This window comes from Henckelia pumila, unplaced genomic scaffold (genome assembly GCF_033568475.1).
Source record: "Henckelia pumila isolate YLH828 unplaced genomic scaffold, ASM3356847v2 CTG_112:::fragment_1, whole genome shotgun sequence".
Lineage (NCBI taxonomy): Eukaryota > Viridiplantae > Streptophyta > Magnoliopsida > Lamiales > Gesneriaceae > Henckelia > Henckelia pumila.
Window position 1 is genome coordinate 441,486 of NW_027331763.1, and position 72,089 is coordinate 513,574.

Here is a 72,089-nt window from a genome sequence, read left to right on the forward strand (position 1 = left end):
AGAGGATGGAATGTCTGTGTTAGGAGGACCAGTCGAAAAACCTTTGATTTGGATAGAATGAGGAAGAGAGGAAAATGCTAAATGAAAATCAGAAGTAGGAGAATATTTAGAAAATACTCTTCCTGGTCCTTCAACCCATCGAGAGTAGACAGGATTCCAGGATAAATCCATCTCGGTGATAGACTGATGGTTAATGATATGACATGGTTGGATTTCAATAGGAAGTATCCCCTCAAATTCAATATCAAAATGACTCAAAATCCGGTTAATAAACCGGGCAAAAGGAAAGGAAACCTTTTTAGCCGTATTTGTCGTGTGATGCATAGTCTGCATAACAAAGCGCGGAAGGTTAAAAGGTCGAGAAGACACAATATGAAATAGGATGTACAAATCTAGATATTTTCATGTGGAGAGGTCTCCACTACGAGGAACGATAGATGTGGTGATGAGTTTTGGAATGATTTGGAATTCAGGACAAAGACTCTTGAGATGGATACGATCGTCAGCAGCAGTAGCTGGACGACCAAGGATGGTAGAAAGAAATAAATCACGATCAAAGTTATGATCATTTTGAGGCCAGGATTGCGAGAAGTATTCACCATGTCCATTCCTTGGAAGATCAAACCAGGAGGACAAATCAGCAGAAGAAAAACGAATATGCCTTCCTTGAACAATCGTGGCTATGGTGATATCATCATGGCCTAATTCAAGATCAATATTGGCATAGAACTCGCGAATGAGAGGAGCGAAAATAAAATCAAGGACGGATGGCTGAAAGAAGGATCCCCAATGTTGAGCATTAATCAAGTTCAACAAGAGAAGATGAGCCTGGCCCAAATAGGCGGAATCTAAGATACGACCAGGATGAATAGTACGACCAAGATAGTCGTTAGGAATGGGCCTAGAGATAGCAGGCTGGGTAGGATCATGGGATAAGGCTTTGCTTATGCTGGCTTGAGCACGCCGACGTTTGGGAACCATTTAGAGGTTTTAATCGGATAAAGGAGAAAAGAGAAGAATTATTGGGTGTGAAGAAAACGGAATGAGCGATCAGCTATATATAAGTGAAATCGATCGGAAGATCTGATCTTAGATCGGAAGTTCCGATCGTACGGTCCTATAATATTTGGCCACGTGTCGTTCGGAGGCTCTGAATGTGCTTCGGACGTTCCGATCCCGAGGCGGAAATAAATATTAACGCGGTGAAAGGAATTTTGAAAGTCGGGTAAGATGCGGATTGGAAGCTCTAATCCTGATCGGAGGTTCCGATCGGCGTATTGGATGGAAAAATTACCGGGAAAGAAAAAAAATGGTGGGATACGGATCGGAGGTTCCGATCGACCTGAGGCAGAAATTTCAATTTTGACTCTTAAAATTTAAAATTTTGCAATTAAATCCTTAAACAGATAATCCACATAAAATGTAAACTTTTTAATTTTCAATAAATACAATTAATTTATATTAGCAAAAATTAAGTTGCTCGAATTTCTTATTAGGCTCCTCCTTAATATGACATTAAATTTATTTTTTGTCTAATTATGATTACAACTCAATAATGTCATGTTCACCACGCAAACGAATAAAATTATTTTCATCTAGTGGTTTTGTAAAAATATCGGCAATATGATTTTTTGTGTCAACATATTGAAGTTCAACTTCATTCCGTTCGATGTGGTCACGAATAAAATGATGACGAATGTCAATATGTTTGGTGCGAGAGTGTTGAATTGGATTATTTGTTATACATATGGCGCTTGTATTATCACAAAAAATAGGGATTTTTGAAAAACAAATGCCATAGTCGAGAAATTGATGCTTCATCCAAAGAATTGGATGCAGTGATCAATTCAAAACAATGTTCTCTTTAAAATCTCTGTTAAAGTTATAAGCTCTCCCGAGTCAGATAAACAATTAACAGTGTATTTTCCAATGGTCCTATTCAAAATCTCCTCTCCCGAGTGCCAGATTTCAAATTAATATTACAAATCAATTATTGATCAGATAATTGAAAAGACAATCAATTCTAGAAAAAACAATTAATCTAGAAGAAACTCAATTCAATAAAATCAAGAATTCATGAAAGTGTCTACACCAAGTTCCATCCGACCTCTAGACTCTAAAAATTTAGTTCATAATAAAATTCTGAATAAAACAATAATTCATAAATTCAAACATATTCAGAATAAAATTAAATTAAGAAATCAAATCCGTCGTCGACGCCGTGTCCGGTCGATCAAACTCCGTCTTCGTTCTTCACGATGAAGCTCCAGAATAAAATAAAAGTCACGATCAAATCTCTGATTTCTGTGTAATTGTTGTGGCGGCTCTCCCTATTAAGACTCTAAAAAATTCCTTTTATATCGCATCTCAAAAGCCCACTCAAAAGCCCACAAAATATAGAAGTTTCATTCCGATAAAATATTTCCAACTTCAGAAATTGGCAACGCGCGGCCGCTCCATAGCTCAGGCGGGTGCGTATAGCCTTCTGTTTCAATTCTCAAATCTCCCAAGGAACGCAGCGCGTTTGCTCTGAATGAAGCGCTAAAGATAAGCGCTATCTTTGGCCCAATTGTGAAAAGCCCATTAACCTCTCCTGACTCTGTACGTTGTTTCCTTTTCTTTTCTTCTTTCTTCTTTTCTTTTCCTTTCTCTTCTAAACTTCTTATTTTTCTCCTCAAAATTCCATAATTCACAAAATCTCAATAATTCCCTGCAATCACAAAAACAACACAATACCCACATAAATCTGCTCGAAACAAATATTTAACAATTAAAATCATATATAAATTAAGTGTATAAAATACACTTATCAAATACCCCCAAACTTAGACTTTTGCTAGTCTCGAGCAAAACTATTCAAATCAAATTCTAAAAACTCATTCTATCAAACCCATAAGAATAGCCAAGAAATAATATGGAGCAATGACATCAACAATGATTTCAAAAAATTATCAAATCCAATCATGTCACACCTACTAACACTTGAAAATTTTAGTCATAACAAAATAACCGCATAAACTCACTATCTCCGCAACTCAAGTTCAAAACACCATTATCCAAGTTCAATTCACACATTCATATATCATGAGGACTTTTCAGGGTATCATAGGATCAAATAAAGGATATTGAATCAAAAACACTCACAATCAGGTAAATGCAACGAATAAAAGTGTGTAAATGTTTAAATCAAAATTCATAATCATTAAAAGTATCAATGAACAGTCCATAGGCTAAATTCTCGCAACTCTTCTCCACTAGTATATTGGGCAACTGAGACTCGGTCAATAAGACTTAATTAGCTTATAATGTAAGGCTTGGCTCACGGCTACAAATGAAGGATAAGAATTAAAAAATAAGGAGTAATTTATCATTATCAAACTCAATTACGACTCCTTTTTCATTCACAATTTCACTTCTATTTCAATTCACTTCATTTCTCAACTTTTTCACAACTCTTCTTTTCAGAACTTTTTCAACTCTCTACCACATTTTTTTTTCTTCTTTCCTACTACCTCTTTTCATTTTTTCTTCTCAATTCACCACCACACCATTCCATTTTCACAAAAATATCAAGTAGGAGCATATAACAATTTAGCATTCAAATTACTCCCTTAAAGGTAGGAAATAGTGTATAGGTTATTCAGGTAGTTAATGTAGGACCTTGAAATAATTACGAATGGGTGCTTAATCACACGTTTACATGCATGCCATTCGATTTTCAAATAAAGGCTCAAACAAGGTACTAGGGATACATGCATTTCAGGGTAGCTTGAAAGACTCAAACGCATTCAGAAAAAAATTGCCTAAATCATCCCTAATCTCAGTTTTGCCCTTATTGCGCCTCGAAGAGTGTCCGAACTAGTTCTAGACAAGTATCAATCCACAATTAAATCATACAAATTTCAATCAGTGCAGAATAAATAATAATCAGCAGTTAAAGATGAGTTTCACAAAAATTCAGAATTTTCTCGTACCTCAATGTACTAATAAACGTGTAGGCTCAAATAGGCAACTAAGGATAATATTTTTCAATAAAAATCAGACCAAAAAATTCCAAACAATGCCTCAATCATAACTATGTCTGTATGTCTCAAAAACTCAGATTCAAGTATTAATCACAGAGTATATAGGAAATTGTTCATTCAATTGGTTCCATTTTTTTCAAAAATATTTTGTCAGATAGGTGGACAATCATGGATTTCAGTTATAGCACAAAACAAAAAATATTTTTCAGCCATGCATCCATTTCTCTCGACTTCTTTTCAACTCAACTCAACACAAATAACAACTAAACTCAACAAAAATTTTATCTATGACACACACATAATTCAATTAAACAACAAACTTTCAACCTAATCACTAAATCAAAAACTAATTCACCTCTCCAAACTTAATATAATCATTGTCCCTAATGATTAAAAATCAAGAAAATGAACAAGGGACACGGGACACGTACCTTCGACACCGAGCATCAGGACTCGGCGATATAAAATTCCATGGAAAATAATTTGAAACCGCAACCAAGGTGGAGATTATTTTGAGATGAGCACGACATGAACATCCAATTCAACCTGAAAAGAATACATGAACATGATTAAGTCACAAAAATAAAGACTAGTGCAAGCAAGACAAGCATAAAACACTTAATGCATAATGGAAAAGGAACGAGTTCTAGGCATAGTAAAGCCATGAAGTTCGATGGTGCATGGATGAAGGGCCTTGGAAAGCTGTTAGCATGCTGCTGGGAACACATAGCGCATGGGCTTGTTGGTGCATGTTTATGAGCAGGTGGCAAGCGCGATAGCGCTGCAGCTGGCGCTGTTTAGTTGCTTGGAGCGCGATAGCGCTTAAAAAATGCACTGATGGGGTTCGTTAGCACTAGGTGATGTGCGATAGCGCAGGTGGGAGGCTGCTGATGGGGATTGTTAACTCATGAGTGCAGGAGCTGAGACATGTGATTGCTCAAGAGGGAGACACTGATGATGTTTGTTGTCGCACGAATGAGATGTAGGATCGCGATAGCGCATCATGGAGTGTTGCCGGTGGACCTGGTTGGCGTATAATTGCAGCAGCTTGGACGTGCAATTGCTCTAGAGATGGAGCAATAGATGATGCGCAATCGCGTAGCTTGCTTCGCTGCTGAAGGAACAAATATTTCAGGTGAAGATGCACTAATGGGAGATGGTTCGTGCTATGTTTCTGCGCTGAAGGATTGGGTGTGCGCGATAGCGCTTTAAGGTGCAGATTTGCTAGCGCGATAGCGCTTTAAGTAGCGCTGTAGGATGGGGCGTTAGTGCTTAGGTAGGCGCTAATGGTGAGCGCGATAGCGCATATGTTGCGCACTTAAGTATGTGTAGATGTGAGGCGGGCGCGGGAGAGTCACGAGCGAGCGCGCATAAGCGTCTGCCCAAACTTTTAAAATCCTGAAAAAAATCAACACATTTATAAAATCAGGTCTCCAAAATTCCCAATAATAATTTTTTAAAAAAACAAAAACATAAATTAATCTAATGAACAAGAATAAAAATTAAAGCATAAATTAAAAATAAAAAATAATAAAAATAAAAATAAAAAAAAACAAAAAATTTTGGGTTGCCTCCCAAAAAGCGCTTGGTTTATAGTCGTCAGCCCGACTTTCACCGGTTTAAGTTTTTCCCTTCTCTTTCACTCGCCAAATAAATTACACGAACTGCCTTATAAATTTTACTTTCTTATTATTCGTGGCATAAACTGCAATTAAAAAAAGGAGGAAATTAATTAATTACTTAAAATAAAATAAAAATCTCTAAATAAAAATCTAGACTAATTGGTAACAAGACTAAAAAATAATATAATTAATTCCCGGCAACGGCGCCAAAAACTTGTTGTGAAAATTCCTCGCAAGCGTACGAGTGTCAAGTTTTAATATAGTGATAAAATCAAGTATCGATCCCTCAGGGAGTAAAATGAAAATAATAGTGCTTGTAATTAGAATAGTCCAAACTTTATCTAGAAAATCAATAATCAAGAATTTTGCAATAAAAATAAATAATCAGTTGATTTTAGATAGCACGCAAACAACTTTCAGGAATAATCAATCAGAGAAAATGGTCTATGGGTATAGATTTCACCTGGTTTCAACAACAATCAATCCTAATTAATTAATCTTCATGAATTTCAGTCAATTAATAGCCAAGAACACTTACGTGTATTATTACCTCTCCCGAGTGCCGAATAAAATATATCAACTACAATTCAATTCCAATATCCCTATTAAGAATTTACTTGCAGTGATCAATTCAAAACAATGTTCTCTTTAAAAGCTCTGTTAAAGTTATAAGCTCTCCCGACTCAGATAAACAATTAACAGTGTATTTTCCAATGGTCATATTCAAAATCTCCTCTCCCGAGTGCCAGATTTCAAATAAATATTACAAATCAATTATTGATCAGATAATTGAAAAGACAATCAATTCTAGAAAAAACAATTAATCTAGAAGAAACTCAATTCAATAAAATCAAAAATTCATGAATGTGTCTACACCAGGTTCCATCCGACCTCTAGACTCTAAAAATTTAGTTCATAATAAAATTCTGAATAAAACAATAATTCATAAATTCAAACATATTCAGAATAAAATAAAAGTAAGAAATCAAATCCATCGTCGACGCCGTGTCCGGTCGATCAAACTCTGTCTTCTTTCTTCACGATGAAGCTCCAGAATAAAATAAAAGTCACTATCAAATCTCTGATTTCTGTGTAATTGTTGTGGCGGCTCTCCCTATTAAGACTCTAAAAAATTCCTTTTATATCGCATCTCAAAAGCCCACTCAAAAGCCCACAAAATATAGAAGTTTCCTTCCGATAAAATATTTCCAAGTTCAGAAATTGGCGACGCGCGACCGCTCCATAGCTCAGGCGGGCGCGTATAGCCTTCTGTTTCAATTCTCAAATCTCCCAAGGAACGCAGCGCGTTTGCTCTGAATGAAGCGCTAAAGATAAGCGCTATCTTTGGCCCAATTGTGAAAAGCCCATTAACCTCTCCTGACTCTGTACGTTGTTTCCTTTTCTTTTCTTCTTTCTTCTTTTCTTTTCCTTTCTCTTCTAAACTTCTTATTTTTCTCCTCAAAATTCCATAATTCACAAAATCTCAATAATTCCCTACAATCACAAAAACAACACAATACCCACATAAATCTGCTCGAAACAAATATTTAACAATTAAAATCATATATAAATTAAGTGTATAAAATACACTTATCAGCAGGCAAAAGCAAGCAACATGCGAACAGATTCAAGTCGGGCAACAGGAGCATATGTCTCATCATAATCAATGCCTTCTTCTTGACTATATCCTTTCGCTACAAGTCTAGCTTTATTTCTAGTAATAGTACCATGCTCATCAAATTTATTCTTAAACACCCATTTAGTACCAATAATAGATCTATCATGCGGCCTAGGAACAAGACACCAAACATCATTGCGTTTGAATTCATTTAATTCATCTTGCATAGAAATTATGCAAGAATCATCTAACAAAGTATCATCAATACACTTAGGTTCAACATGTGAAACAAAAGTAAGATGATTGCAAATATTATTAAGAGAAGATCGAGTGGTTACTCTCTTTGAAGGACTACCGATGATAAGATCCATATGGTGATCTTTGTGACGCGTCCATTACTACGGAAGTGGTGTTTCTTCAACAGAAACATCTATATCATTTAAGCTTGAGGAAACCATATCTTCTTCGAGTAATTCTACATCATCGTTAGTAGTACGAAAAACTACAGACATAGATTCATCAAATATAACATACATAGATTCTTCAACTAATAAAGTACGTTTATTAAATACTCTAAAAGCCTTACTAGAGGTAGAATATCCGAGAAATATGCTTTTGTCAGACTTGGCATCAAACTTACCGAGATTATCCTTACCATTATTATGAATGTAGCATTTTGAATCGAAAGCTCGAAAGTATGAAATGTTAGGCTTTCTCCCTCTCCATAATTCATATGGAGTTTTCTTGAGAATGTGCCTTATTGATACACGATTGATGATATAACAAGCAGTGTTCATTGCTTCAGCCAAAAACTATTTTGGTAGAGAATGTGATAAGTGCATTTTATGCACTTAATTTATATATGTTTTGATTTGGATTTTGTGATGTATCGAGTGGATATTATGCATGTTAGTTGTTTTTGTGAGTTGAAAGGATTGGTGCAAAAGTAGCAAGAAGAAGCGGAAGGATGCATAATTAAGTATCAATTTTAGAAATTACTGAGAATTATTGAAGCATAAAAATCCAATCTCTACCGTTCATAATAAATTTTAGGATGTTTTGAAGTTGCTGTCAAAATTTATGCTCAATCCGACGGTTATTGTGGAAGATATGATTTTTTGAACATTGTCGCGCGTTTCAGAATTGGAGATGCGAGAGTCAGGAGCGCCCGCGCCTCCTGGACGTCAAAATGGAAGCTAAAGACGTAGCTCAGGCGCGCCCTCGCCACTCTACTGTGCGCCCACGCCGTCTGAAAGTCAGATTTTGTAATTTTTCGGGAAGGAAATTTTGAGACTTTTTTGGGCTTTATTCGGCGGGCTTTGAGGACATATAAAATGGACTTCAAGGACACAATCAAAAGGAGAGAGCTGCCACAATACATCAAAGAATTCTAAGAGCTTAAACTTGAGATTTGAGAGAAAAGATTGGAGGAGAAATCTGCACTACATCAAAGGAAGAACACGAAGATCGATCAACCGGACACGGAAGAGCGACTGCGGATTTGTTCTTCTATTTTTATCTTTATTAATTGGAATTGATGTTTAGTTTTATAAACATGAATTGTGTTTATCTATTTTTGACCATGAACTAATTTTTTAGAGTCTAGAGGTCAGATGGAACCTGGTGTAGACACTTTAATGAATTTTTGATTTTATTGAATTGAGTTTCTTCTAGATTAATTGTTTTTCTAGAATTGATTGTCTTTTCAATTATCTGATCAATAATTGAATTGTTATATTTATTTGAAATATGGCACTCGGGAGAGGGGATTTTGAATAGGACCATTAGAAAATACACTGTTAATTATTTATATAGCTCGGAAGAGTGTATAAATTTAACAGAGCTTTTAATAAGAACATTGTTTTGTGATATATCACTGCAAGTAGATTTTTAATATGAATATTGGAATTGAATTGTAGTTGATAAAAATTATTTGTTGCTCTGGAGAGGGAAATAATAAACTTAAGTGTTCTTGGCTATTAATTGACTGGAATTCATGAAACTAAATTAATATGGATTGATTGTTTTTGAAACCAAGTGAAATCTAAACCTCTAGACCATTTTTTCTCTGATTTATTTTTATTTGAAAGTTGTGTGCGTGCTATTAAAAACTCATTGATTATTTTATTCTGCAAAATTCTGAGATTTTGATTTTCTAGATAAAGTTTAGACTATTTTAATTACAAGCACTGAATATTTTCATTTTACTCTCTGAGGGAACGATACTTGATTTTTCACTATATTAAAACTTGACACTTGTACGCTTGCGAGTATTTTTCACAACAAGTTTTTGGCGCCGTTGCCGGGGATTAAATTTTGATTATTTTTTAGTCTTGTTACCAATTAGTCTAGATTTTAATTTAGAGTTTTTTTATTTTATTTTAAGTTACTAATTGATTTCTTCTTATTTTTAATTGCAGTCTATGCGACGATCTCAAAGTGAGAATTTATTACTTTTTGATCCGGAGATCGAGCGCACTGCACGTGATTTAAGAAGAATTAGAAGAGAATAAGTCAATAGAATGGCTGAAGAGAATGTAAATCAACCTCCCCTGGTGCCAATTAGAGATCAATTCCGGTCGACGATCCAGGCTCACTATTCTGGAATCGCTCGAGGGACCATTAACGCCAACAATTTTGAACAGAAGCCGGCTTTGATCAACATGGTTCAACAAAACCAATTTAATCGGAGCGCCACTGCTGATCCTCACCTATATCTACGCACTTTCTTGGAGATAACTGATACGGTAAAAATTAATGGTGTGTTTGAGGATATTATACGCTTACTCTTGTTTCCGTTTTCTCTCGGGGATCAAGCCAGAATTTGGTTACAATCACTGCCGCTAGGGAGCATTACTACTTGGGAGGGGATGGCAGAAAAATTTCTTGCGAAATATTTTCCACCTACTAAATCCACCCAATTGAAGATCGAAATCAGCACTTTCCGGCAGATGGAGTCTGAACAGATCTATGAGGCATGGGAAAGGTACAAAGATTTAGACGTTGTCCTAAGCACAATTTTGCAGATTGGGAAAAAATCGAGTGGTTTTACAACGGACTGAATGCGCCTACGAGGATGTCTGTGGATTCTGCTGCTGGAGGCACCATATTTGCAAAGGACCATGTACAGGCCTACAATATGCTGGAACAGATGACAATCAATAGTTTCCAATGGCCATCTGAGCGTATGGGAGTCAAGAAGCCAGCTGGAGTGTATGCAGTTGACCTCTGACATCCATCACTGCTCAATTATCTGCACTGACTACACATGTAGTCTTTGAATAATATTAATGTTGCAGATTCAACTGGAGTTGAAGGATAACATACCCCAGAGCAAGTTAATTATATCAATCCTAATGGCTACAGAGGTTATGGAGCTTACAGAGGTAATATTGTTCCCAATACTTATCACCCTAGTTTGCGGAATAATGAAAATTATTCATATGCTAACAATAATAATAAGGGTGATGGTAAGTTTTCTTTGGAGAAGGTGGTTAGTACCTTTGTGCAGGAATCTGGTAAGAGGATGGAGAGAACTGAGTCTCGCCTTGACAGCTTGGAGACGCACATGGCCAACATGGTGTTGTACTTCAATCCATGGAGACTAGCATTGGGCAGTTGGAAAACGCAATGAAAGATAATAATCGCGGTCAATTCCCAAGCAATACTGAGGTGAATCCCATAGAACAGTGTAAGGCCATAGAGTTGAGGAGTGGAAAAGAAGTTGGAGTCCAGGAACATGCAGCTGATTTAGAGAAAGAGAAGGAAGTCAAAGAGAAGAAGCCTGGACTTGAATAAAAACCGATGTACAAGCGTCCACTCCCCTACCAGCAAAGGTTCAAGAAGAAGGCAGTGGACGAGCAGTTCTCAAAATTCTTGGAGATTTTCAAGAAGATACATATCAACATCCCTTTTGCTGATGCTTTGGCACAAATGCCGAATTATGCGAAGTTTATTAAAGAGGTGATGTCCAAGAAAAGGAGGCTACAAGAGAATGAGGTGGTGAGCCTAACAGAAGAGTGCAGTGCGGTGCTACAAAAAAAGATGCCACAAAAGCTTAAGGATCCAGGGAGTTTTACTATTCCTTGTTATAATTGTGGTTCTCATTTTACTACTGCACTTTGCGATCTAGGAGCTAGCATTAATTTAATGCTTTTGTCTGTTTTCAGGAGCTTAGGACTTGGTGAGGTGAAGCCCACAATGATCGCATTGCTGCTAGCTGATAGATCTATCACATATCCTCTTGGAATCATTGAAGATGTTTTGGTAAAAATAGATAAATTTATTTTCCGGCGGATTTTGTTGTGCTAGATATGGAGGAGGATGCAAATATGCCACTGATATTGGGGAGACCTTTCTTGGCCACTGTTGATGCCAAGATTGAGGTAAAGAATGGTGAGTTGTCGATGGGTGTGGATGACGAAAGAGTTATTTTTAACATATTCAAGAAATCAAGTAATCTACCCATCAAGGAATTATGCATGATTGAGAAAGTTGTGAAGCTGGATGGCCATCCCAAACTTGTTCATGAGGTAGATTCAAAGAAGAATGATCCGAAGGTGCCAAATAAGAAGAAAAAAACGAAAAAAAAATCAAATTTTAAAAAGGTTGTTGAATATATTTGGATTGTGAAAGCGAAAGGGAAGACCCTCAAAAAAGCGGAACCGGGCTAGAATTGGAATACAGTCGGGCTATGGACTATAAACTAAGAGCTTCTTGGGAGGCAACCCAAGCTAGTTTTTATGCGTTTTTTATTTTATTTTAGTTGTTTTTTTCATGTAGAAATTAGACATCAATAATAATTTTGAATTGTGTAGGTGAAAAATTATGGAGCTGAAAGAGTTTAGGAGCCACCCTTGATGAAGAGTTTTGAGTGATTAAGAAGGTGCCGAGTACTGATGCTCGGTTCCCAAGGTATGTGTTCTTGTTTTTATTTTAATTTTTTTGTACATTGAGGACAATGCACAATTTAAGTTTGGGGGTTGTTTAAAAAATTCTGAAAATTTTGAAAATTTTTCATGAGTTAGTTTGAGTTGAATAAATATTGTGTACTTGTGTTGGCCTATGATGAAAATAATTTTTGGTGTTAAAAATGTTAATGTTAGTTATATTTAATCTTGATTTCTCACCCATATGCACTATGCCTTGATTGTCTAGACTTAAGTGATTAGAGAAACTTTGTGATTTTGTAGTGAACTGGATGATTTGATTCTTAACTTTGGTGATTTATGCTTGAAACTGAGGTAGAATTCTACGAGCTTAGAAATGAATTAGGCATTAAAATATGAAAAGATTAATAATAACTCCGACCGGTTCATTGATAAGGAATTGAAATCCTAATTCTCTTGCCATTGGCTAAGTATGCGGAATAAATGGGGTTGCAAAAGTGAAAGAATTAATTTTTGAAAAAAATTAACAACTCCATCCGGGCTTGGAAAGTGTTTGAAATTCTATTCACTGTTCCATGCTAAGTTTGCGGAAAAAAATAATGGGGTTGATGTTCCATCCGGGCTATAGACGAGGGGATTGAAATTCGAATCTTATATTTAGTTGTAGCTAAGTATGCGGGTAATTATTGGAGCTAAATAAAATAAAATCGGATGCAAAATCCGGTGATTTTATGAAGAAAAAAATGATATGTCGTGAACTTAGCGAGTAGAAGTTGAACTTGGTGGAGAGTTTTTTGAAACTAGAGAGCGGAATTGATGATTCTGTGAAACAAACTTGTTGCATTAGTGTATCAAAAGTGAGGAGCATAGACAAGATTGGCAAATCACACACACAAGAAAACCTTTGAGAAAATTAGCTTACATGTGTATTTAATCTTGTAATGTAAAAATTCGGAGGCCGGCTATATTACTCATTATTGTTTTGCCCGGGACTAGCAAAAGTCTAAGTTTGAAGAATTTGATAAGTGCATTTTATGCACTTAATTTATATATGTTTTGATTTGGCTTTTGTGATGTATCGAGTGGATATTATGCATGTTAGTTGTTATTTTTATGAGTTGTAAGGATTGGTGCAAAAGTAGCAAGAAGAAGCGGAAGGATGCATTATGGAGTATCAACTTCAGAAACTTACATGGAATTATTGAAGCATCAAAATCCAATCTCCACCATTCATAATACAGTTTAGGATGTTTTGAAGTTGCTGTCAAAATTTCAGCTCAATCCGACGGTTAGTTTGTGAAATATGATTTTTTGAAAATTGTCGCGCGTTGCAGAATTGGAGATGCGAGAGTCAGGCGCGCCCGCGCCTCCTGGACGTGAAAATGGAAACTAAAGACGTAGCTCAGGCGCGCCCTCGCCACTCTACTTCGCGCCCGCGCCGTCCGAAAGTCAGATTTTGTAATTTTTCGGGAAGGAAATTTTGAGACTTTTTCGTGCTTTATTCGGCGGGCTTCGAGGACATATAAAAGGGACTTCAAGGACACAATCAAAAGGAGAGAGCCACCACAATACATCAAAGAATTCTGAGAGCTTAAACTTGAGTTTTGAGAGAAAAGATTGGAGGAGAAATCTGCACTACATCAAAGGAAGAACACGAAGATCGATCAACCGGACACGGAAGAGCGACTACGGATTTGTTCTTCTATTTTTATCTTTCTTAATTGGAATTGATGTTTAGTTTCATAAACATGCATTGTGTTTATCTATTTTTGATCATGAACTAATTTTTTAGAGTCTAGAGGTCGGATGGAACCTAGTGTAGACACTTTCATGAATTTTTGATTTTATTGAATTGAGTTTCTTCTAGATTAATTGTTTTTCTAGAATGTATTGTCTTTTCAATTATATGATCAATAATTGAATTGTTATATTTATTTGAAATCTGGCACTCGGGAGAGGGGATTTTGAATAGGACCATTATAAAATACACTGTTAATTATTTATATAGCTCGGGAGAGTGTATAAAGTTAACAGAGCTTTTAAAAAGAACATTGTTTTGTGATATATCACTGCAAGTAGATTTTTAATAGGGATATTGGAATTGAATTGTAGTTGATAAAAATTATTTGTTGCTCGGGAGTGGGAAACAATAAACTTAAGTGTTCTTGGCTATTAATTGACTGGAATTCATGAAACTAAATTAATTATGATTGATTGTTGTTGAAACCAGGTGAAATTTAAACCTCTAGACCATTTTTTTTCTCTAATTGATTTTTATCTGAAAGTTGTGTGCGTGCTAATAAAACTCATTGATTATTTTATTCTGCAAAATTCTGAGATTTTGATTTTCTTGACAAAGTTTAGACTATTTTAATTACAAGCACTAAATATTTTCATTTTACTCTCTGAGAGAACGATACTTGATTTTTCACTATATTAAAACTTGACACTCATACGCTTGCGAGTATTTTTCACAACAGAATGCTCGCATATCATGGTCCTTGCAATCTCCACAAGTGTCCTATTTTTTCTATCAACGACCCCGTTATGTTGAGGAGTCCTAGGACAAGAAAAATTGTGACCGATGTCTTTCTCTTCACAAAAAATTGTAAAACTCTCATTTTGAAATTCAGTTCCGTGGTCACTACGGATCAGTTTTATTGAAAGATTTTTCTCATTCTCAACACTCTTGACAAAAGTTTTAAAACAATCGAAGGCATCATTTTTTTGGGTTAAAAACAATGTTCACATGAAGCGTGAGAAATCATTCACAAGACAAATGCATAAATCTTTCCTCCTAGGCTAGCATTCCTCAAGGGACCACATAGATCTAGGTTGAGAAGTTCAAGGGGCATAGAAGTTGATAAAAAAAAATTTCTTTTAAAAGATTTATTTGTGTGTTTTCCAAGCTGACATGCATCAAAAATAGAATTTAATTTTTAAATTGAGTTTTGGCATACCGACTACTAGATCAAGTTTAGAAATTTTTCAATGGTACTAGGACCAAAATGACCTAATCGTCTATGCCAAAGAATGTTGTCATTAACATTCAAGGATACAAGACTTTTAATATTTGTCAAAGATAAATTATTTAAAGAAACCTTGTAAACATTTTCACTTCAATATCCTTTGAAATTTATGGATTTGTTAGTCGTGAGTGATATAGTGCAATGTTGGGGAGTGAATTTGACTTCATAACCTCTATCGTACAATTGACTTATGCTTAGTAGGTTATGCTTAAGTCCTTTCACTAGGAGTACATCATCAATCAAGAAGGATTTAGATATACCTATTGAGCCAATTCCTTCGATTACTCATTTGTTGTTGTCTCCAAAGGTGACAACTTCCTTCTCCTTTGGTTTGACTGATTGAAGTAGCTCCTTGTTCCCCGTCATATTTCTAGAACATCCACTGTCTAGATACCATATGATAGGGAGAACTGTTTTCCTATTTTTCTGCAAGAATTGATTTTGGTACCCTTTAGTTCTTTTGGGTCCACAGTGTTAGAAAAGAGAGATACATAATGGATTTCTAAGAGTTCAGTCTCTCATAGCGACATCATCAACACTTTCCAAGAGTTCTCCCAGTAGTAGGTAGGGCTATGGCCTCTTTAAAAACCTATTTCCTTGGACAGAGCAGCGTTCATCAGGAAGACCAGTCGCAAGTCAAGGAAGTTTAAACCAGTTTATGATTAACTCCCTTAGATCATGTTCTCATAATGCCGACTGATGAGTTGTTAAGTACTCTTAGCTTCCATTTCATATAGCTATGACCTATTTTACAGCAGTAAGAGCATGTAGGGGGTGATCTCATTTTTTGCTTTAGCAATAAGGCTAGCAAAGTATATATATTTCTTACCATACCCTATTCCACCTTTATCAAAGCTACATTTCTGCATGCTTAGTAAATTATTCAATTTATTACTAATAACATTGAATTTATCAAATTATTTTTCTAAGTGAGCTATGTCATCCTTTAATCTTAGGTTTTCATGCTCCTTAGATTCTAATTCATTTTTAGGTTTATATTTTCTTTTCTAAGAGATTTAGCCATGTCAAACATAAGCTTATATGCATGTATTAGTTCATCGTAGGAAGGTACCTCATCATTGTCGTCGGAGAAGATGTCATCATCCTTAGCCATGAGGCAGATGTTGGCTTCCTCCTCGTCATCGTCACTGTCGCTTCAAGTAGCTATTAGGGCTTTCTTCTTGCCTTTGTCCACCTTCTTATTGAGAGGGCACTCATTTGCATAGTTACCTTGTTGTTGACAGTTGTAGCACGTTACTTCTTTGTCCGGCTTCTTTTCTTTCTTGAAGTTGTTTTCTCACATAAATTTTTTGAATTTTCTCGCAAAGAGAGCCATGTTATCATCATCATCATCTTTGGCTTGGCTGGATAAGGCAATCCCCTTTGCCTTGATCTTTTCATCTTCTTTCTTTATTTCCTTCCTTGTAGACACTTCTAATTCATGTGTTTTTAGGGTCACATGCAGTTGATCAAGATCATAGGATGCGATGTCGCCTTTGTTGGATTCAATGATGACAGTCCTTTTGGCATCCCATTCCTTAGGTAAGGCGCGTAGAGCTCCCCTCCACACTTTCTTGGTTGGATATTGTTCTCCAAGTTGGGCTAGCTCATTGATGATTTGAGAGAGCCTTCAGAAAATTGTATCTACGTCTTCATTGGCATCCATCTCGAAGGTCTCATATTTGAGCTGTAGGAGGTCAATCTTGGTTTCTTTGACTTGGTTGGTTCCCTCGTGGCATAACCCCAATTTGTCCCAAATCTCTTTTGCGGAGGAGCACATCGAGATCCAGTTGTACTCGTTCATATCTAGGGAAAAATGCAAAATATTCATAGCTTTAGCATTTTGAGATATTAATTTCATATCCTCCTTTGAAAAATCATCCATTCCCTTAGGAACGTTAACCTCTTCAACCTCTTTCATAGGTATATAGGGACCTTTCACTGTTACTTTCCAAAGGTCATAGTCTACGAATTGGATATATAGGGTCATTTGATTTTTCCAATATCCGTAGTTTATGTCGTTGAAAAGAGGAGGATGATTGGTTGATTGCCCTTGAGTATAATCGCTTGCTAGATTTTCCATAGAGCCCTTTTGAAAATATTTTGTAAAAATATGACTCTGATACCACTTGTTAGAACCTAATGGGGGGGGGGGGGATTTAGGTTTTATTGGCAACTTTAGCAATTTAAAGCGATTATGCAAATACGCAAGCAGAAGACTTAAAACAGTCAATAATAAATGCAGTAAATAAATGTGTAATGTAAATAAAGTAGTAAAAATGATGAGAGATGTTTATGGAAGTTCGACGATAAATCGTCTACGTCTCCCCTTCTTAGTTAAGGTCGATTAACCAAGGATCCACTAGCACTTCAAATGTCTTGGCCTTGATGGCTCCAAGGATAGCCGTACAACTCAACACGATCACCGCGCTGAAACAACTCGATACACTTGTCCTTAAAGGCTCCAAGGATAGCCTCAACACAACAACACACTTGGCTTCATACTCAAGTGTTTACAAAGATCGCACAACCAACTCACAAATAATTTTAACAAACAACTCTCAATTTTTGAGCGAATATATCGAATAACTCCTTATAGAACACTTTGAATGAGAGGAGATGCTTGCAAGAGATGAAAGTGAATTGGATACTTCAAATGGCTTGGAATGGCCTCTATTTATAGTTGCAAATTCGGCATCGATCGAAACTTCCTTTCCCTGCATCGGAGCTTCCAAAATTTGAATTCTGAGATCACGCGGGTGTACAGGATCGGAAATTCCGATCCCACTTCGGAGCTTCCGATCGGTGCATTAAATGTGTTGTCGGTCAAAAGTCTTCCGGACAAGATTATCAGGCCGCCGTTGCGGATCGAAACTTCCGGTCCATGATCGATGCTTCCGATCACCTCACTTCTTTGCTTAAGTTCTGCTTCCGATCAATTAAAAAATGCACGATAAATAGATCAGAGGTTTTGATCCCTGATCGGAGCATCCGATCGTCCCTTAGCTTCCGAAGGTGCTTTTGATCATGATCGGAGGTTCCGATCTCCAATCGTAGCTTCCGATCCCATAGCAGTATAATTCTTTGAAATTTGTTTCTGAACTTGAATGAAACTTGTTTGAAATATGATCTTTGATAGATTGAGCCTCAATTCAACTAGAAAATTTTAATTCTGGAATATGCTCAATGTAAACATTAGTAACGTTTTTAACCTAGTTTTGTTAATCATCAAAACATAGAGAAATGAGACTTGTTAATGCATTAAAAACATTAATATCACAATCCGAGATTTATATGCATTTAAGGAGTAACATATGAGATGTTAAATTTCTTGAGACGACCGATTCAGAGTTTCGATCGGACTGAGAAGCAGTTCCAAAACAAACCGAGTTAGATGTGACCGTACAGTTGAGTCGATACGGATTTTAAAAAGAGATTTGGAAGACAGAGTCCGATTTGAGACAACAAGATTTCCAAAATTATTTCTGTTATGATAATTATTATTGCAATTTTGATATTATCTCTTATATTTTGAGATTGAACTGTATTATATTTCGAGGATGAAATCAGTTTTTAGAGAGGGGGAATTGTAATGCCACAAAATTTTATTAATTGAGAATATATGAGATGAATATTGATAATCAGATATTAGGAAATTTAAGGATTTAATTGATATTCAATCAGTGACTAAATTGCAATTTTTGAGAATTCAGGGACCAAAGTGCAATTTCTTGTATTTGAATTGGTCTTTATTATTTAAATTGGGAAAAGAAACGTGAGTCATCATCCTCTCCTTCTTCCTCCTCTCTCCTTCACGCCATCACCATTGGAGCGCCCCTTTGAGCTTTCTTCTTCCGGCTTCTGCACGATCCGTCCGATAGATTTGTAATCCGAAGGTAGTTTTGCGATCTCAGCGACGAAGGCTTCGTTTTACCGTAAGTTTTTCTTTGATCGGATTTATGTCAATTTTTGGATATCGTTAGAATTTGATGAAATTCGGATTTGTTGTTCTTGAGCTAAGATAGATCGTATATTCGAATTTGGATCGAAAAAATAACGTTGTTCGGAATTGTTATGATTTTTAGGGGATAATTCGAAAATAAGGTTGTAGGACTTGTTGGATTTTTTATTGAATTGGATAATTTATTGATATTGGGAGTTTTAATGGATCTATATATTATTGTCTGTGGTTTTCGGTTGATCAAATTATAGATGTTATGCCACCAGTTTGAATTTTAGGATTTTGGGGGATTTTGATTGGAATTTTGGAATTGATTTGAATTGATTGGTTAATATTGAACTCGTTTATATCTCCGTACAGATTTAGTTGAAGATGGTGGAGTTCAAAATTAGCAGATTCGAACCGTTGAAAAGTTGATCGAGAAACGGTAACAAGTTGACTATAATCGTTGAATTACGATTGAATGGATTCTGATTAGAATTCTTATTCTTGTAACTTGTCCAGTTCCTAGCTACTTCAAATCAAGAAGAGCTAAAAGATGATTTAGAATGGGTTAAGGAGTGAACACTTGAGAGTCGATTCATTCTCGAGTCCTTAAAACCACATACTTTTATGTTTAATTGTTCTGAATTGATAATCTGATTATATTCGTTCATATGCTGATAGTTGTGTTTTTGTTGCATTTATTAGTGTCATTTTTGTTGTTGTTTTCCATTAGTTGCATGTTTTATTTTAGCATTTTGTTCGTATTGCATTTTCCGTGTTTGCATGATGGGATTTTTGATTTTATGGTCAGGTCGCTTATTTTGCGGACTAAGAAGGAACTCCGGAGGAATGAAGATTTGAAGCAAAGGAAAGGCCGGGAATTTTTTGGGAAGCATCTCTCGCTCGATCTGCAGAATTATGCGGATCGAGCGAGCGCATAAATTATGAAGGCAGTAGGATTATGAAGTTGGTATCGCTCGATCCGCATGAGTTTACCGATCGAGCGAGACCCGTTTTCCGCAATACAGTAGCAGCTACAATTTTCTCTCGCTCGATCCGCAGAATGTTGCAGATCGAGCGAGAGCCATGTTTCGGGAAAAAAATATATTTTTGGAAACTTTGTTAATTTTGTTCCTAGCCTTTATTAGACTTTTATTCCGTTTTTATATTGGATTATCAGACGTTTTTGGAGACATTGGAGGCTAGGTTTTCTTCTTCTTCTCTAGAATTCGAGTTTTCTTAATTTTTTCTTTGATTTTTATGAATTTTGCTATGAACAGTTGTAGCTAAACTCTTTTACTAGGTTGAGAGAGACGAAACCTTGTTATATTTCATTCATGAGATTTTATTTGTAATGTTTCAATCTTTATTAAGTATCAATTTTTTATCTGTTTTATTTTAAGTTTGTATGCGAGATTTTAGGATTGGCCATCTTAGGATTTTTTATTGCGAGCGATAGCTAAATTAGAATTCAAATCCGTAATTGTTTGAAACCTCTAATTTGCGAAGCAACTACGTGTAATAATTTCTGCTGTTGAGTTTATTATTTCGTAGGGTCAATTATTGGATAGACTAAATACAATCGCTGGTATTGTGTTGTCTAGTTTCGTCAGTTTTACTAGTTTGAATGCTACCGTGTATTTAAATCTAGATTGCTGTTATCGGGTTGGTTCATTGGTAAGGGTTAATTAAGAATGCTGTTTTCTAATTAAATAAAATTACGGTGAAACAGGAATGGAATTTTCAATGGCGAATATTTAATAAGATTGATTATTTTTAGAGAATCAATGATTGAATGAATGAATAACAATGGTGTAGTCGACCGATACCAAGTCTCGTCTCCTATTGAATTTCTCCAGTCTTTTATTTAATTTTGCATGCTAGTGAATTTTTAATTGCTTAAATTTCTTAGTAGTTAATCCAAACTTGAAAACCCCCTATTTTATTTATTTAGAACACTTTGAATTTACCTTTTCTCGTGGGAACGATCCCTACTCACACTACTACATTTTTAGTGATTATCTGCTTGAGTTGGGTAATTTGGGCGTACACGATAAGCGCTACCAAATTTTGGCGCCGTTGTCGGGGAACGGTGTAATTTATTGTGTTCTTTTTCTTTTTGTTTTTATTTGTTTCTACTCACTCTCTTGTCTTTTATTTGTTTCTAGTTTCTCTTGTTCATGCTTTCAGGTGATCTTGCTGAAGAAGGCTTTTTCTACGATTCGGAGATCGAAAGAACTCTGCATAGGCGAAGGCGAGAACTCCGTAGGCACCAACAAGAAGCCGCTGCTCGAGCTGCTTTTCCTGAGAACGAAGAGATGGCTGCGAATGCGAACCAGAGTCTTAGACAATTGGGCACTCCTGATGCCAATCAACAACCCTTATGCATTACTTTCCCTACTTTGGAAAATAATGCTACTTTTGAACTCAAATCTGGTTTAATTCACTTACTACCTGCTTTTCATGGTCTTGCAGTTGAGGATCCCAATAAACACTTGATGGAGTTTCACGTGGTTTGCTCGAGTATGAAACCCCATGGAGTAATAGAGGAACAGATTTAGCTGAGAGCCTTTCCTTTCTCTTTGAAGAGTGCTGCTAAGGATTGGTTATACTACTTACCCTCTGTCTCTATCACTACTTGGACAGAGATGAAAAGAACCTTCCTGGAAAAATACTTTCCAGCCTCTAGAGCTGCAAATATCCGGAAGGAAATCTATGGGATCAAACAATATTCAGGAGAATCACTGCATGAATATTGGGAGCGGTTCAAGAAGCTTTGTGCTAGATGTCCGCAAAACCGGATAAGTGAGAACCAATTAATTCAATTATGCTATGAAGGTTTGTTGCCTCATGACAGGAGCATGCTAGATGCGGCTAGTGGAGGAGTGTTCATGGACAAAACACCGGTGCAAGCGAGGAACTTACTTGAGAATATGGCTGCCAATTCTCAACAATTTGGTACCATCAGGAACGAGCATCCACCAAGGAAAAACAACGAGGTAAATGTCTCTTGCCTTGAACAACAATTGATTGAATTGACGACTCTTGTGCGTCAGATGGCTGTAGGGAATGGACAGACTGCGAAGGCATGTGGTATTTGTGCTGCAATAGGACACGCCACTGATATGTGTCCTACACTTCAAGATGATTCAGTTGAACATGTAAACGCTACTGGCGGATTTCCTGGACAACCACAGAGGAAGTATGATCCGTATTCCAACACATTCAATCCTGGTTGGAAGGATCATCCGAATTTTAGATACGGGAATCAGCAGGCAAATCAACAGGGACCTTAGGCTCCACCGCCAAATCATGCTTTTAGGCCGCCATATCCTCAACAGCAACAGCAGAGACCTCAGATTCCTGCACCAGGTGAGTTTCTTGAAAATATAGTTAAGGAACTTGCAACTAAAACTGCATCTTTTCAACATGATACCATGGTAAGTATTCAAAACTTGAGTACCCAGATGGGACAACTAGCCACTGCCATCAACAAGTTAGAAGCACAGCACTCAAATGCTCTGCCATCTCAAACTGTGGTGAACCCAAGGGAGAACGCAAGTGCAATAACTTTAAGGAATGGGAAGGAGTTGAAAATGAGGAGAAAGAAGTTGATATTGAGCACAAAGAGAAGCTGAAAGAAGAAGAAGAGCAAAAGGTAAGTGAGGAAAAATCATCCAAGGATGATTCGCCAAGAGGTAAATTTCCCCCTTTATCTGAATATAAGCCTGTTGCCCCTTTTCCCTTAGCACTGAAGGATTATAGAAAAGGTGAGGGGATTAAAGAACTATATGAAACTTTTCGTAGATGTGAGGTTAATATTCCATTGCTAGATTCCATTAAGCAGGTACCTCGATACGCGAAGTTTTTGAAGGAATTGTGCACAGCAAAGAGGAAGCAAACATTGAAGGGATGTCAGAAAGTGGAACTTGGTGAGAACATATCTGCTGTGATCCAACGGAAACTACCTGCAAAATGTTAGGATCCAGGTATGTTTCCTATCCCATGCACCATAGGGAATGTTCGACTTGATAAGGCCATGCTAGATCTAGGAGCATCAAATAATGTTATGCCTTATTCTATATATGCATCCTTGAAACTTGGTCCACTGAACAAAACTGGGATTGTTATTCAGTTAGCTGACAGGTCGAATGCATATCCTAGGGGAGTCATTGAAGATGTGTTGGTGCAAGTTAATGAATTAGTGTTCCCCGCAGATTTTTATGTGCTAGATATGGAAAACGGTGATCATAATAGTCCTATTTTGTTAGGGAGACCGTTTTTGAAAACTTCCATGACGAAAATTTATGTTCACAGTGGCACACTTACTATGGAATTCGATGGAGAGGTTGTAAAATTTAATATTTATGATGCCATGAAATTTCCTGATAGCGATGATTGTGTGTTTTCTGTTGATATTGTGGATTTCTTGGCACAAGAGTATTGTGAGCATGCAGGGAAAGATGATCTAGAGGTGGCTATTACAGCACCCATTATGCAGACGGAAGATGGAATTCGATGCAATCAAGAAGTAGAAGATATTGAGAAACTTCTGAATAGATCATCTGAGCTACCTTCGACAGGTAATGTCTCTTACTTAGCTTTGCCAGTTTCTAATACTAGGCGTCTTCCATCTGTTTTGCAGGCACCAGAGGTCGAATTTAAGACACTTCCAAACCATCTAAAGTATGTTTTCCTTGGCAAAGAGGAAACATTACCGGTTATCATCTCCAACAGTTTGGAAGTTAATCAAGAGGAGCAATTAACCAAGGTGTTGCAAGAGCACAAGACTACTATTGGATGGACCATAGCAGACATTAAGGGAATCAGCCCCTCCACATGCATGCATCGAATTTTGATGGAGGAAGGAGCGAATCCCTCACGCCAGCCACAGCGCAAACTGAATCCACCGATGATGGAAGTGGTAAAGGCGGAAATTCTGAAGTTACTTGAATTTGGGGTCATCTACCCAATTTCTGACAGTCAATAGGTCAGTCTGGTACAAGTGGTACCCAAGAAAACCGGAATCACCATTGTGAAGAATAAGGATGACAAGATGGTTCCCACCCGCATTCAAAATGGGTGGAGGGTTTGTATTGACTATAGAAAGCTGAACGCCGGAACTCGAAAGGACCACTTTCCTTTACCCTTTATTGATCAAATGATTGAAAGGTTAGCGTGTCATCCTTACTATTGTTTTCTTGATAGATATTCTGGTTATTTTCAGATTGCTATCGCGCTAGAAGATCAGGAGAAGACGACGTTCACATGCCCGTTTGGCACTTTTGCTTATCGACGGATGCCTTTTGGACTGTGCAATGCACCGGCCACTTTCCAACGGTGTATGGTTAGTATCTTTTCAGATTTTATTGAGCATATCTTAGAAGTTTTTATGGATTACTTCACTGTCTATGGTGATTCCTTTGAAAATTGTCTATCTAACCTTGCACTTGTCCTTAAGAGGTGTGTCGAAACCAACCTCGTTTTGAATTCTGAAAAATGTCATTTTATGGTTGGGCAAGGTATGGTTTTGGGTCATGTTGTGTCATCAAAAGGAATAGAGGTAGATAGAGCTAAAATTGATATCATTAAATCTCTACCTTACCCCACATGTGTGCGGGAAGTGCGTTCTTTTCTTGTCCATGCAGGTTTTTACAGGAGGTACATTCAAGATTTCGCCAAAATCGCATCCCCCATGTGCAAGCTATTACAAAAGGACGTGTCATTTGAGTTTGATGAGTCATGCAAGTCATCCTTTGACAAATTGAAGAACTCCTTGACATCTGCACCAATAATCCAATCACCGGATTGGAGCCAACCATTTTAGATCATGTGTGACGCCAGTGACTACGCCGTTGGCGCTGTTTTAGGCCAGAAAGTTGGGAAAGCATCGCATGCTATTTACTACGCTTCACGTATTTTGAATGATGCCAAACGAAATTATTCCACTACGGAAAAGGAGCTTCTCGCTGTTGTTTTTTCTTTAGATAAATTCCGCTCCTATTTACTTGGTACTAAAGTTATTGTGTATTCTGACCATGCAGCTCTTCGTTTTCTGATGGCGAAGAAAGAGGCAAAACCAAGGCTGATCCGATGGATATTACTGCTGAGTGAATTCGATATAAAAATCAAAGACAAACGAGGGGCCGAGAATCAAGTTGCTGATCATTTGAGTTGTCTAGTTCATATTGATGAGGAGATGAAATTGCATGACGAATTTCCGGATGAACAGCTGTTCTCGACAACCACCGAATTACCATGGTACGCAAACATTGTGAATTATTTAGTTACTAATGGTTTCCCTTCTAAATTTTCTAAGGCGCAAAAGGACAAAGTGAGAAGTGATGCGAAATATTATGTGTGGGATGATCCATACTTGTGGAAGCACTGCGCTGATCAAGTTATACGACGATGCGTTCCCGCGAGCGAGGTAATCCATATTCTCACATTTTGTCATTCTTATGCATGTCGTGGCCACTTTGGGCCGAGAAGGACATCGAGAAAGGTGTTGGACAGCGGATTCTTCTGGCCCTCCTTATTTCGAGATGCTTACCTGTTCTATAAGTCGTGCGCCCAATGCCAAAAGATAGGTAACATCTCCCAACGAAAGGAGATGCCCCAACAACCTATTCTAGTTTGTGAAATCTTTGATGTTTGGGTTATCGACTTCATGGGACCCTTTCCAAATTCACATGGTTATATTTATATATTACTTGCTGTGGATTATGTCTCGAAGTGGGTGGAAGCTAAGGCCACCCGGACTGACGATTCTCAAGTTGTTGCAGAGTTTATCAAGCATAACATTTTCTCTAGGTTTGGTATTCCTAGAGCCCTTATCAGTGATAGAGGCACACACTTCTGCAACCGAACTGTGGCGAGCCTACTGAAGAAATGCCATGTGATGCACAAAATTTCCACGGCATATCATCCACAATCCAACGGTCAAGCTGAGGTATCCAACAGGGAAATCAAATCTATTCTAGAGAAGACCGTGAATCCTACGAGAAAGGATTGGAGCTTGCGCTTGGATGATGCCTTGTAGGCATACAGAACCGCATTCAAGACACCGATTGGAATTTCTCCATATCGGTTGATTTTTGGGAAAGCATGTCATTTACCAGTGGAGTTGGAGCATCGAGCCTATTGGGCTACAAAAACTTTTAACATGCAGATAGATGAGAGCGGCGAACACCGGAAGCTACAGTTGCAAGAATTAGAAGAGATCCGGAATGATGTGTAGTGACCCTTACCCGGATCACCTACTAAACAGAACTTAGGCATGCATTTAACTTAATAAAACAGATATCAGAATAAAACTGCGGAAACCAATAACATTATACAATCCCATGTAAAAGAATCTGTAATTATCCAATAACATACAACCAAATCGAATAGCTGTATAAACCCAAACAACAGTAATAAAGCCTAGACGAAGCTCCAGCTGGCCAACCACTGACTAGCCCCTCCTGGATCCACCCTCCTCGTCCAATCGCAAACCTGCCCCATGGAATAGGGTGTCCAGAAAATACAGAGTACGAGACGTGAGCATAAAATGCTCAGTGCGAGAGTATGAGTATACATGCATGCAAAGTGAACTCCCTATAGACTCGAGGTCAAGGATCAGATAACAGAGACAGACCGGGCCCTGGTATGTAGCACGCTGTGCCGTCTCTTCAGGAGGTGGCTCCCATACCGAGATAACTGTGGATACGCCGGACCCAAATCGATGGAAGTCCATCCACTAACAGGATAGGGTACAATCCTACTAACAGACATCTCGAAAGAGATACAGCAAGATGCAAATGAATTCAGCATAATATCATGGCATATAAATCATGCAGTCACATAATACATGCATACTCAGTCAGGATATCTCGAACAGTACTTTCGTACCTCAATACCAGGTAGGCACTACCAGCTCTAAGTCCAAGCCTAAAGTCCGCCTACACAGCGAAATGATACTACTATCATTATAGCGCCCTAAAAGCCTTAACTAAGCTATTGCATACTCCTAAATATTTATAGGAAGCAAAAGCTATACCTTCGTCCGTCGTTAGCCCTTTGATGTCGATGCCTCCAGAACTTGGGCACAACTCCGCTACGACTATCGAACGCCTCTCCGACCTCCGGACCAAGCCTAAGAAGACTAGAACAGCTCGAATATGACTAGAAATAGGGAGGAAATCCGGAATTGGCAAGGAGAAATGAAGTCTCGGCCTTCTATTTATAGACAACGATCGGAGCCTCCGATCCTCGATCGGAACGTCCGAACCTCGATCGGAACGTCCGATCCTGCCATCGGAGCTTCCGAAGATCCTGATCTGCCACGTGTCAAAATATCATTTGTTGACTCCAGATAGGGGTGATCGGAGCCTCCGGTCCTGATCGGAGCTTCCGATCCAGCCACACGTCATGAATGACGTAATATCATCGGTGCCTCCGATCCTCATCGGAGCTTCCGATCCCGATCGGAGCTTCCGATCGTCCCTTCGGAGCTTCCGATCCGTCCAATCCCCAATTTATTTAATTAGCATTAATCCTTTAATTACTCAATTAGGGCACGGGCTACTACATTCTCCCCCACTTAAGATATTTCGTCCTCGAAATCAGATCTTAAGTACCGAATGCAAATACAGAAATCAGAAACATTCTTTATTCAAACAAACGTTTACAGAGTTTGCAACTGAATACAACTTAAAGAATGAAATCAAAACAACTCAGGATGGTCTTTACGCATCCTGTCCTCAAGCTCCCAAGTAGCTTCTTCAGTGCCTCTGCGCTGCCACTGAACTAAAACCAAAGGAATGACTTTGTTCCGTAAAACCTTATCTTTATAATCCAGGATACGAAGAGGTTTCTCAACATAAGTCAAATCCTTGTCTACCTGAACCTCAGACCGCTGCAGAATATGAGATTCATCCGCCACATACCGTCGCAACATAGATACGTGGAACACGTCGTGAATACTGGATAGATGCGGTGGCAAAGCTAGTCGATAAGCCAAATCGCCAATGCTCTCCAAGATCTCAAACGGACCGATAAATCTGGGAGACAACTTGCCCTTAAGGCCAAATCTGAGAATCTTGCGGAAAGGTGACACTATCAGAAACACTTTCTCCCCGACCTCGAACTGCAAAGGCCTACGCTTGATATTAGCATAGCTGGCCTAACGATCCTGTGCAGTCTTAATCCGTTTCTTGATTTGATCAACAATTTCTATCGCCTGCTGGATAAACTCCGGTCCCTCAGCCTGTCTCTCCCCCACTTCTTCCCAGAAGAGTGGAGTACGACAACGTCGCCCATACAACGCCTCAAAAGGTGCCATCCCAATACTAGTGTGATAGCTGTTGTTGTAAGCGAACTCGATCAACGGCAAATGATCCTGCCAGGCTGAACCAAAATCCATGACGCACGCTCTAAGCATATCCTCTAACATACGGATAGTGCGCTCTGACTGACCATCAGTCTCCGGATGATAGGCTGTACTCAAACTGAGAGTAGTACCCATCGCACGCTGAACACTCCCCCAGAATCTAAAAGTAAACCTGGGGTCCCGATCGCTGACAATGCTCACAGGCACTCCATGAAGTCGAACGATCTCCTGAATGTACAACCGAGCCCTACGATCCACATTGTACTCCCGGCTTTAGGCAATGAAATGCGCTGACTTGGTGAGTCGGTCCACCACAACCCAGATAGCATCACAGTTCCTCGGGGATACCGGCAAATGGGTCACAAAGTCCATAGTGATAAACTCCCATTTCCATTCAGGAATAGGCAGACTGTGAAGCAATTTTCCAGGTCGTCGGTGCTCTGCCTTGACCTGTTGACACACCAAACACCTCGAAACAAACTGATAAACACTGCGTTTCATTCCCTTCCACCAGAAACGAGCACGTAGATCCTTGTACATCTTGTTGCTCCCAGGATGAATACTCAACTTAGTGCGATGTGCCTGAGATAAAATCTCCTCTCGCAACTCTTCATCCTGTGGAATCACAAGCCTACCAGACAAACACAGAAAGCCATCTGACTGATAATGAAATCCAGACGAGCTACCCTCGTTAGCTAGACGAGCTAAACGCTGGGTCTTCGAATCAGACATCTGAGCATCTCGGATCCGCGAGTACAAGGCTGGCTCAGATAATATCGCGAACATCTGGATACTCTGCATACCTTTCTTATGCTTGAAGGTAAAACCTGAAGTACAACAGTCACTAATCGCACTAGACATCGAACAAGTCTGAAGTGCGGATAGTCGCACCTTGCGACTCAAAGCATCAGCGGTGAGATTAGCAGCTCCCGGATGGTACTTAATCTCGCAATCATAGTCCTTAAGCAAGTCCATCCAACGTCTTTGTCTCATGTTCAATTCTGCCTGAGTGAACAAATACTTGAGACTCTTATGGTCGGTGAAGATCTCAAATTTCTCGCCATAAAGATAATGACGCCAGATCTTCAAAGCGAACACAATGGCTGCTAACTCCAAATCATGGACTGGGTAGTTGTCCTCGTGAAGCTTCAACTGTCTAGAAGCGTATGCGATCACATGCCCATTCTGAGTCAGGACACAACCTAACCCCTGAAGAGAAGCATCCGTGTAAACTACATACCCTCCAGATCCTGACGGTAATGCTAACACCGGCGCAGAAGTCAACCGCCATCGAAGCTCACGGAAATTCTCCTCACACTCGGAGGACCACTCGAAATCCACACCCTTGCGGGTAAGCTGCGTCAATGGTCGAGCTAACTGAGAGAAGTTCAGAATGAAGCGACGATAATACCCTGCTAGACCCAGAAAACTACGGATCTCAGCAACCATCGTCGGACGCGACCAATTAAGTACCGCTTCAATCTTGCTTGTATCAATAGAAATCCCCTCCCTGGATATGATATGGCCAAGAAAGACCACTCTATCCATCCAGAACTCACACTTGCTCAGCTTGGCGTACAATTGCTCATCTCGAAGAGTCTGCAGTACCAACCGTAAGTGAGAAACATGCTCTTCCGTATTACGCGAATACACCAAGATGTCGTCAATGAAGACCACGACAAACTTGTCCAAATACTCCCTGAAGACACGGTTCATCAGATCCATGAATATAGCCGGCGCATTGGTCAAACCAAATGGCATCACTAGGAACTCGTAATGCCCATAGCGAGTACGGAATGCCGTCTTGGCTACGTCCTGATCACGGACTCTCAACTGATGATACCCAGATCTCAAGTCAATCTTGGAGTAAACTGACGTGCCCTGCAGCTGATCAAACAAGTCATCAATGCGAGGCAACGGATACTTGTTCTTCACCGTGACTCGATTCAGCTGCCGATAGTCAATGCACAGCCGCATCGACCCATCCTTCTTCTTTACGAAGAGAACAGGAGCTCCCCAAGGAGATACACTAGGACGAATGTACCCCTTGTCCAAAAGATCCTGTAGCTGATTCTTTAACTCACGCATCTCTGACGGAGCCAGATGATACGGTGCTCTAGAAATAGGCGAAGTACCCGACATCAACTCTATGCCAAACTCGACTTCCCTAGCAGGAGGAAAACCCGGAATCTCATCAGGAAACACATCTGGAAATTCATCCACAACAGGAATGCACTCTATCCCAATACTCTCAGCGGACAAATCAACTGCATAGATAAGGTAGCCTTCCCCGCCAGACTCCAGAGCTCGACAGGCTCTCAAAGCTGATACCAAAGGCATCGGGGGTCGCGCTCCCTCACCATAGAAAAACCAACTCTCACTCCCTTCCGGATGAAAGCGTACTAATCTCTGATAGCAGTCCACTGAAGCTCGATAGGTAGTCAGCACATCTATTCCCAGAATGCAATCAAAGTCGTCCATCGCCAGGACCATGAGATTCGCCAACAGAACGTTCCCTTCGAACTCTAAAGGGCAACCCATCACTAGACGCTTAGCCAAAGCAGATTGGCCCGTCGGAGTAGAAACAGACATCACTACGTCTAGTGCAATGCATGGTAACTTATGCCTCTTAACAAAACGTGCAGAAATGAAGGAATGAGATGCACCAGTGTCAATAAGTACAAGAGCAGGTATACCATAAAGCATAAATGTACCTGCGATGACTTTCTCATTCTCCTCCAGAGCCTGATCATGTCTCAGGGCAAACACCTGGCCAGAAGCTCGTGGCCTCAAATGAGAACTCCCAGCAGACTGTCCCTGAGACCTCTGCTGAACGGTAGCCTGAGAACCCGATCCTGTACCAGAACCAGAACCGCCTCCCCCAGACAGTGGAAAATCCCTCCGGATATGACCAGTCTCTCCACAACGGAAACAAGCTCCAGAAGCTTTGCGGCACTTGTCGGATGGATGGTTCTTCCCACAGTGATCACACTTGTCCTTCTTACCGAAACGGACAATACCTCCAGAACCAAAGGAAGAAGTAGACCCGGACTTCTTGAATGACTGGGCACGGGGGGCCAAAGAACTAGCAGGCCTCGACTGAGGGAAAGACCTGTTCCGCCGAATGCTGTCCTCCGCTTGGTGACAACGGCTCACCAAACCCTCGTAGGACATGTCGTCACCAACTGCCACACGGTCATGGATCTCAGGGTTAAGGCCCTGAAGGAACAGATTATACTTCATCTCTGAGCTATCAGCAATCTCGGGGCAATAGGATAGCAGATCAAAGAACCTCTTCTGATACTCATCGATAGACATGGTTCCCTGTCGCAGACTCAGTAGCTCGCCTGCCTTCGACTGTCGGAGTGCAGGAGGAAAATACCGCTTTTGGAAAGCTGTGCGAAATTCGGCCCAGGTGGCCACTCCCCTCGCCGCAACAAAAGGTGCAGAAGTAAACCTCCACCACCTGCGCGCACGCCCATCCAGAAGATAGCCAAGGGTCTCCACCTTCTGCTCCTTGGTGCATTGGAAAGTCTGAAAAGTCGTCTCCATGCGGTCTAACCTGTTCTCCGCATCCTCCGGAGACTCCCCTCCAACTAAGGGCTTAGGACCCATAGCTAAGAATCGACGCACAGTGAAACGCTCGTCGTCATGGTGACGATGACGCCGTTCTCGACGAGGCTCCCGGTCGGCATCACCCCAACGCCCACCAACGCTGCCATGAGAACTCTGGTCGTCACGATTTGACATCTACAAAAATACCTTAAGATGAGACTAAATCCCAAGAAATCTTTTGCATGCTCTGATACCATAAATGTAGTGACCCTTACCCGGATCACCTACTAAACAGAACTTAGGCATGCATTTAACTTAATAAAACAGATATCAGAATAAAACTGCGGAAACCAATAACATTATACAATCCCAAGTAAAAGAATCTGTAATTATCCAATAACATACAACCAAATCGAATAGCTGTATAAACCCAAACAACAGTAATAAAGCCTAGACGAAGCTCCAGCTGGCCAACCACTGACTAGCCCCTCCTGGATCCACCCTCCTCGTCCAATCGCAAACCTGCCCCATGGAATAGGGTGTCCAGAAAATACAGAGTACGAGACGTGAGCATAAAACGCTCAGTGCGAGAGTATGAGTATACATGCATGCAAAGTGAACTCCCTATAGACTCGAGGTCAAGGATCAGATAACAGAGACAGACCGGGCCCTGGTATGTAGCACGCTGTGCCGTCGCTTCAGGAGGTGGCTCCCATACCGAGATAACTGTGGATACGCCGGACCCAAATCGATGGAAGTCCATCCACTAACAGGATAGGGTACAATCCTACTAACAGACATCTCGAAAGAGATACAGCAAGATGCAAATGAATTCAGCATAATATCATGGCATATAAATCATGCAGTCACATAATACATGCATACTCAGTCAGGATATCTCGAACAGTACTTTCGTACCTCAATACCAGGTAGGCACTACCAGCTCTAAGTCCAAGCCTAAAGTCCGCCTACACAGCGAAATGATACTACTATCATTATAGCGCCCTAAAAGCCTTAACTAAGCTATTGCATACTCCTAAATATTTATAGGAAGCAAAAGCTATACCTTCGTCCGTCGTTAGCCCTTTGATGTCGATGCCTCCAGAACTTGGGCACAACTCCGCTACGACTATCGAACGCCTCTCCGACCTCCGGACCAAGCCTAAGAAGACTAGAACAGCTCGAATATGACTAGAAATAGGGAGGAAATCCGGAATTGGCAAGGAAAAATGAAGTCTCGGCCTTCTATTTATAGACAACGATCGGAGCCTCCGATCCTCGATCGGAACGTCCGAACCTCGATCGGAACGTCCGATCCTGCCATCGGAGCTTCCGAAGATCCTGATCTGCCACGTGTCAAAATATCATTTGTTGACTCCAGATAGGGGTGATCGGAGCCTCCGGTCCTGATCGGAGCTTCCGATCCAGCCACACGTCATGGATGACGTAATATCATCGGTGCCTCCGATCCTCATCGGAGCTTCCGATCCCGATCGGAGCTTCCGATCGTCCCTTCGGAGCTTCCGATCCGTCCAATCCCCAATTTATTTAATTAGCATTAATCCTTTAATTACTCAATTAGGGCACGGGCTACTACATTCTCCCCCACTTAAGATATTTCGTCCTCGAAATCAGATCTTAAGTACCGAATGCAAATACAGAAATCAAAAACATTCTTTATTCAAACAAACGTTTACAGAGTTTGCAACTGAATACAACTTAAAGAATGAAATCAAAACAACTCAGGATGGTCTTTACGCATCCTGTCCTCAAGCTCCCAAGTAGCTTCTTCAGTGCCTCGGCGCTGCCACTGAACTAAAACCAAAGGAATGACTTTGTTCCGTAAAACCTTATCTTTATAATCCAGGATACGAAGAGGTTTCTCAACATAAGTCAAATCCTTGTCTACCTGAACCTCAGACCGCTGCAGAATATGAGATTCATCCGCCACATACCGTCGCAATAGAGATACGTGGAACACGTCGTGAATACTGGATAGATGCGGTGGCAAAGCTAGTCGATAAGCCAAATCGCCAATGCTCTCCAAGATCTCAAACGGACCGATAAATCTGGGAGACAACTTGCCCTTAAGGCCAAATCTGAGAATCTTGCGGAAAGGTGACACTATCAGAAACACTTTCTCCCCGACCTCGAACTGCAAAGGCCTACGCTTGATATTAGCATAGCTGGCCTGACGATCCTGTGCAGTCTTAATCCGTTTCTTGATTTGATCAACAATGTCTATCGCCTGCTGGATAAACTCCGGTCCCTCAGCCTGTCTCTCCCCCACTTCTTCCCAGAAGAGTGGAGTACGACAACGTCGCCCATACAACGCCTCAAAAGGTGCCATCCCAATACTAGTGTGATAGCTGTTGTTGTAAGCGAACTCGATCAACGACAAATGATCCTGCCAGGCTGAACCAAAATCCATGACGCACGCTCTAAGCATATCCTCTAACGTACGGATAGTGCGCTCTGACTGACCATCAGTCTCCGGATGATAGGCTGTACTCAAACTGAGAGTAGTACCCATCGCACGCTGAACACTCCCCCAGAATCTAGAAGTAAACCTGGGGTCCCGATCCCTGACAATGCTCACAGGCACTCCATTAAGTCGAACGATCTCCTGAATGTACAACCGAGCCCTACGATCCACATTGTACTCCCGGCTTTAGGCAATGAAATGCGCTGACTTGGTGAGTCGGTCCACCACAACCCAGATAGCATCACAGTTCCTCGGGGATACCGGCAAATGGGTCACAAAGTCCATAGTGATAAACTCCCATTTCCATTCAGGAATAGGCAGACTGTGAAGCAATCCTCCAGGTCGTCGGTGCTCTGCCTTGACCTGTTGACACATCAAACATCTCGAAACAAACTGATAAACACTGCGTTTCATTCCCTTCCACCAGAAACGAGCACGTAGATCCTTGTACATCTTGTTGCTCCCAGGATGAATACTCAACTTAGTGCGATGTGCCTGAGATAAAATCTCCTCTCGCAACTCTTCATCCTGTGGAATCACAAGCCTACCAGACAAACACAGAAAGCCATCTGACTGATAATGAAATCCAGACGAGCTACCCTCGTTAGCTAGACGAGCTAAACGCTGGGTCTTCGAATCAGACATCTGAGCATCTCGGATCCGCGAGTACAAGGCTGGCTCAGATAATATCGCGAACATCTGGATACTCTGCATACCTTTCTTATGCTTGAAGGTAAAACCTGAAGTACAACAGTCACTAATCGCACTAGACATCGAACAAGTCTGAAGTGCGGATAGTCGCACCTTGCGACTCAAAGCATCAGCGGTGAGATTAGCAGCTCCCGGATGGTACTTAATCTCGCAATCATAGTCCTTAAGCAAGTCCATCCAACGTCTTTGTCTCATGTTCAATTCTGCCTGAGTGAACAAATACTTGAGACTCTTATGGTCGGTGAAGATCAAATTTCTCGCCATAAAGATAATGACGCCAGATCTTCAAAGCGAACACAATGGCTGCTAACTCCAAATCATGGACTGGGTAGTTGTCCTCGTGAAGCTTCAGCTGTCTAGAAGCGTATGCGATCACATGCCCATTCTGAGTCAGGACACAACCTAACCCCTGAAGAGAAGCATCCGTGTAAACTACATACCCTCCAGATCCTGACGGTAAGGCTAACACCGGCGCAGAAGTCAACCGCCGTCGAAGCTCACGGAAATTCTCCTCACACTCGGAGGACCACTCGAAATCCACACCCTTGCGGGTAAGCTGCGTCAACGGTCGAGCTAACTGAGAGAAGTTCAGAATGAAGCGACGATAATACCCTGCTAGACCCAGAAAACTACGGATCTCAGCAACCATCGTCGGACGCGACCAATTAAGTACCGCTTCAATCTTGCTTGTATCAACAGAAATCCCCTCCCTGGATATGATATGGCCAAGAAAGACCACTCTATCCATCCAGAACTCACACTTGCTCAGCTTGGCGTACAATTGCTCATCTCGAAGAGTCTGCAGTACCAACCGTAAGTGAGAAACATGCTCTTCCGTATTACGCGAATACACCAAGATGTCGTCAATGAAGACCACGACAAACTTGTCCAAATACTCCCTGAAGACACGGTTCATCAGATCCATGAATATAGCCGGCGCATTGGTCAAACCAAATGGCATCACTAGGAACTCGTAATGCCCATAGCGAGTATGGAATGCCGTCTTGGCTACGTCCTGATCACGGACTCTCAACTGATGATACCCAGATCTCAAGTCAATCTTGGAGTAAACTGACGTGCCCTGCAGCTGATCAAACAAGTCATCAATGCGAGGCAACGGATACTTGTTCTTCACCGTGACTCGATTCAGCTGCCGATAGTCAATGCACAGCCGCATCGACCCATCCTTCTTCTTTACGAAGAGAACAGGAGCTCCCCAAGGAGATACACTAGGACGAATGTACCCCTTGTCCAAAAGATCCTGTAGCTGATTCTTTAACTCACGCATCTCTGATAGAGCCAGACGATACGGTGCTCTAGAAATAGGCGAAGTACCCGGCATCAACTCTATGCCAAACTCGACTTCCCTAGCAGGAGGAAAACCCGGAATCTCATCAGGAAACACATCTGGAAATTCATCCACAACAGGAATGCTCTCTATCCCAATACTCTCAGCGGACAAATCAACTGCATAGATAAGGTAGCCTTCCCCGCCAGACTCCAGAGCTCGACAGGCTCTCAAAGCTGATACCAAAGGCATCGGGGGTCGCGCTCCCTCACCATAGAAAAACCAACTCTCACTCCCTTCCGGATGAAAGCGTACTAATCTCTGATAGCAGTCCACTGAAGCTCGATAGGTAGTCAGCACATCTATTCCCAGAATGCAATCAAAGTCGTCCATCGCCAGGACCATGAGATTTGCCAACAGAACGTTCCCTTCGAACTCTAAAGGGCAACCCATCACTAGACGCTTAGCCAAAGCAGATTGGCCCGTCGGAGTAGAAACAGACATCACTACGTCTAGTGCAATGAATGGTAACTTATGCCTCTTAACAAAACGTGCAGAAATGAAGGAATGAGATGCACCAGTGTCAATAAGTACAAGAGCAGGTATACCATAAAGCATAAATGTACCTGCGATGACTTTCTCATTCTCCTCCACAGCCTGATCATGTCTCAGGGCAAACACCTGGCCAGAAGCTCGTGGCCTCAAATGAGAACTCCCAGCAGACTGTCCCTGAGACCTCTGCTGAACGGTAGCCTGAGAACCCGATCCTGTACCAGAACCAGAACCGCCTCCCCCAGACAGTGGAAAATCCCTCCGGATATGACCAGTCTCTCCACAATGGAAACAAGCTCCAGAAGCTCTGCGGCACTTGTCGGATGGATGGTTCTTCCCACAGTGATCACACTTGTCCTTCTTACCGAAATGGACAATACCTCCAGAACCAGAGGAAGAAGTAGACCCGGACTTCTTGAATGACTGGGCACGGGGGGCCAAAGAACTAGCAGGCCTCGACTGAGGGAAAGACCTGTTCCGCCGAATGCTGTCCTCCGCTTGGTGACAACGGCTCACCAAACCCTCGTAGGACATGTCGTCACCAACTGCCACACGGTCATGGATCTCAGGGTTAAGGCCCTGAAGGAACAGATTATACTTCATCTCTGAGCTATCAGCAATCTCGGGGCAATAGGATAGCAGATCAAAGAACCTCTGCTGATACTCATCGATAGACATGGTTCCCTGTCGCAGACTCAGTAGCTCACCTGCCTTCGACTGTCGGAGTGTAGGAGGAAAATACCGCTTTTGGAAAGCTGTGCGAAATTCGGCCCAGGTGGCCACTCCTCTCGCCGCAACAAAAGGTGCAGAAGTAAACCTCCACCACCTGCGCGCACGCCCATCCAGAAGATAGCCAAGGGTCTCCACCTTCTGCTCCTCGGTGCATTGGAAAGTCTGAAAAGTCGTCTCCATGCGGTCTAACCAGTTCTCCGCATCCTCCGGAGACTCCCCTCCAACTAAGGGCTTAGGACCCATAGCTAAGAATCGATGCACAGTGAAACGCTCATCGTCATGGTGACGATGACGCCGTTCTCGACGAGGCTCCCGGTCGGCATCACCCCAACGCCCACCAACGCTGCCATGAGAACTCTGGTCGTCACGATTTGACATCTACAAAAATACCTTAAGATGAGACTAAATCCCAAGAAATCTTTTGCATGCTCTGATACCATAAATGTAGTGACCCTTACCCGGATCACCTACTAAACAGAACTTAGGCATGCATTTAACTTAATAAAACAGATATCAGAATAAAACTGCGGAAACCAATAACATTATACAATCCCAAGTAAAAGAATCTGTAATTATCCAATAACATACAACCAAATCGAATAGCTGTATAAACCCAAACAACAGTAATAAAGCCTAGACGAAGCTCCAGCTGGCCAACCACTGACTAGCCCCTCCTGGATCCACCCTCCTCGTCCAATCGCAAACCTGCCCCATGGAATAGGGTGTCCAGAAAATACAGAGTACGAGACGTGAGCATAAAACACTCAGTGCGAGAGTATGAGTATACATGCATGCAAAGTGAACTCCCTATAGACTCGAGGTCAAGGATCAGATAACAGAGACAGACCGGGCCCTGGTATGTAGCACGCTGTGCCGTCGCTTCAGGAGGTGGCTCCCATACCGAGATAACTGTGGATACGCCGGACCCAAATCGATGGAAGTCCATCCACTAACAGGATAGGGTACAATCCTACTAACAGACATCTCGAAAGAGATACAGCAAGATGAGAATGAATGCAGCATAATATCATGGCATATAAATCATGCAGTCACATAATACATGCATACTCAGTCAGGATATCTCGAACAGTACTTTCGTACCTCAATACCAGGTAGGCACTACCAGCTCTAAGTCCAAGCCTAAAGTCCGCCTACACAACGAAATGATACTACTATCATTATAGCGCCCTAAAAGCCTTAACTAAGCTATTGCATACTCCTAAATATTTATAGGAAGCAAAAGCTATACCTTCGTCCGTCGTTAGCCCTTTGATGTCGATGCCTCCAGAACTTGGGCACAACTCCGCTACGACTATCGAACGCCTCTCCGACCTCCGGACCAAGCCTAAGAAGACTAGAACAGCTCGAATATGACTAGAAATAGGGAGGAAATCCGGAATTGGCAAGGAGAAATGAAGTCTCGGCCTTCTATTTATAGACAACGATCGGAGCCTCCGATCCTCGATCGGAACGTCCGAACCTCGATCGGAACGTCCGATCCTGCCATCGAAGCTTCCGAAGATCCTGATCTGCCACGTGTCAAAATATCATTTGTTGACTCCAGATAGGGGTGATCGGAGCCTCCGGTCCTGATCGGAGCTTCCGATCCAGCCATGATGAAACTTAAAATTTGTAATTATTTATATGTTAAAAAGTGTGTTTTAAAATTTAAGTTTAATTAAAATTATGAAGTTGTATTATTTTAGTGTTATGTGTTTATATTTAAATGTTTTACTAAAATGTTGTATTTTACGGTTTGCGCAGGTTTGGTAAAAATAAAATTACTCAAGCTACAGTGGTCATAATGGAGTAATCTCAAAACCTGTAGAATCACAAAAGAGGCATCTTCAACTTTGTAGAAGACAAGAAATTCCAAAAACTTCATTAAGATGATCAAAATAATAAAACATCAAAATGGAGATAGATTTACTTTTACTATGACCAGCTTGGAGTAAAAATATCATAAGTATTTCATATTTTATCCAAAATGGGTGAATGAGTTGTCCAAACACATCTACACAAAATATCCTACGTGTTCTATGTTGAAAAGAAAGGCTGAATCGGTGGTCTAAGGCATCAAACATGCCAATTAAAGTTGGGTCATGGTATTGACATTCAAGGAGACAAGCACCCACCAACTTTACTATTTCACATTTAATAAGCCTTGGACTCTTCCTCTCATTTGGCCTATAAATAGATGTGTTGTATAAGCTTTGTAGTGTGCAAGAGTGTAGAGAATTCTTCATTTGTAAAATAAATATTTTGTGTGTGAGAATAAAAGTTTGAGTGTGCAAGTTTCTCAAGTTCAAGTATGAAATTTCTTTTATCTTTATTCTTGAGTTTCATGTTCATGGAAAGCTAAATCTTTTTATGTCAAGGTGAAAAGGTTTCATTGTTGGTCAAGTAAGATTGTCTATATTTTGTATATTCTTTTCTTTTCTATTTTTATTTTTACTAATTGATCTTTATTTGTAGGTATAATTTTGGATGATTTGTTGTTATCTATTTACATCAAATGCTTGGTACCTTGAATGTGGTTACCTTGATTTGTTGTCAAATATGATACAATAAATACTACAATAATTATATACTATAAATATATGTATCTATTTATAATAAAGTCATATATATTATTTAGACGATAGCGTGACACTGTCGGTTGTTCTAAATAATATATTGTGATTTGAACTAACATTTACTTTCTCGCATCTAACTTTTACTTTATCGCAACTAACATTTACTTTTCCGCAACTAACATTTACTTTCTCGCATCTAACTTTTACTTTTCCGCAACTAACATTTACTTTATCGCATCTAACATAAAGTCATATATTTTATTTAGACGATAGCGTGGCTCTGCCGGTTGTTCTAAATAAAATATTGTGATTTGATCTAACATTTACTTTTATGTCAATTTATATTTATGCATTTATATATATATTATGGGTACCATGTATTAAATATCAGTTGATATTAATATAGTGGGAACTATATTATATGATATACTTGTTTAAATATTTAATTGTTCTTTTTATGTTTATATTTATTCATCTATATATATTATGGGTACCATGTATTAAATATCGGTTAATCTGATATTAATATAGTGGGAACTATATTATATGATATACTTGTTTAAATATTTCATTGTTCTTTTATGTTTATTTTTATTTTAGTTTCTTTTATTTATTTTTATTAAGCAATCTTAAATAAACCAACAATGAACCTTTGAAACCTTGACAATTTTATAATTTGTGTATTTGAAGTTTTATAATAATATTTTCATCTATAATATATTATTGCTAAAATTAAACTTACAACATCCTCTCCGTGGATCGATCTCGTACTCACGAGTATATTACTTGCAGACAACCTACACTTGGGTGAATTACAATTTAAGTTGTAGCAAGTTTTTGGCGCCGTTGCCGGGGAGGTATAAATTAAGTTTAATTTTGTTATTATGTAAATAGTATGTTGTTTTTAATTGTATGATTGTTTGGAGTCGTAAACAAAGTGGTAGACTTGTTCGAGTAACTGAAAATATTTTAAACATGGACGATAATTCTAATAATCAAGATGATAATAATAATAATAATCATCATCAAGATTATGAACAACCAAGAACACTTAGGCACCATATGAATCCAATAAGAACTAGTACACCATCTTGTTTAGTTTTTCCTCCTGATGCATCTAATTTCAATTTTAAGCCACAAGTCATTCAACTTTTACCAAATTTTCATGGCTTAGATTCTGAAAATCCATATTTGCATTTAAGAGAATTTGAGGAGGTTTGCAACACTTATAATGATCAAAATTGTAGCATGGATACTGTTCGATTAAAGCTTTTCCCTTTTTCCTTAAAAGATAAAGCTAAAACATGGTTGCAAAATTTGAGATCAAGTTCAATAAGATCATGGGAAGAAATGCAACAACAATTTCTAAAAAAGTTTTTTCCTTCCCATAGAACAAACTCTTTTAAAAGACAAATTACAACTTTTTCTCAAAAACAAGGGGAAACATTTTATCAATGTTGGGATAGATATAAAGAGTTACTTAATACATGCCCACATCATGGTTTTGAAATATGGAGAATAGTTTCTCACTTTTATGAAGGTTTAATACCTAAAGATAGGCAAATGATAGAATTCATGTGTAATGGAACTTTTGAAGATAAAAACCCAAATGAAGCTATGGAATATTTGGAGTCATTAGCAGAAAATGCTCAAAATTGGGATAATATAGGCTCAATTGAACCACCAAGTAAAACCAATAATTCAACAAATGGGGGTGGTATTTATCATCTTAAAGATGATGTAGATGTTCAAGCTAAACTTGCATCTTTAGCAAGAAAAATCGAGTCATTAGAAATGAAAAAGAGTGATCAATTAAAAAGTGTTCAAGAAATTGTTTGTCATATATGTGACACACATGATCATCTTACAAAAAATTGTCCTACTTTGCCTTCATTTAAAGAATGTCTCCATGAACAAGCCAATTATGTTAAAAATTTTAAAAAACCAACATTAGATCCTTTTTCACAAACATACAATCCTGGTTGGAGAAATCATCCCAATTTTAGTTGGAGGAACGATAATAATGCACAACCTTCACAACAACCTTTTCAAAATAACCAAAATCATCAAGGTTATGCTCCTTATATCCCACCTCCAAGAAAAAATTTTGAAGATGAAATTCATGCATACATTCAAAAGCAAGAGTCTATCAATATTCAAAACATTCAATCTATGAATGATTTGAAAGAAACTCTTGCAAAATTTGCATCTGCACTTAATATTCATGAAAAAGGAAAATTTCCATCTCAACCACAACCTAGTCCTAAAAATCAAAATCAAGAAAAATTTGATCAAGTAAAATCTGTTATTACTCTTAGAAGTGGTAAAATAGTTAATGATCCATATAGTGATGAAAACAAATATCAGTCAAACTCAAAGAGTAAGGATGAAAATCTTGATACTTTCGAGAAAGATGATACTTTGAGTCCTAAGATTAAGAAAGTTGATGATAAATTATCTGAAATAATATGTGAGTCAAATAAGCATGTTCCTTTCCCTCATGCATTAGTTAATAATAAAAAACAAAAAAATGATTCTGATATTTATGAAGTTTTTAAACAAGTAAAAATAAATATTCCATTATTAGATGCTATTAAACAAGTGCCTTCTTATGCAAAGTTTTTAAAAGATTTATGTACTGTAAAAAGACAATTGCATGTAAAGAAGAAAGCATTCTTAACGGAGCAAGTAAGTTCTATTATTCAAAATAATTCTACTTTGAAATATAAAGATCCCGGTTGTCCAACAATTTCATGTATTATTGGAAAAAATAAAATTAAAAAAGCTTTGTTAGATTTGGGAGCAAGTGTGAATTTAATTCCTTATTCAGTTTATGAAAAGCTTAAGTTGGGAGATTTAAAACCTACATCTGTTACTCTTTTACTAGCCGATAGGTCAATCAAAATACCTAGAGGTATCGTAGAAGATGTGTTAGTTCAAGTCGATAAATTCATATATCCTGTGGATTTTATTGTCTTGGATACACAACCAATAGAAGTACATAACGAAATTCCAGTAATATTGGGACGTCCATTTCTAGCAACTTCAAATGCTTTAATTAATTGTCGAAATGGAATAATGAAATTGTCTTTTGGAAATATGACTTTAGAACTTAATGTGTTCAATTTATGTAAACAACCAAGTATTAATGAAGATGAAGATGATAATGCAATAGAAACAATTGTGGAAGAAAATATACACCAAGAAAACTTAAATCAACAATCTGAAGTTTGTTTAGTGGAAAGTTTTGATTCAAAAAATGTTTTTAAATCAAAGTTATTTGAAGAAATTAATGAACTTGAAGAAGTAAAAGAAAATGATCATCCAAAACTTGAATTAAAACCCTTGCCAATAGAACTAAAATATGCTTTTCTTGGTGAAAATCAAACATATCCTATTGTAATATCTTCTACCCTCTTACCAAAACAAGAAGAAGATGTAATAACACTACTTAAAAAACACAAAAATGCAATTGGATGGACTTTGCAAGATATAAAAGGTATAAATCCTTTAATCTGCACACATAGAATTCACTTGGAAGAAAATGCTAAAACATATCAACAACCACAAAGAAGATTAAATCCACACATGAAAGAAGTTGTTAAAAATGAAGTTTTAAAACTATTAGATGCCGGAATTATTTATCCAATCTCGGATAGTAAATGGGTAAGTCCAACACAAGTAGTACCAAAAAAATCAGGCATCACTGTTATAAAAAATGAAAAGGGAGAATTATTACAAGCTAGGATTCCATCTAGTTGGCGTATGTGCATTGATTATAGAAAATTAAATGATGCAACTAGAAAAGATCACTTTCCGTTACCATTTTTAGATCAAATTTTAGAGAAAGTGGCAGGTAATCCTTATTATTGTTTTCTTGATGGGTATTCGGGGTATTATCAAATACCAATATCATTAGAAGATCAAGAAAAAACTACTTTCACTTGTCCGTTCGGAACTTTTGCTTTTAAAAGAATGCCATTTGGTTTATGTAATGCCCGGCTACTTTTCAAAGATGCATGCTAAGTATTTTTAGTGACATGATTGAAGAATTTGTGGAAGTTTTTATGGATGATATAACTGTTTTTGGAAACTCATTTGAAAACTGTCTTAAAAATTTGGAAGAAGTTTTAAAAAGATGTGAAGAAAAAAATCTTGTTTTAAATTGGGAAAAATGTCACTACATGGTTAAATCCGGAATTGTGTTAGGGCATGTCATATCTGAAAAAGGAATTGAAGTTGATAAAGCTAAGGTTGATGTTATTGCTAATCTACCATCACCAAACACGATCAAAGAAATTCGATCATTTTTGGGTTATGCTAAAATTTTTTATAAATCTTCTATAAAATCCCGCATGACCCAAAAATGATCGAATTTCTTTGATCGTGTTTGGTGATGGTAGATTAGCAATAACATCAACCTTAGCTTTATCAACTTCAATTCCTTTTTCAGATATGACATGCCCTAACACAATTCCGGATTTAACCATGTAGTGACATTTTTCCCAATTTAAAACAAGATTTTTTTCTTCACATCTTTTTAAAACTTCTTCCAAATTTTTAAGACAGTTTTCAAATGAGTTTCCAAAAACAGTTATATCATCCATAAAAACTTCCACAAATTCTTCAATCATGTCACTAAAAATACTTAGCATGCATCTTTGAAAAGTAGCCGGGGCATTACATAAACCAAATGGCATTCTTTTAAAAGCAAAAGTTCCGAACGGACAAGTGAAAGTAGTTTTTTCTTGATCTTCTAATGATATTGGTATTTGATAATACCCCGAATACCCATCAAGAAAACAATAATAAGGATTACCTGCCACTTTCTCTAAAATTTGATCTAAAAATGGTAACGGAAAGTGATCTTTTCTAGTTGCATCATTTAATTTTCTATAATCAATGCACATACGCCAACTAGATGGAATCCTAGCTTGTAATAATTCTCCCTTTTCATTTTTTATAACAGTGATGCCTGATTTTTTTGGTACTACTTGTGTTGGACTTACCCATTTACTATCCGAGATTGGATAAATAATTCCGGCATCTAATAGTTTTAAAACTTCATTTTTAACAACTTCTTTCATGTGTGGATTTAATCTTCTTTGTGGTTGTTGATATGTTTTAGCATTTTCTTCCAAGTGAATTCTATGTGTGCAGATTAAAGGATTTATACCTTTTATATCTTGCAAAGTCCATCCAATTGCATTTTTGTGTTTTTTAAGTAGTGTTATTACATCTTCTTCTTGTTTTGGTAAGAGGGTAGAAGATATTACAATAGGATATGTTTGATTTTCACCAAGAAAAGCATATTTTAGTTCTATTGGCAAGGGTTTTAATTCAAGTTTTGGATGATCATTTTCTTTTACTTCTTCAAGTTCATTAATTTCTTCAAATAACTTTGATTTAAAAACATTTTTTGAATCAAAACTTTCCACTAAACAAACTTCAGATTGTTGATTTAAGTTTTCTTGGTGTATATTTTCTTCCACAATTGTTTCTATTGCATTATCATCTTCATCTTCATTAATACTTGGTTGTTTACATAAATTGAACACATTAAGTTCTAAAGTCATATTTCCAAAAGACAATTTCATTATTCCATTTCGACAATTAATTAAAGCATTTGAAGTTGCTAGAAATGGACGTCCCAATATTACTGGAATTTCGTTATGTACTTCTATTGGTTGTGTATCCAAGACAATAAAATCCACAGGATATATGAATTTATCGACTTGAACTAACACATCTTCTACGATACCTCTAGGTATTTTGATTGACCTATCGGCTAGTAAAAGAGTAACAGATGTAGGTTTTAAATCTCCCAACTTAAGCTTTTCATAAACTGAATAAGGAATTAAATTCACACTTGCTCCCAAATCTAACAAAGCTTTTTTAATTTTATTTTTTCCAATAATACATGAAATTGTTGGACAACCGGGATCTTTATATTTCAAAGTAGAATTATTTTGAATAATAGAACTTACTTGCTCCGTTAAGAATGCTTTCTTCTTTACATGCAATTGTCTTTTTACAGTACATAAATCTTTTAAAAACTTTGCATAAGAAGGCACTTGTTTAATAGCATCTAATAATGGAATATTTATTTTTACTTGTTTAAAAACTTCATAAATATCAGAATCATTTTTTTGTTTTTTATTATTAACTAATGCATGAGGGAAAGGAACATGCTTATTTGACTCACATATTATTTCAGATAATTTATCATCAACTTTCTTAATCTTAGGACTCAAAGTATCATCTTTCTCGAAAGTATCAAGATTTTCATCCTTACTCTTTGAGTTTGACTGATATTTGTTTTCATCACTATATGGATCATTAACTATTTTACCACTTCTAAGAGTAATAACAGATTTTACTTGATCAAATTTTTCTTGATTTTGATTTTTAGGATTAGGTTGTGGTTGAGATGGAAATTTTCCTTTTTCATGAATATTAAGTGCAGATGCAAATTTTGCAAGAGTTTCTTTCAAATCATTCATAGATTGAATGTTTTGAATATTGATAGACTCTTGCTTTTGAATGTATGCATGAATTTCATCTTCAAAATTTTTTCTTGGAGGTGGGATATAAGGAGCATAACCTTGATGATTTTGGTTATTTTGAAAAGGTTGTTGTGAAGGTTGTGCATTATTATCGTTCCTCCAACTAAAATTGGGATGATTTCTCCAACCAGGATTGTATGTTTGTGAAAAAGGATCTAATGTTGGTTTTTTAAAATTTTTAACATAATTGGCTTGTTCATGGAGACATTCTTTAAATGAAGGCAAAGTAGGACAATTTTTTGTAAGATGATCATGTGTGTCACATATATGACAAACAATTTCTTGAACACTTTTTAATTGATCACTCTTTTTCATTTCTAATGACTCGATTTTTCTTGCTAAAGATGCAAGTTTAGCTTGAACATCTACATCATCTTTAAGATGATAAATACCACCCCCATTTGTTGAATTATTGGTTTTACTTGGTGGTTCAATTGAGCCTATATTATCCCAATTTTGAGCATTTTCTGCTAATGACTCCAAATATTCCATAGCTTCATTTGGGTTTTTATCTTCAAAAGTTCCATTACACATGAATTCTATCATTTGCCTATCTTTAGGTATTAAACCTTCATAAAAGTGAGAAACTATTCTCCATATTTCAAAACCATGATGTGGGCATGTATTAAGTAACTCTTTATATCTATCCCAACATTGATAAAATGTTTCCCCTTGTTTTTGAGAAAAAGTTGTAATTTGTCTTTTAAAAGAGTTTGTTCTATGGGAAGGAAAAAACTTTTTTAGAAATTGTTGTTGCATTTCTTCCCATGATCTTATTGAACTTGATCTCAAATTTTGCAACCATGTTTTAGCTTTATCTTTTAAGGAAAAAGGGAAAAGCTTTAATCGAACAGTATCCATGCTACAATTTTGATCATTATAAGTGTTGCAAACCTCCTCAAATTCTCTTAAATGCAAATATGGATTTTCAGAATCTAAGCCATGAAAATTTGGTAAAAGTTGAATGACTTGTGGCTTAAAATTGAAATTAGATGCATCAGGAGGAAAAACTAAACAAGATGGTGTACTAGTTCTTATTGGATTCATATGGTGCCTAAGTGTTCTTGGTTGTTCATAATCTTGATGATGATTATTATTATTATTATCATCTTGATTATTAGAATTATCGTCCATGTTTAAAATATTTTCAGTTACTCGAACAAGTCTACCACTTTGTTTACGACTCCAAACAATCATACAATTAAAAACAACATACTATTTACATAATAACAAAATTAAACTTAATTTATACCTCCCCGGCAACGGCGCCAAAAACTTGCTACAACTTAAATTGTAATTCACCCAAGTGTAGGTTGTCTGCAAGTAATATACTCGTGAGTACGAGATCGATCCACGGAGAGGATGTTGTAAGTTTAATTTTAGCAATAATATATTATAGATGAAAATATTATTATAAAACTTCAAATACACAAATTATAAAATTGTCAAGGTTTCAAAGGTTCATTGTTGGTTTATTTAAGATTGCTTAATAAAAATAAATAAAAGAAACTAAAATAAAAATAAACATAAAAGAACAATGAAATATTTAAACAAGTATATCATATAATATAGTTCCCACTATATTAATATCAGATTAACCGATATTTAATACATGGTACCCATAATATATATATAGATGAATAAATATAAACATAAAAAGAACAATTAAATATTTAAACAAGTATATCATATAATATAGTTCCCACTATATTAATATCAACTGATATTTAATACATGGTACCCATAATATATATATAAATGCATAAATATAAATTGACATAAAAGTAAATGTTAGATCAAATCACAATATTTTATTTAGAACAACCGGCAGAGCCACGCTATCGTCTAAATAAAATATATGACTTTATGTTAGATGCGATAAAGTAAATGTTAGTTGCGGAAAAGTAAAAGTTAGATGCGAGAAAGTAAATGTTAGTTGCGGAAAAGTAAATGTTAGTTGCGATAAAGTAAAAGTTAGATGCGAGAAAGTAAATGTTAGTTCAAATCACAATATATTATTTAGAACAACCGACAGTGTCACGCTATCGTCTAAATAATATATATGACTTTATTATAAATAGATACATATATTTATAGTATATAATTATTGTAGTATTTATTGTATCATATTTGACAACAAATCAAGGTAACCACATTCAAGGTACCAAGCATTTGATGTAAATAGATAACAACAAATCATCCAAAATTATACCTACAAATAAAGATCAATTAGTAAAAATAAAAATAGAAAAGAAAAGAATATACAAAATATAGACAATCTTACTTGACCAACAATGAAACCTTTTCACCTTGACATAAAAAGATTTAGCTTTCCATGAACATGAAACTCAAGAATAAAGATAAAAGAAATTTCATACTTGAACTTGAGAAACTTGCACACTCAAACTTTTATTCTCACACACAAAATATTTATTTTACAAATGAAGAATTCTCTACACTCTTGCACACTACAAAGCTTATACAACACATCTATTTATAGGCCAAATGAGAGGAAGAGTCCAAGGCTTATTAAATGTGAAATAGTAAAGTTGGTGGGTGCTTGTCTCCTTGAATGTCAATACCATGACCCAACTTTAATTGGCATGTTTGATGCCTTAGACCACCGATTCAGCCTTTCTTTTCAACATAGAACACGTAGGATATTTTGTGTAGATGTGTTTGGACAACTCATTCACCCATTTTGGATAAAATATGAAATACTTATGATATTTTTACTCCAAGCTGGTCATAGTAAAAGTAAATCTATCTCCATTTTGATGTTTTATTATTTTGATCATCTTAATGAAGTTTTTGGAATTTCTTGTCTTCTACAAAGTTGAAGATGCCTCTTTTGTGATTCTACAGGTTTTGAGATTACTCCATTATGACCACTGTAGCTTGAGTAATTTTATTTTTACCAAACCTGCGCAAACCGTAAAATACAACATTTTAGTAAAACATTTAAATATAAACACATAACACTAAAATAATACAACTTCATAATTTTAATTAAACTTAAATTTTAAAACACACTTTTTAACATATAAATAATTACAAATTTTAAGTTTCATCAAGCCACACGTCATGGATGACGTAATATCATCGGTGCCTCCGATCCTCATCGGAGCTTCCGATCCCGATCGGAGCTTCCGATCGTCCCTTCGGAGCTTCCGATCCGTCCAATCCCCAATTTATTTAATTAGCATTAATCCTTTAATTACTCAATTAGGGCACGGGCTACTACATGATGCCTATGCCAGCTCAAAAATTTACAAGGACAAAACAAAGGCTTTCCATGACAAGATGATCTCTCGACGGTACTTCGAAGTCGGTCAGAAAGTTCTGCTCTATCATTCACGACTTCGGTTGTTTCCAGGTAAGTTACGTTCTCGTTGTAATGGACCTTTTGTTGTCACTAATGTCTTTCCTCATGGTGTAGTCGAAATTCAAAGTTTGGACACATCCAAAACATTTAAGGTGAATGGCCATCGGCTCAAGCACTACTATGAGGGAATCCAAGAGAACGTCGAAGCGGAAGAGCATGATATCGCTCTCGATGCCCCACCAAATGTCGAATGAATCACGGCATGCAGTCGAGCTATAGACTGACTGCAAATTTAGCGCTGACTGGGAGGCAACCCAGTGTTCTTTCCTTTTTACTTATGCTCGTTTTTTTTTATTTTTTCTGCTTTATTTAGTCTTAATTTTATGTTTTTGTTGCTTCTTGTTTTTCGGAATTTTGAAAAAAAAAAAATTTTACTTTTTGTGTCTCGCTCGATCCGCAAGATTTTGCGGATCGAGTGAGCGTTTTTTTCATCGGGACAGTAAGGTTTGTATTTTGGTCTCGCTCGATCTGCAACATTTTGTGGATCGAGCGAGAACACTTTAAGTCGGGATAGTAAGATTGGATTTTTTATCTCGCTCGATCCGCAACATCTTGCGGATCGAGCGAGAGCTCTTTTTGCCTTAAATATCGCAGACCCTTCCTTTCTTTTCTTTCTTTCCTTATGTCTTTTCTCTCTCTCTCGTTATTCATCCCTGCACCCCCCAAATTCGTGCCTCCATATTTCCCCAAATTTCTCTCACAGGGATCTCTCGGAAGCACAGCTATATATCATCGGAACAATCTTCTCCGGTCACCTTCTCCGACATCTCTATCATCGGAACTTTACTCAGTCGCCGGTCCCCGTTCGAATTATTTTCTCGTCGTGGGTTGTTTTTCATCGGTTTTCTCTTCTCCGTTGGCATCTCCTACACTAGTTCATCATTGTTGATCGTATATTCTTCAAGGAGTACCGGATTATTCTTAGCCCACAAGGCGTTCGACAAATTTCCCCTACAGATACTACTCTCATCTTACTACTCTTCATGGGTCCTAAACCCGCACGACAAAAGGTTGAATCTTCTTCTCGGGCCGCTGAGCGAGCCGCTGATCGTGTTTATCAAGAGTTTGTGGGCCACTTTGTTAGTGAAGCCGCTCGTAATAGATACTTCGAAGCCAAGGTGAGTCGTTCACCCATCCCTGAACGTGGCTTTGAGAACAATTTGGCCTACCCCGAGTTTGTCCATACTATTCATGACCGTGGGTGGACGAAATTCTGTGAGGACCCTGCACCAGCTGTAGTGCCACTTGTACGGGAATTCTATGCCAATGCAGCCGAGCGCACAGATAGCAAGGCTTTTGTTCGGGGGAAACTGGTCTCTTTTCTCCCCCATGAGCTGAATGCCTTATTAGAAATACCGGAGGTAGACGACTCGCTCTACCAAAGCCTGCAAAATGGTCCGCATTTGACCGAATTACTTGATCAACTTGCATTTCCTGGCGCTACATGGGTCGGTTCCGCTTCTATACTGAGCTTCAAGGAGCGATTCTTGCGTGTGATTCCTGCTACATGGTATGGCTTTGTGATTCGGCGTCTGATGCCGATCTTGCATTCTAGCGAAGTCAGTCTCCAACGCGCCACCATTCTTTATGCGCTGGAAGTTGGAGCACCCATTAATGTAGGACAGGTTCTTCATAATGAGATCCACAGGTCCATCCATAATATCACACTGGGTCTCTACTTCCCCACGATCATCTCCTGTTTATGCATGCACGCCGGTGTTGCCATTAGGAATGATGAAGAGTGGTTGTCACCTCAGCGACCACTCGACTCCGCTTTCATTGAAGCCAAGAGGGCACACCGTGTTCAGCACTTTGTAAGAGACGGCCACAACCAGCCACCGCAAGCTCCGCCAAGACCACCACCATCTGCTCGACGATCTCAAGCTGACGCCATCCGCGAGCTTTCGGCTTTCGCTCACCATCAGGATGCCTACAACATGGTGGCAGCGCATAATGCGCAGGCTTTGGATGCTTTGTTGCGTAATCTGACAATCCATCATGGTCTTGATCCAAATGCCGTGCCAGCCGCTCTGTCGTACCCGCCACCCTTCCCATTTCAATACGCTGCCCCTGTCCTTCCTCCGGAGGCTGACGAGGAAGATGCCGCAGACCGATAGACCAGGGGAGTCCCGTTTTGTGTTTCTGCATTTCATTCTGTTTAGTTCTTTGGTTGTGTTCTTTTGTTTTTGCATTGAGGACAATGTATCGTTTAAGTGTGGGGGGGTTGCATTACATGCATTTTGTTTATTTTGTTTCGTTGTTACATTTTGTTTTGTTGTTATGCATCGTATTGTTGTTATGTTCGTTTGTATTGTTCAATTACATGAGTTAAGGATGATTTCTACTCTTTTTAGCCTATGACGAGTTAGTTGAAAAAAATGGATTTTTTTTGAAAATTTTTTAACTCTTGATTGGATTTGAGAAACCGTAGGTTGTTTGTTGAATAATCTTAAGCACGCATGTTTAACCAGTGAAGTGTAGCGATGTATTAGATATCGTGGATGTCTGTTGGACCATTGCACGACAATAGGTGTTTGTGAAACTTGATAGAGTTTGAATCTTGATGATTTCTTTGATATGACATACATGATCTTGGGCGCACCTAAAAAAAAATTATTAATTAATTAAAAATTAAATAATAAATGTACAACTCCATCCGGGCCTTGACAGGATGTAAATCCTAAAAGAGCAAGATCAAGCCTAAGTATGCGGATAAAATGGGGTTGATGCTCCATCCGGGCTATAGACGAGGGGATTGAAATTCTAGTCCTGTTTTAGTTGTAGCTAAGTTTGCGGGTAATTATTGGGGCTAAAGCAATACCGGGTGCAAAATCCGGAGGTGCGTAATTTTATCTCAGGAAAGTTGTGTTGTGTTGAAGGATTGTTAGGAGGAAAGTTCTTGATGGTGTAGCTTACAATGAATTGTTAATAGGTCGGCGAACAGTCTTGAAACTTTTGTCTTTTGAAGTTGCATGTAATTGGGGTAACATGGCACACACACACGTTCGCATTCGACTGAAGGTGTATCATTGATAATTGAGAGTTGCTATGAACTTAATTTTTTTAGATGGAAGCGGTTTTCTCTGAGGCTATGTTTTGCGTGATTCATCTTTTCTTATGTTTTCATTTTGTTTTCATTTTGTTTTTGCATAACTTGCTCGAGAGCGAGCAAGGTTCAAGTGTGGGGGTATTTGATAGTTGTGTTTTTGTTGCATTTATTAGTGTCATTTTTGTTGTTGTTTTGCATTAGTTGCATGTTTTATTTTAGCATTTTGTTCGTATTGCATTTTCCGTGTTTGCATGATGGGATTTTTGATTTTATGGTCAGGTCTCTTATTTTGCGTACTAAGAAGGAACTCCGGAGGAATGAAGATTTGAAGCAAAGGAAAGGCCGGGAATTTTCTGGGAAGCATCTCTCGCTCGATCTGCAGAATTATGCGGATCGAGCGAGCGCATAAATTATGAAGGCAGTAGGATTATGAAGTTGGTATCGCTCGATCCGCAGGAGTTTACCGATCGAGCGAGACCCGTTTTCCGCAAGACAATAGCAACTGCAATTTTCTCTCACTCGATCCGCAGAATGTTGCAGATCAAGCGAGAGCCATGTTTCGGGAAAAAAATATATTTTTGGAAACTTTGTTAATTTAGTTCCTAGCCTTTATTAGACTTTTATTCCGTTTTTATTTTGGATTATCAGACGTTTTTGGAGACATTGGAGGCTAGGTTTTCTTCTTCTTCTCTAGAATTCGAGTTTTCTTAATTTTTCTTTGATTTTTATGAATTTTGCTGTGAACAGTTGTAGCTAAACTCTTTTAATTGGTTGAGGGAGACGAAACCTTGTTATATTTCATTCATGAGATTTGATTTGTAATGTTACAATCTTTATTAAGTATCAATTTTTTCTCTGTTTTATTTTAAGTTTGTATGCGAGATTTTAGGATTGGCCATCTTAGGATTTTGTATTGCGAGCGATAGCTAAATTAGAATTCAAATCCGTAATTGTTTGAAACCTCTAATTTGCGAAACAATTACGTGTAATAATTTGTGCTGTTGAGTTTATTATTTCGTAGGGTCAATTATTGGATAGGCTAAATACAATCGCTGGTATTGTGTTGTCTAGTTTTGTCAGTTTTACTAGTTTGAATGTTACCGTGGATTTAAATCTAGATTGCTGTTATCGGGTTGGTTCATTGGTAAGGGTTAATTAAGAATGATGTTTTCTAATTAACTAAAATTACGGTGAAACAGGAATTGAATTTTCTATGGCGAATATTTAATAAGATTGATTATTTTTAGAGAATCGATGATTGAATGAATGAATAACAATGGTGTAGTCGACCGATACCAAGTCTCGTCTCCTATTGAATTTCTCCAGTCTTTTATTTAATTTTGCATGCTAGTGAATTTTTAATTGCTTAAATTTCTTAGTAGTTAATCCAAACTTGAAAACCCCTTATTTTATTTATTTAGAACACTTTGAATTTACCTTTTCTCGTGGGAACGATCCCTACTCACACTACTACATTTTTAATGATTATCTGCTTGAGTTGGGTAATTTGGGCGTACACGATAAGCGCTACCATATGCATCCACATATCTACATTCCGTATTCGGATACGAACTACGAGGAGTTGGGATAATTATATCAAGATCGGATATGAATTTTGATGTCGAGATCGGATATGAATCTTGATAATAAAAGAAACTCGTGAGTCATTCATTGCATCTACATTATATCAGGAATTGATATTGGATCTTGATTACATGTTGAATTGGATATATGAACATAAATTGCTTGTCTCGTTGTTATATATATCATGAATTGTTATTACTTGATATTGCCTATTTTTTTCTCTTTTACTAGGAATTGTATTCTAATCGGAGTTATCCGATTGTTGTCTTGTTTTGTATGTGTACTTGGAAACAGGTTGTGCAAGTTCGAGTCAGGGGCAGCATGACTAGACTGGGATTGTGACGATAGAAGTGAGGGATTGGTTTAGAAGTCGAACTTTGTATTCGAACTCCTTTGGTTGTATTTTGAATTGTAGAACATAGAATTGATGCATGTTCTACTAGATCGGTATTTGTACAACCTTAGAACTATCATGTCCTGGATTTATGCATGTTGTATGTCCTGGATTTATGCATGTGGTATTAGAAACGAGGTCCTCATACCCTTCTCCTCCGCACCAAACAGCAATCAAGTCGTCAGCTTCTCCCTGTTCCAGAAACTGAATTCGCTGGCTTGGGTTTTCTCTCGTCTCTATTGTTTCTCCACTAAACTCCAACACGCCGCGAGTCTTCCTTGTTCTTCGAGCACTGCAATTATTACGATGGTTGCACTTCTCTCCACTATCGATAAAGAATGGGACCCAAACGAGTTCGTCTCACCAGCGAGTCTTCTAATCCACGCTCTGTGGCTCTTGCATCTTCACAAGCCCTCGCCGGTAAATTCGTGAGCCAAACGGCATGATCACGCTAAGGTACACCGTTCTCCAATCCCCAAACGCGGAATTGAACTCACTTATTCTGATAGCGAAGTTTATCTTTTTATTGAACAACGTGGTTGGGAATTATTCTGTAAACAACCTCAAGCCGCTATAGTCCCTATTGTGCGGGAATTTTACGCTAATGCTGCAGAGAGGACCGATGGAAAATCCTTTGTTCGAGGCAAACTGATTTCTTTTGAGCCGAAAGAGTTGAATTCTCTACTTGAGAATCCGGACGTTGATGACACCCTTTATCAAAGCCTCAAGATCGACCCGGACTTGGACGATGTTATCGGCCAACTGGCCTACGATGGAGCTTTGTGGCATGATCCCATCTCCTCCCAGTTTTTTAAGGAGAGCTACTTGAAATTGACTCTGGCCACATGTTATATCTTCTTGACCAAACGTCTGATGCCAATATTGCACACCAGTGATGTAAACCTTGAGCGTGCTTTACTTCTCTACGCTCTTGATTTGGGTTGGCCAATTAATGTGGGCCGCGTGATACACAGCGAGATCTGCCGGTAGGTATACTCCTTCGCTTTGGGTCTCTAATTTATGATGATAATTTCAGCACTATGTATCCGCGCTGGTGTTCCCACTCGCTTTGATGAGGAATGGTTGCATCCCATGCGTCCCGTGGATAAAGCTGCAGTTGAAGATAAAAAGGCCTACCGGGTCAATAAATATGTGCACGATGGTCAAGTTTCTACCACCAGTGCTCCCCCTTGGCCACCTCCTCCCTCTCGTCGCACCACCACCAACTCCGTAAAAGAATTGACTGCCTTTGCTCATCACCATAATGCGTTCATGGCTGCCACCATAGCTAATCTTCAAGCCATGGACGGAATTATTTGAGGCATGTATACACTTCTTGGCCTTGATCCTGCCACGCTTCCGCTGGCTGTACCGTTCCCGCCTCCTTTCCAATTCCAATTTTCCAACCATTTCCTTCCACCTGAGGCCGAAGAGTAGGAAAATGCCAATAATTAAACCAGGGTAGTTTTGTTTTACATTTGCTTTGCATTGTCATTTCGTTCTTCGTGTTGTTGTGTTTGTGTTTTGTGTTTTGAAACATTGAGGGCAATGCTTTAGCTAAGCGTGGGGGGTGCATTCATTGTGTTGCATATTTTTTTGTTGCGTATCTGCATATAGTTCATGATATGTTTTGTCGTTGTTTCATGTGTTTCGTATGCATAAGTAGAGAATGGATATTGTTAGCCTATGATGATGAAGTTGGGGAAAATTGAATTTTTGTGAAAATTTTTACTCTTGATTGAATATGAGAAACCATAGGTTTTTTGGTGAATACTTTAGGCACGCATGTTTAACAAGTGAATTGTAGCGATATATTAGATGATGTTGATGTCTGTTGGACCATTGCACGACAATACGTGTTTTGTGGAACTTGATAGTTTCTTGAATCTCGAAGATCTTGTTGATATGACATATACAATCTTGGGTGCACCTGTTAATTTTTATGAAAATTTTTGAAAATAAAATTAACTCCATCCGGGTTATGAGCAAGAGGATTGAAATCTGATAAGTTTATTTTATAAACTTAAATTATTTATGATTTTAATGGTTAATTGTTTGTTTCGAGCAGATTTATGCGCAAGTTTTGTTGTTTGTGTGTATGTAGGAGAATTAGGAAGATGGTAAAAAGAAGAAGAATAAATGGAGAAAAAGAAGGATGTAAAGAATAAAGAAAATAAGAAAAAGAAAATAAAAGGTAAAAGAAAAAGAAAAATAAGAAGGAGAAGAAGAATTTAGCTCTTATTTAAAGCGCTGTAGAAGGGAAAAGAAAGAGAAAGAGAGCGCTGAGTTTTAGCGCTAAAGAAGAAAGAGAATCACAATCGCGCTTATTTTGTGAAATTGGAGATTGAGAATCCGAAGCGTATGCGCGCCCGCGCTGGAAATATTGAGCGCCCGCCCTCATCGAGAAATCAGAGTTTTAATTATTATCGGAAGGGAAAGTTTTTATTATTTTGGGCTTTCTATTGGGCTTTTGTGTGCTTGTATAAAAGGAAATCTGGAATCCGAATTTGAGAGGAGGCAGCCACACGTACTTAACTCAGACACAATTGGAGAATTTGATCGTGAAATCTTTGGAGAGAAATCTGGGAAAATCGTGAAGAGCATCAATCAACAAATACGAAGATTGTTCAACCAGACACGGAAGATCGCATATTCGGATTTGTTTTCTTTCTTTGAATTTATATTATTGATTTGATGTCTATTTTTATGAACATGAATTATTTTTATCAGAATTTTATTATGAACTAAATGTTTAGAGTCTAGAGGTCAGATGGAACCTGGTGTAGACACTTTCATGAATTTTTGATTTTATTGAATTGAGTTCTTCTAGATTAATTGTTTTTCTAGATTTGAATGTGTTTTCAATTATCTGGTCAATAATTGAATTGTAATATTTATTTGACATCTGGCACTCGGGAGCGGAGATTTTGAATAGGACCAATAGAAATAACACTGTTAATTATTTATTTAACTCGGAAGAATATATAATTTAACAGAGCTTTAAAAAGAACATTGTTTTGCATAGATCACTACAAGTAGATTCTTAATAGGGATATTGGAATTGAATTGTAGTTGATAAACATTATTTGTTGCTCGGGAGAGGAAAATAATACACTTAAGTGTTCTTGGCTATTAATTGACAGGAATTCATGAAAATAAATTAATTAGGAGTGATTGTTGTTAAAACCAGGTGAAATCTAAACTTCTAGATCATTTTTTCTCTGATTGATTAATCTCTAAAAATTGTGTGCGCGTTACTAAAAATTCAGTGTTTATTTATTTTTCTGCAAACTTTTCAAATATTAATTTTCTAAATAAAATTTGGACTATTTTAATTACAAGTACTAGATAATTTAATTTTACTCCTCGTGGGTTCGACACTCTATTCATCATTTAAAACTTGACACCGTGCACTTGCGGGCACAAATATCGCAACAAAAATCCTAATCATCTTGCTTTTGAGTAAGTATGCGGATTGAATGGGGTTGAAATTTTGAAAAATTTTAGAATAACAATTCCATTCGGGCTTGGAATGTGATTGAAATTCTAGTCACTATTTCATAGCTAAGTTGCGGACCTAATGGAATTGTAGTTCCATCCGGGCTATAGACGAGGAGATTGAAATTAGAATCCTATCTAGTTATAGCTAAGTATGAGGAAAATTATTGAGGCTTTAAAAATGTCGAGTGCAAAATCCAATGGTGCGTAATCATATCTTAATAGAGTTGTGTTGTGTTGAAGAATTGCTGAGAGGAGGGTTCTTGAAGGTGAAACTTACACTGTATTGTTATAGGTCGGCGAACAGTCTTGAAACTATGTCTTTTGAAATTGCATATAGCTAGGTTAAGATGACACACACACACACAAACACACGTTCACATTCGAATGATGGTGTATCATGTAAAATCGAGAGTATTCGTAAACTGTTTTGTGTGTGAAACTTCTCTGAGACTATGTTATGCATGATTCATCCTTTCTTATGTTTTTTTTATGTTTTAATTTTGTTTTTGCATGACTTGCTCGAGGGCGAGCAAGGATTAAATGTGGGGGAATTTGATATTTGTGTTTGTGTTGCATATTTTAATATCATGTTGTTGTTGTTTTGCATGCATTTATATGTTTTAATTAATTATTTTGTCAATATTTCATGGATCATGTCTTCATAACATGCTCCCTGGTTTATTGTGTAGGATGTAAAATTTTGGATGGAAAATTGAGTCAGAAGTTTGGCCGCTCGATCTGCATACTTTCACCAATCGAGCGGGCATCATGGAATAAGAAAGATTTCGAGACAGAATTTCACCTGCTCGATCTGCCATATTCAAGTGATCGAGCGGCCAGAAGAAGAAAAGCAGGAGTTGAGACAGAGTTTTCCTCGCTCGATCTGTCAAGTTCAACCGATCAAGCGAGCTGCGCAGTTAGAGAAATAATCTTTAATTTAGGAAACTTTATTTTAAGGACTCTAGTCTTTTATTGGATTTTAATTCCGATTTGAACTACTTTTAATCAGATTTGGATGTGTAGAACACCAAGTATTCCTTGGTGGCTAGGTTTTTTTCCAACTTTTCTTAGACTTCTTCTCTTCTTTTAATTTTTCTTATGAATTTCATGAATTGTTGTGGCTAAGCTTTTAGAACTTGGTTGAGGAAGACAAGCCCTTGAATTTATTTATTTGTGAGATTCAAATTTTTAGTGTTTAATTATTATTGAGTATCAAAAGTTGTTTTGGATTATTTTATGCTAGTATGTGAGATTTTCGGATTGATCACCCTATGATTTCGCTTTACAATCTACTGCTAAATTAGAATTCAAATCCGTAATTATTTGAATCATCTAATTTGTGAAGCAACTGCAATTAATAATTTTTATCTTGTGAATGTATTAATCTGTAGGAACAACGATTAACTAGATTAAATACTTCCGCTTGTGTATGTGTTGTCTAGATTCATCAGTTTTACTAGTTTGCATGATGCATTGAATTTAAATCTAATCACTTGTATTGAGTTGATTCATTAGTAAGGGTTAATTTAAAACACTTGTGTCTAGTTAACTAAGATTGAGGTGCAACGAGAATTAAATTTCCAATGATGAATATTCAATTAGAATTAATTATTTTTAGATAATCGATGATCGAGTGAATAACATCAAGGGTGTAGTCGATCGATACCAAGACTTGTTAATTTATTTATTTCTCATAATTTTAAATCTTGCATGCTAGTGATAAAATTTAATTTTAAATTGCTTTAAATTTTTAGTAGTTAATTTCAAAACTAAAACCCCCTTTTATTTTATTTTAGAACACGATAAATTTCACTTTTCTCGTGGGAACGATCCCTACCCTCACTACTACATATTTTATTTATCTGAGTTGAGTCGGAAAATTTGGACGCAACACGACTAAGCGTTACCAATAACCACACCTTGGTTATTTAAGATCCTTATTAAGTACCGATAGGGCCACTAGTGTATACCTCACACTATATATAACTAAAGAAGAAAACTTGGGATTTTGTATCTAAAATGAACTTTGAAGACCCCTATTTATAGGCCAAACCCTCGGTGACGATCGGAATCTCCGATCGTTGCATGTTCGACAATTGTCAAAATTTCGAGCTTAGTCTTAGGTGTACGTCATCGGAAGCTCCGATCGCCACCGGAAGCTCCAAACACCACCGGAAACTCCAATTGCACTTCGGAAGTTCCGATCTCTTAATAACGTAAATCGGGGTGCGGGTTACTACAACTGATTGTTGTAATATTGTACTGTCTTTTGAATTTCTCTAAGATCTCCGGAGAGTTTAGAGGAATCTGGTGTAATCTATAGAAATTGAGAATTAGAAATCATATTTCTTACTCTCTTCAGAGAGTATAAAAGGCCTGCGTATTTTTTGAATTCTGTTGTAAAGAATCTATTTTAAATAGATTCACTTGTTTATGGGATTCCATATAAATAAAATCCTTCAGGTTTAAAATTTTGTTTGAATCTACACTTTGTTGATAATCTCTTCCTCAACAAACAAAAGTAGGATTTAATGAATAATATGAAGTTTGAATAAAATTACCTAGGATCTGATACCATTTTTTGAGCCATAAGGAAATATTAATAAAAAAATATTAATATAAGGGTAGTGTATAAAATTTTTATTTTGGAGGACATATCATGAAATCTCAAATTTTGTTAAAAGAGTAACGTAATTGAGAACGAATAAAGTGCTAGTACATTTTTGGTAAAATTTGGAAACTTTAGGGACATATTCTTTCTTTATCCTACATACTGTTAAAGGTCAACACACAATTCCAAGAAATTTAAGTTCCAAAAAATCTACCTCCAACAAGACCATATACAAAATATAAACAATCTTACTTGACCAATAATGAGATTTTTTCACCTTGACATTAATGGGTTTAGCTTTCCATCCACAAAAAATTCAAGAGTAAGGATAAAAGAAATTTCATACTTGAACTTGAGAAACATGCACACTAAAACTTTAATTCTTACTCTAATACACACAATATTTATTTTAAAAATGAGGAACTTCACAATCTTACATACTTCAAAGTTAATGCAACACATCTATTTATAGGACAAATTAGAGAATGAGTCCAAGACTCCATAAATGTGGAATAATAAAGTTTGTGGGTGCTTGTCTTCTTGAATGTCAATACCATGACCCAAATTTAAATAGCATGTTTGATGCCTTAAACCACTGATTCAGACTTTTTACTCAACATAAAACACGTATGAAATTTTTTGTAGATGTGTTTGGACGTATGATTCACCTCCTTTGGATAAAAGATGACAAATTATGATATTTTTACTCCAAGATAGTGATAGTAAAAGTAAATATGTCTCCTTTTTGGTGTTTGAACATTTTGATCATTTTAATGAGGTTTTTGGAATTTATTATCTTCTACAAAGTTGATGATGTCTTATTTGTGATTCTACAAGATTTAAAATTACTCCAATATGTCCTCTGTAGCTTGTGTAATTTTATTTTTACCAAACCTGCGCAAACCGTGAAATACAATATTTTTATTAAAACATTTAAATATAAACACATAACACTAAAATAATATAAATTTATAATTCTGATGAAACATAAATTTTAAAACAAAACTGCTAACATATAAACAATTACTAATTTTAAGTTTTATCAACCACATGAAACATTCATTGAACATATTTCAAGTAAATATCTTAGAGATCACGATTTCTCAGATTCGATATTCTTTTTTGTTCATAAAGTTAGGCATTTACTCCTAGTAGTTAGTTAGTCAAAAACCTCTCCAAAATAGATGTTGTTAGAATAATAGACCCAACCAATCAAGATAAATACAATAACAGTGTATGCTAATGAACAATCGATACAAACAAGATCTTAGTTGAATGGTATGCAATCAAGATCAAGAAAATAAAGAATACAATCAAGATTATGCGGTTTGGCCTTTAATATCCTACATCCACGAAGAACAGAAGAAATATTTATTGATCCAATAGAGCCGTCAAAAAAGTCTCAATACAAGTTATATATAGAAAAAATACTTTTAGACTAAAGAAAACACTTAGATGATTCCTTGTTACGGCTATAATTTCTTATCCTATAGATTCCCTTGTATCACATTTTCTTGGTCTTTTACTGATGAAGAAATCCCTTCTCGTTTCATTCCACCGACCATTTCTCAAAGAGCCATGCTTAGTCTCAAACCGGATCAACTAAATTTGATCTTAGTTGAATCCTTATGACTTAAACTTAGTTCTTTATCTCTACTATCCAGTCCACAATTGGCTAAGGAGTTTGATTATCTTGAGAGACATATTGCTCATCAATTCTCCACCTTGTCTCTAAGATGATCTGATGTCCTCATCACCTTTCGGATTATTACTTTGGTACTGTATTCACTAAGTTGAATAAATTCTTAAACTTCATTTGTGGTAACACTTTTTTCATCATATCAGCTGGATTATCAAGTGTTGAAATCTTTTCCACCTTGATCTTGCCTCCTGCTGTCACATCTCTCAAAAAATGAAGTTTTATGTCACCGTGTATTGCACTGTGATTGTCACAACACACTGATAAAATATTTTGTTCAATACCAAATTCTGTCAAGATACCTTTAAGCCACATTGCTTCTTTGATGCCTTTTTTTTGTGCTATATATTCTTCTTTTGTTGTTGACAAAGCGACCACTGATTGAAGATAGGATTTAAAACTTATAGTTGTGCCAAATAAAGTGAACAAAAAACCAGCTAGAAACTTCCTGGTATCTAGATTTCCAGCAAAATCTGAGTCAACAAAGCCAGCCAGAGGATTTGTCAATATACTTTGTTGCTTGAACAAGAGTCCTACATCTGATATTCCTTTCAAGTATTTCATCTCCCACTTCAGGGCCTCCCAGTCCAGCTTTCATGGATTAGCCATGAATCTTGATACAACACTCATTGCATGTGATAAATTTGGTCTAGGACAGACCATACCATATATCACACTACCCACTCAACTAGCATAAGGTGTCTCTTTCATAAGATCCCTCTCTGTGTCATCTTTTGGTGATTTTTCACGTGAGAGTTTAAAATGATGTCCTAATGGAGTGGTAACCACCTTAGATTCATGTATCCTAAATCGTAGAAGTACCTTTTGGATGTATTTTCTTAAACTTAGGAATATGGTACCATCTTTACTGTTTCTATATATTTTCATTCCTAACATTTTCTTGGCTTCTTCCAATTCTTTCATATAAAACTCAGATTTCAGCAGTCCTTTAAGAGTTTGAAGTTCTATCTTATTCTTGCTGGCAATTTCATATCATCAGCACATAGAAGTAAGAAAGTTCTAGATTTATTTTCTTCTTCTTTCATGTATGTACAACTGTAATAACTACTTCTATTGAAGTTTATGTGTGCCGTGAATTCATCAAATTTCTTATATCATTGCCTTGGACGTTGTTTAAGACCATAAAGATATTTCATAAACAAGCATACCTTATTTAAGTTTTCAGCAGTTGTATATTTTTTCATGTAGATGGTTTCTTCAATTTATCCATGAAAAAATTTTGTTTTAACATCGAGCTATTCTAATTCTAAGTTCGCTTGAGTGACCAAGGCTAGCATGATTCTTATACATGCATGTTTACAACTGGAGAATATATTTCATTAAAATTGACTCTCTTCTGTTGTAAGAAACTCTTTGCCATCAACCTTGCTTTATATTTTTCTTTGAATGCTCTGATCCACATTCTTTAACTTTGAAAATCCATTTACAACCACCCTTTGTCATGTAGGTCATTTGAATATATCCCAAGTACTGTTCTTAAGTAATGAATCAATCTCTTCATTCATTGCTTCAAACCACTTGTCTCTGCTCTTACAGTTCATGGCTTCCTCGTAGGATAATGGTTCTTAACACTCCACCTATTTTGATATTCTAAGGACAAAAGAGATCATATCAGCCTCTACATACCTTTGATGTGGTGTGATCTGCCTTCTTCCCCTACCCTTTCTTACATGTATCGACTAATGTTCTGCAGTACCAGTTTTTGTTTGAGTTTCTTCTTGTCTTTGTGCAAATTCATTTGTGTGAGTTGAGTCTTTTACTTCCTGACTTAGACTCTCCACCTCAACTTGTGAATAAGAGATAGTTTTGTCTGTCACTCATATATTTTGTTCTGACAGAGAATATGTAACGCCCCCAAAAAAATTAATTACTGGATTAATTTTTAATTAAAATAATTAAGAAGCGGATGAAATAATTATTGCTTCTTGATAACTGCATTTTGTGTGCATATTTTGAAATTATTTTCATAGTTATTTTGCATGCATTCATATTGTGTTATAAGGTTTATTCATGATTTATTTCATGTGTGTGCATTTTACTCATTAGTTATTTTTTGTAGGAATTTGGAGATTTTGAGAATTTTTGCGTAGAAAACTTCTTGCTCAATCGCAACTTCTTTCTGCTCGAGCAGAAACTTCTTGCTCGAAGGAGGATCTATATTTTTTAGATCATGGTTGTTGTGAAAAATGCTCGCAAGCGTACGAGTGTCAAGTTTTAATAAAGTGATGAATCAAGTATCGTTTCCACAGAGAGTAAAATGAAAATATTCAGTATTTGTAATTAAAATAGTTTTAATTTTATTTAGAAAATCAATGATCAAGAATTTTGCAGAAAAATAAAACAATCAATGAGTTTTTGATAGCACGCACACAACATTCAGATAAAAATCAATAAGAGTAAAAATGGTCTAGAGGTTTAGATTTCACCTTGTTTCAACAAAAATCAATCCTAATTAATTAATCTTCATGAATTTCAGGCAATTAATAGCCAAGAACACTTAAGTTTAATATTTCCCTATCCCGAGCAACAAATAATGTTTATCAACTATAATTCAATTCCAATATCCCTATTAAGAATCTATTTGCAGTGATCTATGTAAAACAATGTTCTTTTCAAAAGCTCTATTAAAATTATACACTCTTTCGAGATATAAATAATTAACAGTGTATTTTCTAATGGTCCTATTCAAAATCTCCTCTCCCGAGTGCCTGATTTCAAATAAATATTACAGATAATTATTGATCAGGTAATTGAAAAGACAATCAATTCTAGAAAAAAAAAATTAATCTAGAAGAAACTCATTTCAATAAAATCAAAAATTCATGAAAGTGTCTACACCAGGTTCCATCCGACCTCTAGACTCTAAAAATTTAGTTCATAATAAAATTTTGAATAAAATAAATCATATTAAAAAATCCAGACATAATCAGAATTTAAAAAAAAATTAAAAAACAAATCCGTCGATGCGATGCCGTGTCCGGTCTCTCGATCTCCGTCTTCGTTCTTCAAATAAAAGCTCAGAATTCTCCAGAAAATCTCCACGTTTAAATCTTCAAACTCTGATGTAAGCTTTTGTGTTGTGGCGGCTCTCCTTTTCTCACGTCAAAAATCCCATTTTATATACCGTCATCCAAAAGCCCAGCAAAAAGCCCAGCAAAATATTTGCCGAAATAATTAAAATCTGAGATCGCTCGACGGAGCGGGCGCTCCAGAAATCCTAGGTGGGTGCGCATAAGGTTCTGATCTCTTAATCTTCAATCTCACAGAAAGTTGCGCGTTTGCTCTTGGTTTCTTCTCTTTAGCGCATAGTTTAAACGCAAACAATTGAAGCCCAATAAGAAAGCCCAATTCTATTCTTATCATTTCTCTTCTTTTTTTTCCTTTCTTTTACAGCCTCTTTTTCTCCTTTAAATTATTTTCTCTTCTAAATTATTATTTTTCTTTTCTTTTTCTCAACACTTCAATATTTTTTTACAAACACAAAAACAACAAAACCCAGACATAAATCTTCTCGAAATCAACAATTAACAATTAAAATCATATATAAATTAAGTGTATAAAATACACTTATCAAATACCCCCAAACTTAGACTTTTGCTAGTCCCGAGCAAAACTATCAAAACCATAAATTCCAAAAATTCAAATCACCAAACCAACAACCAAACATCAACAATGATAGTCAAGAAATATTATGGATTAATGGCCTCAGCAATAATTTTAAAAATCAAATCCTATCCCATCCAACCTACTAACACTTGAAAATTTTAATCATAACTACATAACCGCATAAACTTACAATCTCCGCAACTCACGTTTCAAAACACCCTTATCCAAGTTCAATTCACACATTCATAGATCATGAGAACTTTTCATGGTAGCATAGGATCAAATATAGGATATTAATAAAAAAACACTCACAATCGAGTAAATGTAAAGAATAATAGTGTGTACGTGTTTCGATCAAAATTTCATAATCATTAAAAGTATCAATCAACAGTCCATAAGCTAAATTCTCGCAACTCTTCTCCACTAGTATATTGGGCACTGTGACTCGGTCAGTAGGACTTAATCATCTTATAATATTAGGCTTGGCTCATGGCTACAAACGAAGGATTAAGAATTAAAAAGAAGGAGTAATTTATGCTCTATATCAAATTTCCACTCCTTTTCATTCACAATTTCACACTTTTTCTTCACTTCATTGATTTTTCATCTTTTTCACCAACAATTATATATATATTTTTTTCACTACTACCTTTTTTTTTCTTTTTAATTCTTCCACCACACCATTCCATAGTCACAACTATCAAATAGGAGCACAAAAAATTCTAACATTCAGTTTACTCCCTTAAAGGTAGGAAATACTATTTGGGCTATTCATAGGTAGTAAATGCAGGACCTTGAAACAATGACGAATTGGGTTTATCACACGTTTACATGCATACCATTTGATTTTCAATAAGTTTCAAACAAGGTACTAGGGATAACATGCATTAATAGGTAGCTTGAAAGGCTCAAACGATTTCAAAAAAATTGCCTAAATAATTCCTAATCACAGTTATGCCCGTATTTTGCCTCAAAAAGTGTTCGATCAAGTTCTAGACAAGTCTCAATCCACAATTAAATCATACAAATTCAATCAGTGCAGAATAAATAATCATCAGCATTAAACAATGATTTTATCAAAAATTTCAGCATTTTTGTACCTCATGTACTTATTTACGTGTAGGCTCAAATGAGCAATTAAGGATAAAATTTATTCAACAAAAATTAGGCCCAAAAATTTCAAACAATGCCTCAATCATGTCTATGTTTGTATGTTTCAAAAATCAGATTCAAGTATTAATCACAGAGTACATAGGAAATTGTTCATCTAATTGGTTCCATTTTCAAAAATCAGAATTTGGTTAGATAGGTAGACAATCATGGATATCAGTTATAGCACAAATTTTTTTTTTCATTCGCCATTTCTCCAATTATTTCTCGACTTCTTTTAAACTCTACTAACTTCAACAATCACAACATATACCAAATATAAAGTTTATCTTTGAGAAGCACACAATAAAACTCAACTAATCAACTATCAACCAAACAACTAAATCAAACACTGATTCATCCCCCCAAACTTAGTATAATCATTTTCCCTAATGATTAATCTATAAAATCACAAGGGACGCTTACCTTGCGACACCGAGCATCAGGACTCGATGTTATCACCAGAAGAAAAAAAATTCCAGCATGTATAACACCATCAAATAAACCATCAGGGGAGACGGTGGATAGATAAAGCACAACATGAACGCCCATATTAACCTGAAAAATAATACATGCACACGATAAGACACCAAAGTAAAGCCCAAAGTAGGAAAGATACAACGCTTAATGTATAGGGGAAGAAGGAAGAATGCAAGGCATGACAAGAATCAGATGTTCGATCTCGCATGGTGTTGGACAGCTTGGAGGAGCTGTCATGAAGTGTGTTATGTATGTTTCTCGGTTCGGGGTTCACTTCAAGAACACGATATCACATGGTTGATGCACTGAAGATTTAATTAGCGCAATGAATGAGAGGCTGCTGGAAGTGCAAGTTGCGCATAGGTGAGTAAATTTCTTGCGCGATTGCGCATGGTGCTGCGCAGATGAGGAGATTGTTTGCGTTGGTTTTAGCTAGCTGGGGTCGCGTGATTGCTCAAGAGGGAGTTGCTATTGGCGCATGGTAGGGGATGGAAAGATGTGCGATTGCGCTAGGTGCAAGTGCTAATGGGGAGTGGTTTGCGCAAGGAGAAGGTGCACGATTGCGCATGGTGGAGGCACGGACAGGGATATCGTTTGCGCAAGGTGTGCGCGGATAAAGAGAGCGATTGCGCTTGATTGTGTGAGGTTGGTGATGCTTGTTAGCGCAAGGTTTGCGCGAAAGATATGCGCGTTTGCGGAGGTTCTTTCATTCGTAAAGTGTGCGCGGGTGTGCACTCGATCATGAGCGAGCGCGCATAAATGTTTGATTTGAAATCACAACCTTGAGCGGGCGCCTCTAAGCTTGCGCGATGTCAAAATTCCAAAATCCTGAAAAAATTCAAAAAAAATGTAAAATTAGGCCTCAAAAATTCCAAAAAAAAAAATTAAAGCAAAAAAAACAACAAAAATAAATATGAAATAAAATAAACCAAAAATAAAAGAATATAAAAATTTTGGGTTGCCTCCCAAAAAGCGCTTGGTTTAGAGTCATCAGCCCGAATTTCACCGCTATTAAGTCTTCCCCTTCTCTTTCACTCGCCAAATAAATTCCACGAACTGCCTTTTAAATTTCGCTCTCTTTTTCGTGGCCTTCTTCGTTGATGAACTTGGATCTTTCTTCTTTGATTCGACCTCAATATCGTCTCTTTGACGTCACTCCAACTTCACAACTTGCTCAACCAAGCACAATTCTTCAATGTGTGTATTAGGTGTCTTCGTAAATAAGTTGAAAATTACTCGTTCGCCTTCCACTCCCATCGACAATTCACCTTTCTTTACTTCAATCTTGGCATCCGATGTGGCCAAGAACGGTCTCCCAAAAATCAGTGGAGCACCATGATTCTCTTCTATGTCCAAGATCACAAAATCCGTGGGAAAAATAAATTTGTCCACCTTGACTAGAACATCTTCAACAATACCAAGTGGATATGTGATGCTTCTATCTGCCAACAACAATGAAATCATGGTCGATTTCATCTCTCCTAACTCCAAGTCCCTGTAAATAGATAATGACATTAAATTAATAATGACCCCTAAATCACATAGTGCAGTAGTAAAATGAGATCCACCAATAGAACAAGAAATAGTAAAACTCCATGGATCCTTAAGTTTTTGTGGCATCTTCTTTTGAAGCACGGCACTAAATTCTTCAGTAAAATTCACCACTTCATTCTCTAACATCCTTCTCTTCTTAGAAATCACCTCTTTGATGAACTTTGCATGTTCGGCATTTGCTCCAAAGCATCGGCAAAGGGAATGTTGATATGAATTTTCTTAAAAATCACCAAGAATTTGGAGAACTGTTCATCCAATGCTTTCTTATTGAATCTCTGAGGATATGGAAGTTGAGGCTTGTACATCGGTTTCTGCTCAAGTTCAGTCTCATTCTCCTCAACCTTATCTTCAACATCAGCTTTTTCAGAAATCTTTCTCTCAAGTTGGCCTTCTTCGTTATCCACTTTCTTTCCACTCCTCAACTATATTGCCTTACATTGTTCTATGGGATTCACCTATGTATTTATTGGGAACTGGCCGCGGTTGTTGTCTTTCAGTACGTTCGCCAACTGCCCAATGCTAATTTCAATGGATTGAAGCACAGCGCCCATGTTGCCACATGTGTCTCTAAACTTTCCAGGAGAGTCTCAGTCATCGCCATACTCTTACCAGATTCATGCACAAAATTACTAACAACATACTCCAAAGAAGGCTTACCATCACCCTTATTTGTAATGAACCTCGGAGGTTTCAACACATTTGTATTGTTAGCATAAGAAAAATTTTCATGATTATGCATACTAGGGTGATAAGTATTGGGTACAGGATTACCTCTGTAAGCTCCATAACATCTCTGATTTATGTACTGCACTTGTTCACGATAGTGAGATTTGTCCATAGTACCCGGAACACCTGCTGGTTATGTAACACTCACTTTATTCAACGCAGCTACCTGTGTAGTCAGTGCAGATAATTAGGCAGTGATAGATGTGAGAGGATCTACTGCATACACTCCAACTGGCTTCTTGACTCCCATACGCTCATATGGCCATTGAAAACTATTGATCTTCATCTGTTCCAGCATATCGTAGGCCTGAGCAGGATCCTTTGCAAATATAGTACCTCCAGCAGCAGAATCCACAGACATCCTCGTAGGCGCATTCAGTCCGTTGTAAAACCACTCGATATGTTCCCAATCTGAAAAATTGTGGTTAGGACAACATCTAAGTAAATCTTTGTACCTTTCCCACGCCTCGAAGAGCTGTTCAGAATCCATCTGCCAGAAAGTGCTGATTTTGATCTTTAATTGTGTGGATTTAGCAGGTGGAAAATATTTCGCAAGAAATTTCACTTCCATATCCTCCCATGTAGTAATGCTCCCTAGCGACAGTGACTGCAACCAACTCCTTGCTGGATCATTGAGAGAAAAAGGAAACAAGGGTAAATGTATACTGACACACCATTAATTTTTACCGTAACGGTTATCTCCAAGAAAGTGCGTAGGTGTAGGTGAGAATCAGCAGTGGCGCTCCCATTAAATTGGTTCTGTTGAACCATGTTGATCAATGCAGGATTTAGCTCAAAATTGTTAGCATTGATAGTTCCACGAGCTATTCCAGAGTAGTGAGCCTGGATTACTGGCCTAAAATGATCTCTAATTGGCACCAAGGGAGCTTCTTGTGCATTCTCTTCAGCCATTCTATCAATGTCTTCTCTTCTCGCTCTTCTCAAAGCAAGTGAAGTTTGCTCGATCTCCGGATCAAAAAGTAATGAATTCTCACTTTGAGATCTTCGCATGAACTGCAATTTAGAATAAGAAGGAATCAATTAGTAACTTGAAATAAAATAACTCTAAATTAAAACATAGACTAATTGGTAACAAGACTAAACAAAAATCAAAATTTACTCCCCGAAAACAACGCCAAAAACTTCTTGTGAAAAATGCTCGCAAGCATACGAGTGTCAAGTTTTAATAAATTGATGAATCAAGTATCGTTTCCATAGAGATTAAAATGAAAATATTCAGTACTTGTAATTAAATTAGTCTTAATTTTATTTAGAAAATCAATGATCAAGAATTTTGCAGAAAAATAAAATAATCAATGAGTTTTTGATAGCACGCACACAACTTTCAGATAAAAATCAATCA

The 72,089-nt window shown here is 37.6% G+C and overlaps 1 protein-coding gene, 2 non-coding genes and 2 pseudogenes across 3 annotated transcripts; 3 read left to right on the plus strand and 2 right to left on the minus strand.

Moving 5' to 3' along the window:
- Window positions 1-5,108: 5,108 nt before the first annotated feature.
- On the plus strand, window positions 5,109-26,171 carry LOC140870642 (uncharacterized; annotated as a pseudogene).
- A 15,205-nt stretch (window positions 26,172-41,376) lies between these two features.
- LOC140870643 (uncharacterized) lies at window positions 41,377-44,528 on the plus strand (annotated as a pseudogene).
- LOC140870652 (small nucleolar RNA R71) lies at window positions 41,796-41,906 on the minus strand. The gene has a single exon (XR_012147502.1). It is a non-coding gene; the product is annotated as a small nucleolar RNA R71 (small nucleolar RNA).
- Window positions 44,529-44,948: 420 nt separating the features above from the next.
- On the minus strand, window positions 44,949-48,101 carry LOC140870644 (uncharacterized; the record flags this gene model as incomplete). Its single annotated transcript, XM_073273037.1, has 5 exons — window positions 47,996-48,101; window positions 47,301-47,521; window positions 46,223-47,180; window positions 45,645-46,048; window positions 44,949-45,197 (listed from the first exon to the last, which is right to left on the minus strand). Coding segments are annotated over exons 1-5 (1,938 nt in total), but the record flags the coding sequence as incomplete, so codon positions are not given.
- LOC140870653 (small nucleolar RNA R71) lies at window positions 47,572-47,682 on the plus strand. The gene has a single exon (XR_012147503.1). It is a non-coding gene; the product is annotated as a small nucleolar RNA R71 (small nucleolar RNA).
- Window positions 48,102-72,089: the final 23,988 nt, after the last annotated feature.